Below are 60,948 nucleotides of genomic sequence, written 5' to 3'. Positions count from 1 at the left end.
CTGAACCCTGCAGAAGAATCCAGAGAAATGGCTTACTGGAAAATAAACAGTATAAAAACAGTGGCATTATCATTACACAGCAATTAAAGAGAAATAGGGAGAGGGAGACAGAGGGAGAAATAGGAGGAGAGAGGGAGGGAGGGATGTGGAAAGGAAAGATTCAAACTCTTAAAAGATGCTCAACATTAACACACGGGAGCTGCACTGCTCCTTCTCCGTGAATGAGGGGCTTATGCTGTTCACTCCAAAGATGTGTCAGAGGTTTGGGTAAAATAAGATAAGCCTTCATTTGTCCCACAATGGGGGAATTCCAGAGTTGCAACACAGAGTAGGTACAGAAGTAATAATAAAAAAAACATAACTTATAAAAAATAATAACGCTCTTATTTACAGCTGTTATATAGACAGAGAATATCGCATAAGGATGATTTCCATAATGTCACAGTATTGCACATGATTAAGTCAGTATTGCACATGTTCAGGACTAACAGTGTTTGTTGTAAAGTCTGACAGCAGCAGAAGGAAAGACCTGTGAAACGTCTCCTTCACAGAGCGAGGAACAGGGTGGATCAGTGTCTCACTGAAGCTACTCTCTAGAGCGGACAGAGTGTCCTGCAGGGGGCGACACTCATGGTCCAGCATAGATGTGAATCTAGCCAGGACCCTTCTGTCCCCACCTCCTGCACCGAGTCCAGAGCACAGCCCAGGACGGAGCTGGACTTCTTGATGACTCTGTCCAGCCTCTTCCTCTCCCTCTCTGTGATGCTGCTGCTCCAGCAGGCCACACCTACAGGAGCTGATGCCACCACAGAGTCGTAGAAGGTCTTCAGGAGTGGCCCTGTCACTCCAAAAGACCTGAGTCTCCTCAGGAGGTAGAGCCGACTCTGGCTCTTCCTGTACAGTGCGTCTGTGTTATGAGTCCAGTCCAGTTTGTGGTTCAGATGAACACCCAGGTACTTGTATGAGTCCACTCTCTCAATGTCCCGTCCCTGGACGTTCACTGGTGAGGGGGCAGTGGGGTGGCGTCTACGGAAGTCCACCACCATCTCCTTGGTCTTCCCCACGTTGATGAGGTGGTTCCGCTGACACCAGTCCACAAAGTCCTGCGCCAGTCCTCTGTACTCCGCATCATCGTCGTCCGTGATGAGTCCGATGATAGCAGAGTCGTCAGAGAACTTCTGCAGGACACAGCTGTCCGTGTCATGTCTGAAGTCTGCAGTGTAAAGGGTGAAGAGAAAGGGCGCAAGGACAGTGCACTGGGGCGCCCCCACACTGCAGGTCTGAGTGTCAGACACACAAACTGGGGTCAGTTCTGTGAGGCAATCCAGGATCCACTCTGCCAGGTCATACTCCACACCAGTCGTCTCCAGCTTGTCCCTCAAGAGCAGCGGCTGGATGGTGTTGAAGGCGCTGGAGAGATCAAAGGAAAAAAAACAAGATCCTCACAGAGCTGCCAGGCTTCTCCAGGTGAGAGAGAGAGCGGTGCAGCAGGGAGATGATGGCGTCCTCCACTCCAATGAGCGGCCGGAGCTCACAAAGGAGCGGAAGTGGTCCAGGACCAGCCAGTGTCTTCGTCAGATGGGACGTGAGAGCCACGGGCCTGAAGCTGGGGTTAGGGGAGGGTGATTGATCAAATCTCAGGAAGTGAGAGTTTAGATTGTTCACCCACTGTAAGTCCCCCTCCGTCTGGACAGGGGGGACTTTGAAAGCTGAGATAGTCCGGACGAGACTGCGTTTGGGTCCGGATCCAGATCAGATCAGATTTGGGCCAAAAAAAATCGTCCATTCCACCTTTAATATTTTGCTTTAGCTTGCACTGGGCTCTGCCCAAAAATATCGGGCACTGCAGTGGCTTCTGCTCAGCTCTAGTAACTCTCTAAAATATGAAAAATTGTATTAATTGTACTTTGCCTGGAGGTGCCTCCTCCTCCTTCTCCTGCAACCACTCCTCCACTCTTTAACCACACCTCTAATTACCCAAAAGCCCTATTTTCACAGCCCTATCCCAGAAATTTTGATCACATTTTCTTTTACCAAACACATCAAACCTGTGTCATCAAAAACAGAAAGACAAAATATCACCTTTAAAACACTGATTCATTTCCAGCATTAATCATCAGTCCGTTGTTTACGGCTCTCCAGAGCTGCAAACGTGTGTTCAGTGCAGAAATGTGCTGCTGTGTGATTAGAACAGCACTTTCACTCACAAAGCTCCAAGGCCAGGGTGAGTCAGAGCCGCGGCAACCCAGAGAATGCAGCCTGAACGTGGGCTAAAGGGGCGTTCACACTGAATGTAGCGTCAAGGTAGGTTTATGCTTGACGTGAATTTAGTCATTTTTACCCCCTCACGGACCTGATTTTCCAATTATTAATTAACGAGATTTCATAGCAGTGTGAAGGTGAGAGATGAGCTGAGCATTAGCCACAGCAGCAGATATCTGGAAACAACAGAATCAACAGTTGGTGGTAACGCGTTAGCTGGTAACACGTTAAGAGTACTCAAATTACTTTTTTAGAGTAACGAGGAAAGCAACGCATTCGTTTTATGGATCCATGTAATCTAGTACAAGTTACTTTTTCAAATCAGTAACGCGTTAGTTTTAGTTAAATCTCACCTCCTCGCCACAATCCCAGGGACAGGTTTGTTTCCCAGCCGCAGAGTAAAGAGAGAGAGCCCCAAACACTTGAGTCGCCGTGTTGAGCATGCGCATTGTGCATTTAGTGAGTCTTGTTCTCACGCCAAAGACAAACTTTCAGATGCACGTTTTGAAAAACTCCTTCGTTGTAACCACTATACTACACTAAATGTAGGGTAAGAGCGATGTGATGAGTTTGATTTAAATAAACTACAGAGCAGAGTTTTGTTGCGCGTCGGTGCTCTTGCTAATCCGCTCATTTTGTTTTAATGATGTTTTTTATTGATTTAGGACAGGCCTACACATGCTTATTATATGGTATTGTCAACATAAAATACAACTAAAGCTCAGTCAAACGAATTTACTTAATTTGGTTAGTTAATTATTAGGAACGTAGGAGTACTCTAACGCATTACTTTTATAACAAAGTAGCGCAGTAACGCAACACGTTAGTTTTCCAGGGCAGTAACGTGGTTACTAAAGTGGTTTCTAAAGAGGCCTTTTCACTTCTCAGTAAACCAAAACTGCCTCTTTGAAGGCTTCAGTGTGTTTGTTATAGTTAACTACAGTAGATAATGAAGTTAGCTACTGTAGTTTGTACAGTGAACATGAAAGCACTGTATGTGTTACCAAAACCAGAAACATCGACAACTATGCTTGTCCTTTTCCTTTTCGCTGTACAACTCCTTGACCTGTTCTACTATCTCCTTCATATGCTCCATGTTGTCTACGGTTCTCCACAGTCTATCCCTCTCCATCTTCAGACGTTCATTAACCTTCTTCAAGCGGGTCAGAGCTGCGCCTTGCTCGTCCAACTGCTTGTCCTGCTTCTCTATCGTCCTCTGCTGCATTTCTACCTGGTGTTTCAGCTCGTCAGCTGTGAGGTTATCCTTGATAAACTGATCCAGGCCCTCCAAACGTGCACATATCTTTAAGTCCATTGCAGAGTCTGGTTCATGTGGTTTGGTCTTAGTCCTGTCAAGTGGAGATTGTTGTTGTTGTTGTTGCTTTTAATGGTGGCTGGCAGCCCACTTCAGATGTGCATTTCCTGCCATTTACTGGATTGAGTGCGAGCAGGAGAGCCTGGCTACTTTTAGTGTGAACCCTATAAGTAGCCTTCTACGCCTTTGAACTCACACAATCTGACTCGGTGATGTCATTCTGTTGACTGAAGGCAGGATCGTCATGGTAACAACAATGACATCACAATGACATCATAGATGTATCTGGTCATACGTCACTTCCTGTGCCACCAGAATGTCCCCGCCTCCTTTTGGGTGAAAACAAACACTCCGTCTGTTGAAATGAATGGAGTGTGATCGTGATAAACATCCAAAGCCTATAAACCTAGTGATTTCTATGGATTAGACAAAAGGCTTCAGACAATTCATAGCGACGATGTGTGTTTTCATGTCAAACACCGGTTTCACTAGCAAGGACCACGCCACAACAATGAAATACGAAAGCATGTTTATTGATAAGTCATGATGGGTCGATGAGATCGATGAGAGAGATCGATGAGAGAGATCGATGAGAGAGCTCGATGAGAGAGATCGATGAGAGAGCTCGATGAGAGAGATCGATGAGAGAGCTCGATGAGAGAGCTCGATGAGATGAGAGAGATCGATAAGATGAGAGATCGATGAGAGATCGATGAGATGAGAGAGATCGATGAGATGAGAGAGAGATCGATGAGATGGCTGGGTAGAGACTCAGGATGGGGGCTCTGTCTCGGGTAATCAGCCCAGCCGATTCAGACCCCCCCTCCATGGATGGTTATTTGTTAAGGTGACGATGATAGAGACATGGGGTGGGAGGGTGGGGTCGAGAGAGCAGAGACAACAAGTGATGCTGGAATTGGCCTCTGCATATATAGGCCTTCTGGGTAATAAGAGGCGTGGTTAAAGAGTGGAGGTGTGGTTGCTGGGGAAGTAAGAGGTTGAGGCGTGGTCCTGCTCCCGAATCTAAGTTAGCGATTACATCTCCAACTACACTAATGGTCACGTTTTATGATAAACGAGCAGACAATTAGAATAAACTATGAATCCACAATATGATTTGTGTTTTCTTATAAGTTTCTATTTGGGATTTTATACCTGTATGTTTGCTTTGGACAGTTTATTGTTTGAGGACCAAAGTAAAAAACTAACTGCATGTCTGTTGGCTCAAGCAAGAGTTGCTAACATGCATGAATAGTAGACGCTTTGAATCCCTTAATCAAACATGTTGAGCCTGGTTGAATATTTACATAATCATGAAGCAACAAAATGGATCAATGAGTTTGTATTCGTAAATGATGGCCTCTGTGTGGAGTCGTTCATTCACCCGAAGCAGGGAAATGCTAGCGCTAATCAGCAGCTAATGCTATTTCCTATTAAAAACACTCTTCAAGTTTCAAGGAGAACAATCTGCTGAGAGAATAATTCTCCTGAAATTAGAACAAAAAATAGCTAATTAAATATTTGATTATGAGAATCGTGAATACAAACAAAAATGGGAATACTTATTATACTAAGAGGTGTAGCAATACAAAGAAGTAAGCAGCTTAAGCAGCTTAAAATATAAAAAAAAACATGAAGAAACTGAACTATTAAACAGTATAGATAATCTCTTATCCAGAGACAGACCCTACGTCTGAAGAAGAGAAAGTTGAACTAAAACAAATTCAAATGAAATTGGAGCAGTTTGATCGTACATCTGATCCAGAGCTAACTGAATGGAGGAAGGGGAAACTAATTCTTCTTACATTTTTTGCCCCAACAATCATTAACTGCCCTTAATATAAATAAAACATTGTGTACTGACCCTAATCTTATTTCTAATTATGTGTCCTCATTTGATAATCAATTATACATTTCTAATTCAACTTAAATTATTGCAGTGAAAAAAAGGTAAAAAACCCGGTGTTGATGGTCTCACAGTGGAATTTTTTACTCATTTTTGGGACTTTCGGAATAAGGTGAACTAGACGCCGTGCAATGGCAAAAAGCCATTACGAGTGACTACGTAATGCATGGCCATATCCTGTACAGTTGCGGTGACAATGAAGTCACTGACTGTGATGTCTTCTTCTTCTATGGTGTTTTATGGCGGCTGGTATCCAAGTGTTACATTACAGCCAGACTTTATTCTTTAGACTATTCTTTAGACTTTGTTCTTTAGACTTCATTCTTCAATCGCAACTTTGACAGATCCCGAAAAATGAAAAGACCGAGGAATAACGTCATAAAACACCAAAGAAGAAGAGGAAGAATCAAACTTATTATCATCTACTAAACAAACTATGAATGACCAAAATTGGACAGTTGATGCGACCTGTGAAAAACGGGCTACTGGTCCTACCTACAGGAATGTCCATCTATCCATCCATCTTCTACCGCTTTATCCGGGGCCGGGTCGCGGGGGCAGCAGTCTAAGCAGGGACTCCCAGACTTCCTTCTCCCCAGACACTTCCTCCAACTCCTACGGGGGGATCCCGAGGCGTTCCCAGGCCAGCCAAGAGACGTAGTCTCTCCAGCGTATCCTGGGTCTTCCCCGGGGCCTCTTCCCAGTAGGACATGCCCAGAACACCTCCCCAGGGAGGCGCACAGGCATCCGGAACAGATGCCCGAGCCACCTCAGCTGGCTCATCTCGACGTGGAGGAGCAGCGGCTCTACTCCAAGCTCCCCTCGTGTGGCCGAGTTCCTCACCCTATCTCTAAGGGAGCACCCAGCCACCCGGCGGAGGAAACTCATTTTGACTGCTTGTATCCGCGATCTTGTCCTTTCGGTCATTACCCAAAGCTCATGACCATAGGTGAGGGTAGGAACGTAGACCGACCAGCAAACAAAGAGCTTTGCCTTTCGACTCAGCTCCTTCTTTACCAAAACGGTCCGATGCAGCGACTGCATCACTGCAGATGCTGCACCGATCCAACTGTCAATCTTATGTTCCATCCTTCCCTCACTCGTGAACAAGACCCCGAGATACTTGAACTCCTCCACTTGGGGCAAGGACTCTCCACCCACCTGAAGAGGGCAAGCCACCTTTTTCCGGTCGAGAACCATGGCCTCGGATTTGGAGGTGCTGATTCTCATCCCAGCCACTTCACACTCGGCTGCAAACCGTCCCAGTGCATGCTGCAGGTCCGGGTTTGATGGAGCCATCAGGACAACATCGTCTGCAAACAGCAGAGATGAGATCTTGTTGTCCCCAAACTGGACACCCTCCGACCCCTGGCCGCGCCCTCCGACCCTTTACCACACCCTCCGACCCCTGACTGCGCCTAGAAATTCTGTCCATAAAATCTATGATCAGAACCGGTGACAAAGGGCAGCCCTGGCGGAGTCCAACATGTACTGGGAAAAGGTCTGACTTACTGCCGGCAATGCGGACACAGCTCCTGCTCCGGTCATACAGGGACCGGACAGCCCTGAGCAAAGGGCCCCGGACTCCATACTCCCGGAGCACCCCACAAAGGACACCCCGAGGGACACGGTCGAAAGCCTTCTCCAGATCCACAAAGCACATGTGGACTGGTTGGGCAAACTCCCATGAACCCTCGAGCACCCGATGGAGGGTATAGAGCTGGTCCAGTGTTCCACGACCGGGACGAAAACCACTCTGCTCCTCCTGAATCCCAGGTTTGATTATCGGTCGGATTCTCCTCTCCAGTACCTTGGAGTAGACCTTACCGGGGAGGCTGAGGAGTGTGATCCCTCTGTTGTTGGAACACACCCTCCTTGGAACACACCCTTCTTGAACAGAGGGACTACCACCCCGGTCTGCCAGTCCAGAGGCACTGTCCCCGACCGCCATGCAATGTTGCAGAGACGTGTCAACCATGACAGTCCTACAACATCCAGAGACTTTAGGTACTCAGGGCGAATCTCATCCACCCCCGGAGCCATGCCACCGAGGAGTTTGCGAACAACCTCAGTGACTTCAGCTTGGGTGATGGATGAGCCAGCCTCCGAGTCCCCGGTCTCTCCTTCCTCTTCGGAAGACGTGACGGTGGGATTAAGGAGGTCCTCAAAGTATTCCTTCCACCGTCCGACGACATCCCCAGTCGAGGTCAGCAGGTCTCCATCCGTGTTGGTGAAGCACTTGAGGCCAACCGATAGTCCTCCTCCATGGCCTCCCCGAGCTCCTCCCAGGCCCGGGTTTTTGCCTCTGCGACAGCACGAACTGCGGCTCGCTTGGCTTGCCGATACCTGTCGATGACCTCAGGAGACCCACAAGCCAGAGTGGCCTGATAAGCCTCCTTCTTCAGCCTGACGTCATCCCTTACTTCCGGTGTCCTCCACCGGGTTCGGGGGTTGCCGCCACGACAGGCACCGGAGACCTTGCAAGCCTACAGGAATGTAATACAACTAAAGTAAGAGCTTTATAAAATGCATTCATGAATGTTCCCTTTTTACGATGTTATATCACATACCACATCAGATAAATGCACCGAGGTTGAGTATCAGAAAGTTTAAGATGCTGAAAAATGCATGATATGGAACCTTTAACTGTCTGAAATGCATTTACACATTGCAAACATGGAATAATAGCATGAGTTATCCACTAGCAAAAAGTAAAGAAGAAATACATATGATAAGGTGGAGCAAAATAATATGTCTGTTTGCCGTAACCCGACCGACCCGCTATGAAACTAGCCGACTGAAAAATAAATATCAACATTTTGCTGAAAAAACTTCAAAATCTTTTATTTTTCAATTATTTCGCCGACTCACCGACCGGTCTGTCCTGAACCACCGTGTCAAATATTTTTATCACGCTTGTCAACTTGACTTTCATCTCAAAGGACTGATAATGCACCGCATAGCACATTCACATCATCATTTTCAGTCCCCCACATGTGTCTGTAACAAACCAGACCACGCATAGGAGTCGTCATATTGCTTTTAACAAGCTGTATTATCTTTGTCGGCGCCACTCACAAGTCCAGAGTAATGCCAGGCTCTGTCAGGGTGTGAAATTTGACTTACGCAAATGCATTCTAGGATTGAAACACGCCCAGTAGCGTCATCACAACAAACATGGCGGCGCCCGTGTCCCCGCATGTTCCCCCCGCTCGCCTTAGCTACCAAAATAAAGGATAACGGCGTACAAAAGGTCGATTGAAATATCTTAAAATCGTGAGATTTAGTCTCCCGATCGGGTTGATAGAGACGTTTTCCGTCATTGACTGTTGAAGCCTGACCCCTGGTGGTCATTCCGAATCAAAAAATGACAAAATTTGGATCTTTTTTTTTGCCTTCAAAATGAAAAAAATAAGAATTTGCCTACCGACCGAGCCGGATGAAAAATGTTGACTTGGGTTACAGCAAACAGACAATTTATTTGGGGTAGCCTAATAATATTTTTTTTAATAATTTTTCTTATAATTTTTTTTTTAAGCAAAGTTTTATTTAAGTTTATATTACTGATCACTCTAAACTACTTTTATAAACTTGTTTTTCTTTTCTTTACTTTTTATTAGTATTTAGTTTGATCTGTTAATTACAACACAAAATACTTCAAAAATTAAAATCTTAAACCTTATTATTATATATTATTAGGCCCGAGCGCCACAAGCTGGCGAGAGGCCTATTAGTCCCGTAAGGCCGTGCAAAGCACGGCTGCGAAAGTGCGCACGTAGTGCGCTCGAAATCGAGCGCAAAGCGCTCGCCCACTTCCAAACACTCACTAACGCACTCCTTCACTCACGCATTCCCCGTGCATACTAACTAGTAGTAGGAAAATGGAACATTACCGTTGTAAACGGGGGAAGCTCGTGCAAATTTGGGACATCAAACGTTATTCAAATTACATTGATACCTGTCACGGTCTCTGTGCGGCGAAGCCGCAAACTGTAGCTAGAATTTCAGAAATCTCCCTAATTTGACATTTCTGCCTTTTGCGCAGATAAAGTCCGAATTGCGTCAAATTAGAATCAGTTGTTAAACTCTTTGCCCTAAACCTACTTGAAGTGAAATAAATTAATTTGGTGCCACATTTTATATGGAGGTTAAATGTTTAGTTTTGCGAAATTATATGAAATTTGACACACAACTCAATTTTGGCATCCCCATCAAAAAAGTCAATGAGACCCATGTCATAATTGTTATGGCTTTGCCGCAGCAATGACCAAAACCTCCCATGTTATTCCAATGGGGAAATCGCCAGAACATGTTTACACTTTATACTTTCACGAACTCCTCCCAGGGCGTTAGCCCTATTAACCTGAAATTTGGTGAGACTCATCTTCAGGGGTGGACCATCACCCCTGAAGATGCCGCACATTTTGCCAAGAATTTAAAATAAAATTGCTTTTTGAATGGTAAAACAAAGGGGAGAAGATGTGACAGCGTCACAGATTCAGCAGTAGGCGTACTAAAAGGACAATTGGGGCGCGTTAGCGCCCCCTCCTCTTGCGGCGTGGCGGCGGCGTGGCGAGGGCCGATCATTGCCGCTTGCGGCTATGTTTATATCATTATTTTTAATTCAATTCAATTCAATTTATTTTTGTAACGCCCAAAATCACAACAACGGTTGCCTCTGAGGGCGACAGTGAAAAATGAATCAATGTCTGTGGTGGCGAGGGACGATGTCCCAGAGTCCACTGTCCATAGACCCTCTTTCTCGGCCAGGAAAAACTATAAAAAACCTCTTTGGGAAAAAGTAGAAACCTGGAGGAGTTCCAGTGAAGGAGAGATCCGACTCTCACAGACGGACGCGAGGGAGACTGGAACTGGACCCACTCTTCAGGCAGATGAGGCACCGTCTGAGTCGAGCTGGACCCACTCCAATGAACTTTTTTGTTTTTAGCTGACAAAAAGGTTATTTTTCATCATTTGTAATCTACCCCTACGTCTGTTTATCCACCAACATAATCTGTCCCCCAAATGTTGATCTGTGTTTGCTGTATCCATCCCAATCAAATAAATAATAAAAAAAGAAAGAAAGAAAAAACACACATATAGCCTCATGGCTAACCCTAACCCTAACCCTAACCATAACCTTAACCTTAACCTTAACCTTAACCTTAACCTTAACCTTATCCTTAACCCTAACCTTCGGTCTAAAACGGCGCGGTCAAATAGCGCAGCAGTTTCAGGAGCCGCGGCACAAAATAACATGGTAGTTTCGGCCGCGCCCAAAAATAGGCACATGAAAAAAAACATTAACATATTTGCTTTTTTTTCAGAGTTGATAAGCCGTGACTTTTATAGAATCACTTGTCTTCATTTTTCGAACAATCACAGCTACAAGTACAGGGATGTGGGCGGGGATAGAGGGTAGGTGAAAACAGGATTTTTCTGAGCACTGGAGCCTCAGTTGCACAACAATACAGGACTGACTCAAACGTGCAGGAATGAATCACAATGCAACTTTGAGCAAACTACTGATGAAGAAACACTGAAATACATTTAGTATATGTTTTAATGATATAATTGTACTTTTTGAAATGATACTTTTGAAACCCACCCCGCTCCACCTCTTCTTCTCCACCGCACAAGCCCATGCGGCACGAGTCTCCACTTACCTGGTGATCCTGTTATGCCTGGTGTTGACGTCATCCACCGAGGCCGGGCGTTTGAGCTCACTTAGCCCGCGTTCAGGCTGCATTCTCTGGGTTGCCGCGGCTCTGACTCACCCTGGCCTTGGAGCTTTGTGAGTGAAAGTGCTGTTCTAATCACACAGCAGCACAATTCTGCACTGAACACACGTTTGCAGCTCTGGAGAGGCGTAAACAACGGACTGATGATTAATGCTGGAAACGAATCAGTGTTTTAAAGCTGATCTTTCTGTTTTTGATGACACATGTTTGATGAGTTTAGTAAAAGAAAATGTGATCAAAATGTATAAAATCCACAAAGGTCCACCTCAAATTGTAGATCAGACGTGAAGTGTGAGGTACAAGATTATTTGAAGATATAAGTATAACACTGTGCACTAGTGAAAGTAATCCAATAACACATTAAAGCACTAAAATAAAGGGCATGAAACTTCCATGGAGACAAACAGCAGTAGGCCATGTTACAGGGCGTTACGTACATGACTTTCCATGTTACGTCTGCTCTATAAACAATAACTACATAAGCATGTATGTGGTCCGGTCCAAAAATTCAGAACTTTGCACATTGGGTCTTTCAGAGATGATGGAGAAGCCAATTTGATATTATTGTTATTATTTTTTTTACAAATCAGATCATGGTCAGGAGATATTGCTAAAGAGACAGAAGGAGTTGGGAATCAAACCTTCACCCCTTAAACCAGTGCAAATCTCAGGCCTTTGAAACATTCTGTGATACTAGCTATGGGGACGTCACGTGTGCTGTCAGATGCAGGTGAATTGCCTTTTAGCCTCGTGGTTTCATTTTCAGCCATTTCAGTGGAAACGCTCAGTAAAATAACCACGTTCTCTGTGCCGTTTACCACATTTTAGACATTTACTGAGAAAAGATCAAAATTCAACATACAACATACAAATTAGGCTGTGATTATAACTGTATCAGAATGGAAAGGTAAGGTGCAGACCCCCCTAGTGGTTTGTTAAGGTACTCTAAAGAAACATTTCTCAGATATTTTTGAAGTCCAAAGTTGCTTCACTTTTTGCTGACAGTACAATTAAAATTTCCTTTAGAACTTGTATTAGGTTTAATAATGTATAAGCTATAGTCTCCCAACTATTAAATATGAATTCATATCTAGACATGCTCATATAATTTATTATGATACAACTGGTAATTTGTAGGACAATGTTAAGTACATATGACAGTTCTTTTTATGCTTTTCAAGTTTTTATTTTATTTGGAGGGATATTACCTGTTGTTTTATGCCATGTGGCGGCAGTTTGTGAAGAAAAGTAAATACAAAAATGACATCACACTGGTTAAACTCAGAATTCATACAAAAGTTTGGCTCAGTAATATGAGAAAAACCACATACTTTTCAACTGAACTTAACAAAAGTTTTCCCCATGTACATTATTTATAGTTGAATAATGATGGGCCTTTTTAACGAAACTGTTAAGTTAATGTATGTCAGCCAAAAATACTTACTTTTATAAACACGTGGGTTTCCTCTGGTGATATATTTAGATGGAACGTAAAAGTCTTAACATGCTTAACAGTGATTATCCCTCTGTAACTAGCTCTCTGCTGTCACATCTTTTTGATTGCATTACGCAGTCAATATTAGTTCTCGTAGTCCTTTATTATTATTGAAACAACAAATTTGGCACAGGTCGCATCTTTTGTCCGATTTTCATCATTGAGAGTTCTTTTTGTAAATATGTTTTGTCTCAAGGGTCGCATTCTTCTTCTTCTATGGTGTTTTATGGCGGCTGGTATCCAAGTGTTACATTACCGCATTCCTTGTTCTTCTTCGTCAATTTTATTCCTTATATCTTAGAGTGGCGGAATGTTGGTTATTTATGACATCATCTTCATGGCAACTGTAAAGATTATGGCCATAAGGCCATGCATTATGCAGTCACTCGCAATGGCTTGTTGCCATTACACAGCATATAGTTTAGATTTATTGGTGCAAGACTCGGTTAATTCCCACAGAGAATGATTAAAGGAGAGGTGAAGACTTTTACGGCAACTGGAACTGCCTCTACTTCAGGCGATGACAAAGCATCAATAGGAGTTAATAATGCCAATGAGTCAGAATATATCTTTCTTCACTTTTCTCCACTCTATTCTCTTCAAAATTGCGATAATCTCTACTGTATTAACTGCAAGGTGATCAGATGTTCCCTGCTTTTTTTATATTTAACTCCTGAATAACAAACACAAAAGCTGTTTTTCCAGATTCCATTTCTTTGGACCCATCTGTGTAAATGACGGTGTAACCCCCACCCAAACTACGGCCCATGGGCCACATCCGGCCCGTTGGGCCTTTCAATCCGGCCCGCCAAGCTTGTCCAAGTTATATGAAATAAAAAAAAAAAAAAAGTATATATATATATATATATATATATATATATTTTTTATTTTTTTTGCCGCAGGCTTTATTAGACAGTAGATGGAATGAGAAAGAAAGGAAGGGGAATGATGAGAGAGAAAGGAGGACATGCAGCAAATGTCGGAGTCGGGATTCAAACTCACGATACTGTGGCTGGCCGTTCATTTTACCTTTCGCCTGTAATGCCCACATTTCCCCAAGAGATGCCACTGTTCCTTCTAAGCTGCGCCTGCGCAGCTGCGCACTGCTCGCACACAGTGCACTGCTTCGCACATAGTGCACTGCTCCGCACATAGTGCGCTGCTCGCACATAGTGCGCTGCTCGCACATAGTGCACTGCTCGCACTTAGTGCACTGCTCCGCACATAGTGCGCTGCTCGCACATAGTGCGCTGCTCGCACATAGTGCACTGCTCGCACATAGTGCACTGCTCGCACATAGTGCACTGCTTGCACATAGGGCACTGCTCCGCGCATAGTGCACTGCTCACACTTAGTGCGCGCACAAGAAAATCTATGGCGCGCAGAAAATAAAATTCACCACAAACAGCCACCGGTGCCGATCAAGCAGGAAGCGCAAGTGTTTGACACACTGAAGAAGACTCTTGTGGACAGTAGAAGACAGTAGATAATTAATCAGACTTGCATTTGTTGCTTTGTTACAAGTTACAGGTCAAATCTTGCGTGTAATTTATAGGAATTCATTAGTTCACACAAACACACCATATTTTCCTGGCCCGGCCCCTCAGCCAAATTTTAGAACCCAATGTGGCCCTCGAGTCAAAAAGTTTGGGGACCACTGGTGTAACCTGACTAATTATTCTGAATTCTCTCATTCACAGTCTCACAGCTAAATTCTTCCCACCTCTACTTTTCATCTCATGATCATAAAAATCAACATTAACTGTAGGCAATAGCAACAAAGGTGTATCTTGGCCTGACACAGCAGGATTATCATTTCTCTGAATTCCCATCTCCCATTGCTGTCCTCACAAAGCACGATGTCTTTGCCTTTCCACTTTCCCCAATACGGGGAGTTTTAACCGCAAGATGAAGCTCCTCACTATGTCCCTGCAAATTTATCCACTACTGCATCATAACTTGTTTATACCTCAAATCTAAAGGCACCTCTCCCATCTCAACCTGAACCGCTGTAACAGTGCTTGATTTTGCACAATTTCCGATCTCCCAATTAGTGTTTTAGCCACTTCCGTATACACCAGGCATCCATAATCCATCTCTGCTCCTATCCAAACGATATATATGTTTTTAAGAGCAGCTCTATCCCGCCCCATTCACATCCTGACGCCTCATTATGTTAAACACTTTATTGCACTCAATCTTATGTAATCATTCCATAAAAGCTTTGAATCGAAAACAAGTCCCAAAATCTAAAACTACTTCCCCGCTCTATTCTTTCAACCCCTCGTTTTCCGATTAGAAAACATTGACTTTGTTTTCCCCACAGAGAACGTAAATCCCCAGGTGTACGACCATTTTCAACAGCTTTTATTGCGCTCTGAATTTCATTTTGCACAAACCTTAGATTCTTTCCTCCAAGGCCCCATCATCAGCAAAAAACAACTGCATAATATCTGCATAATATCTCAATATTACTAAAAGCATCATGACCGCATGTAAAAACAAAAGTGGACCTATTACGCTGCCTTGAGGAGTGCCGTTCTCCACCTTACACTTATCTGACAAAGCCGTTCCCATTTGAACTTGAATGACTCTTTCAAATAGAACATTTTTAATCCAATTAAATGCCCTACCTCTAACTCCCATTTTAAATAACTTGATCAACAGACCCTCCTTCAAGACCGTATTATACGCCTCTTATGTATCAAAGAAGCTAGCACTACCTCCTTATTCACCTGAGCTTTTCTAATGTCCATCTCTAAACTGGATCCATCGTTCCCCTGCCTTTCCTAAACCCTCTTTGAGCTGCTGAGAACAGACCCTTACTCTCAATGAATTAAGCACAATTGGTCTGTAACTTGACGCGTTCGATGGATCCTTCCCTGGCTTGATAATGGGAATAATCTCTGCTTCTTTCTCGCCACTGGGTAACCTGCCCTCCTCCCACACTTTATTAAATATCCCTAATCGTTTCTCCTCATAATGTAACAAATCGGGTCCTTTCCTGGTGTAGTCGTTCCAGACTTCGCTATGGCCCTCTTCTTTTCTGACATAGAGAAAGGAACATCCATCACTTGATTACGTCCTCTCTAACTCCACTCATTTTCCTAATCATTCCCCATACATTTCCCAAAGGACTAGTCCTACTTATTGTGTTACAAAAGCCTCTCCAGCTTCCTTTTTCTGCCTGCCTCAACAACTTTTCTTACCTGTTTCTGAGGCTCTTTTATATTCGAATAGCTTCTGGAAATGGTGTTTTCTCTCAACTCTCTCCGACTCCTAATTCTCACCTTTACAGTACACTCCACTGTCCACCAGGGGACTGCACTCTTACTCATTCGACCCTTGTAAAATCAATACCTCTCAACTTTTTTCATCCACCTCCCCTATGTTAAACCTTAAATCGACCTCCTTCATATACTTAGCTTCACTGAACAGCCACCTCTCCCCCTCGCTCTCTTCCTTAATTATAGTGCAACAAACTTGAAAAATGATCTCATTAGCTGACTCATCACAAATCATACATCCAACTCACAAATCCCACCAAAATCTCTTGACACCAGTGTTAAATCTAAAACGGAGCTCTGTGTGGTCACCTATCCACGTCCCACTTCCATCATTTATACATACCAACCATTATTATCCTCCAAGAACTGTTCTACAATCTCCACATTTGCATCATTCTGTGCTGCGCCCCATATAATGCTATGAGAATGAAAAAAATCCCCTCAATAAACTTCAATATTAATACTCCGCCCCTTCCGCCCCTTCCGCCCCTGAAATCTGCCACCATTGAATGAAGCAGAACGTCAAAAACCTCAAACATGGATATACGTGGCAGCAATGAGAGCGCTGACCAGAAAAATGTAAACGTAGACAAATAAAACATTATATTATGACCCCCGCCCTGTACCGTGCAGGAAATCGGGTTTGATCCAATATTATTGGATCAAACCCGAGAATTCAAAAGTCACACATCATCTTTTGACATCTCCAATGATGCCAGTTGGTTAATGATGTGATGATGTCATACTAACATATTTCTTTATTGCTTACATCGTATTCTGCCACGAAATATCCAAAAGGTAATTTCACAAATGTTGAACCTGACCATTTTGATGAGGAACCAGATTTTAGTGCTTAGTATCAGACCAAAAATCTGCATTTAAACTACATTAATTTAGCTGTATTGAATATCTTGGCTTATGGAATGTTGTGATGTCGTCTGAAACCCAGCAATAACATGGTTGCTAGGTAACAGTTGTGAAATTTTGTGGTGTGATGTCATGATTTTTCAACCAGGATCAAATTTGTAGGATTTCAGTCGGGTTTCAGTCAAATGAGTCCAGCTTGTCCTTGGCACTTGGACATTTGTTTGTCATGGTTTAACAGTGAAATTTGACCATTTTTGTTCTTAACATATGGCTCAAAAATGAATATAGGCCTTTATGAATCTTGATGTCATCATATGAATGCAGGAAAGGTCATTCAGCAGCATGCCATGTTTGTAGTATCTCCATTATGGGCATCTCACTATCTTAGTTCCTCAGATTGAAGTGAAGCGTTTCAGATTTGTGCTGCTCGAGTCCGGAGCCTTGATTCCATCTTGCTCTTGCACCTTCCTGTCTCGCCTCTCCTCGCCGCATCGATCTGCCCCGGCCCGACACGCACCACTACTGCTGCAGCTGTAAAAGCATTTCAGGAGCTCTGCCAACAAACTTTATGCCTTCTAATGTGCATCTGCTGCCACACCCGTCCTCCGCTTACTCCCAGACCTCCGGAAGAACCTGAGAGGGCCGACATGGTGAGAGCGTCTGGGGTCAGGTTTCAGTGTGGAAGAATGGGGATAAAGGTTGTGCAAATGAAGGGTAGTGTGAGTAGTTTGGTTTTCACTGGTCGTGTTGGTAGTCTTTTCTGTTGTGTCCTTGGGCAAGAAATTTCACTTACCTTTTCTATGTAGGAATGTGTGAGCATGTTTGTGACTAAGCTGCAATTACACATGTACATCAAAGACAATTTGGGGCTAAACTAGGACTAAAAGATACAGTACCTGAGTTATACTTTTTAATCATAAAGCAGATCTCAGCAATGCAATTTATTTTTTTGTAATTCCAAGTTTGCTGTGAGACGTGGCTAAAGCTAAAGCCTAAACAGGAAACTACTTCAGGTTTATCATCAGCCTTTTCTGCATTTATTTCCCTTCTTTGCGCCTCCACACCACATATTTAACATATTTTTATGTAATGCATGGGTTTGGATAATATTAGATGCATTATGCACTGTACATATAATATTTTCAATCTTAACGCAAGTGCTAAGTGTCCATAAACAGAAAACAGCTGATGCTAAGATGTGCTAGCTTTGTTTTGGGCTCAACATCATCATCAAGTTATCATCACTGGACTTATCACAAGCTCAAGTTAGAGTTTGTCGAGAAATGTTATGTTTTTTGCTCTTTACACTTAAGTTTCCATGTTCTCTCTTGTCCAATCATCTCACGCCAAAGCGTTCCTTTAACATTCAACCGTTAGTGGTTTAACTGCTTGTCTTTATTGACCAATGACGTAATTATTCATTTTTGAAACATTCTGTAACTAAAAATCAACAATTTTCTATAGCCCTGTTTTGGGGCAAAACTAAAATTCTTTGAAAAGAAGGTCTATTTTCCGTTCCGTTATCCAGCTTGAGATAAAACAAACACATAATTCCTTTTTGTATAAATATTTATTGCAGAGGAGGTATCTTTTTATATACATGCTATCACAATATAACACAATATAAATCTACCAAATATTTCCCATATATTGATACTATAAGCTTGTCATAGAGCAGTAGTCATAACAAGCACATATTAATACGCTGGGTTAGGGACAGAATCACTCACTATACAACTGGTAACAGTCCATAAAGATTCCATATGTTTTTACTATATTTTTTGTTCTATCAAGGGCAGTGAACATTGGTCTTACTAATTTCTCGACTTTTCATGCAGAAGCCACAAGAGCAAGATTTACGACGTTACAGCGAGAGTAGTAGTAATAGTATTTGAAGTATTAGTAGTAGTCAGTGTAGGCCATCTTGGACTTGGTTGGGAAGATGGAGAGAGAGATGTTACAATGATGAAACATAAGACACCGTTTCTGCATACACAAGTTAGAGGAGCATGGAAAATGCGAATTATGCAAATAGACAAAAGTATGGGTGGGTTATTGCACGATTTTACATTTGGAGTCAGTCATTTGGTTCACAACTCGCACTAATGGGAAAAATTAGAAAAATAAAATAGAAACAGTTAGACACTACAATTAAAGTACATTAGCATTCCATTTTAAGTCGCCAGTTTTAACCAATGTTTTGGGAATTTTGTGATAAAAACATAATATACTTTTCAACATACCACTCAAAAAATTCAACCAAAAAAATCACCTTCATATGCTGTTTTTCTCAAAAGGATTTTCTGTCAGGCAAAATCAAATGTTCAAAATTTCAAAGCAGAAAAAGGAAGATTTTAACTAAATTAAATTTACACATAATACTTTTCTATATGTTTTATTTACAACTAAACAAAGTATTGTGTATGTTTGGTCAGTCAACTGATCTAGTTTCAAATTCACAAAAAAAAAAATTCCTCTGAATAAACTCTTTCATCTAAAATGTCAATTCAATTATTTAAAACTAAAAGAAACAAAAATACTTATACATTCCTTCCCTGTAGTGTTCAACCTTGGTTCACCAGAATTGGACATTTACCTGCTATACCAAACTCAATAGATTGACTGTTTCAATTTGCATATGAATGTATATTGCTATTTTAAAACCCAGTGACATTGAAATAACCTTGTTTACAATAGCTTTCTGAGGAATGTTAAAATTATCCCACAAATTATTCATGACCTGGGGCAGCGATATCCAGAACAGCTGTGGCCCAAATGACTCTAGTTCAAAATAAATAAATAAAATCAACTACAAAGAGGAAATTGTAAGATTTTATAACATTGGATAGTCATCATGACATTTACATGCACATAGAAAAGGTCCACTTATAAAGTTCCGTTCTCGTAATTGGAGAACTGCTGCATGTATATGGTGTACGTACTCCGACTACGCTACGGGTACATACAACTGAGAAATGGCCTGAAGAATCTTTATATATAATGGTCCCTTTGCTTCAACTAGCTTGTGTTTCATTGTTTGGTATTCATTAGTACGTTTTAAACTGAAATTGAAACCAAGCAAACTTCGTCGTGTTCAACTTGTTTTAATATCAATGCTAGTCATTAGCATAGCGTTTTTATTAGCATACTCCATTATTAGCATTTGAAGCTACAATGTTTTATCAGCCGGGCAAAATGTACATGACAATGTGAACATCTTGCTATATGCTAGTCCACATAATTCAACATAAGGCTGACTGGGGAAAGCGTGGTCCAACGTGAGGAGAAATTTTACAGAAATCAGCAAAATGATGACGTATATTAGCCGCTTTTATTAGCATCGCAAGCTACAACGCTGTGGGTACATCTCACAGCAAATGTGACTTTTTGACCTGCTTGTTGACTAAGAAAAGAGAGCAACACTTTATAATAATTACACTTTTGCTTAATAAAGCATGAACAAAGACTTAATTCATGATGAACAAATAAAGAATATTCAGGCTTAGTAAGTAGGAGTATGGTGTTAGGGTATTAATTAAGTTGTTACTAAGTATAAATCATTAATAATAAACTATTTGTACATTATTAATTAGGTATTTGTTCATGCATTATTAAGGTTGAATTAAAACCCTACTAACTCCTAATCCTAATCCCTTAATGAAGTAGTTAATAAGCCTGAATAATTCTATATAATAAAAACTATAATAATAAATAAATAAATAATAAACTATTGGTTCAAATAGTATAAATTGAATCTTTGTTCAAGCTTTAGTCAGGTTAATTAAGGTGTGATTTACTTTTTTCAGGGGAAATCAGACTATAACCAGACAACGAGTGTAGCTGGAGTCATTCTACGGAGGTAAACTAGTGCATGTGATGGATGGCGGCAAACTCATAACTATTGTATAAATCCATCAAAGAGGTACAATCAACTCGCTGACACGATTCCTACAGGAGCGCACAAAGCAGAGGTGTTGACAAATGGACCTCCCCCCACACCTCATAAACACCCGCTTTTCTGAAATATTTCCCCAGGTCAAACGCGGGGGTAATTTCTCATTCGGAGGGGCACACGTCACCAGACATGGAGGCTAAATCATGTTTATAGACCCAATTGGAGAAAGCGGAGTGTTCAAATGAAATCACAATTGGACAAGTGGGAATCACAGCCATAAATATGATATATATCACAAAGTTGAAGTGAACTACCTTTGGATTTAGTTTTCATGAGTTGATATTACATAACTAAACATGGACAGGATCAAAATGTAAACACAGCTTCATGGTATGATTTACGGTAAGTTATCTGCCGGTGAAGTAAGAAAATGTCAATTCAAAATCAAATTCTTATTATTCTATTCACAAATAACGAAGAATGCAGGTTTGAAGTCTGTAGAAAATATTGTCAGGCCAAATAAATGAGATCAATTCATTTTTTGCAGTGAATTGGTAGTAGCTCCTCTAACAATTTAATTACAAATATTAGGAATCTGACATACTGACCACATTGAAGGACAACATACAAGGACCATACAGCATTTCACTGTCAGATGTAGAGAGAGAGACCTTTGGACTGGGAATTAGACATTTTGATACAAAACACAGAACAAAACCCTCACAAGGTTAAATGATTTCATAGTTGACCACAAGAAGCAGACTTAAGAGATGTTGGAAATTCAAGTGGACAATTATTTTTTTTAAGCTCATTTGATGGGAATGTGGTGAAACAAGCTAAAGCTAATTGTTATGCTACTTTAATAATCTAATGACTGGGAATTAATATTGATTCTTGTCAAATGTGTATAATGAAAAGGTTTTGCATGGAATGAAACAACAGCAAAAAGAAGTTGTTAGTTTGATTGACTTTAACTTGAATAATTATGGTCGGCAAGGCAATGGCAGTTGGTTGTTCCAGTTTTGCGTATGTCTTACTACTTTGGGCAATATTTGGAATGGTGTTTTGAAAAAAATCTGTATTCATAAACTACCACTAGCCTAATAAGCTTTTTGTTAGGTATTCGAACTTTGCTTCCATACAGACATTGGGAATGTAAAGAAAAACTACCGTACTTTTCAGACTTTAAGCCGTCACTTTTTCTCCATGCTTTGAAACCTGCAGCCTATAAAACGGTGCTGTTAATTTATAGATTTTTACAGGCTAACGGCCACCAGGGGCACTCTAGCAGGAAGCGCAAGCATTTGACAGACTGTAATTAAACACACAGAATGCTGTGTGTTTAATTACAATCAGACTCATATTCACAGAAAAATGAGTCTAATGAGGAAGTGAATCTAGACTCGGTAAAACCAAAGACACACGTGGAGCGCGGACATGCGATATACAGCGGTCTGCAGTTTAGAACCTGCCGCATTGAAATGAGACTTTCTTGGGCCAGACCTGACCATCTTTCTGTGTAATTATTATATCACAAATGTTACAACGTAACACTCTGAGCTGGCTAAGCACAAGCTCAGGAGCAGATGAACCAGATGTGAAGACACAGACACAGGCAAATCAGCTCACAGAGTCATCAAGGACAGAGGAGACAGTAGGGGACACTAGGGACAGCTCACATGTTTTCTGTGTGTTAAACTTTAAAATGTGGTGTGTTTTATTACAATCCAACTCATATTCACTGAGAAATGAGTCTAATTCGACCAGCACCACACAGGACCGCGGGTGCGCCGCGAGACCCCCAGTTCAAAAGACAACTGGCGTGTGTACATATCTCATGTTACAATGTGGGCACTTGCGGCTTATTGTATATGTACAATTTCTTGTTTCTTTGTGAATTTCATTGGAGCGGCTTTTATTCAGGAGCGTTGTGTGGCTCGAAAAGTACGGTAGACAACTCATAAAAACACCAAAAACAATCATAAATTCAGTCCAATGTTCGATATCTTCTAATGGTAGACTTATGTCTCTATATGCATCTAAAAATATTACAACTTTTTTGATGTTTTTTTTTATTGAAACTGTGAGAATATATGAATATATAAAACATGACCATAGCATTATTTAGGGGTTCATCTACTCTGGCTGTGCATGCTGTTTGAAAGCATAATTTTACACATAAAAAAATACAAAAATGAATAAATAGTTGGAAGCCACTAGTTCCAAATTAGACTATTACGAGACAAAGTACTTAGGCACGTACAGTAAACTTCGGGAGATTCTGAAACATTTAAATCTGCTCAGCACTACAATTAAGTAGAACTAAAATAAATACATTAAAAATATAAAAAATAAATACATTTTTAAGTAAATTTGAAGGATATGCTTTTCAAGATCATGCTATGAAAAAAATAAAAAGACTTAACTAAATGTACATGAATCTAGCGCTGGCTAAAGTGCAAATGGTAGATTTCCTGTTTAGAGCTAGCTAGCACGCTAACAAATCGTTGACATCCTTCCTGCTAATTCTTTGGCTTTCATTTTTTTTTTTCAACTTTAAAGTGTTCATATACATCCATAATTTTTCATGCCTCTACCTATAGAACTTATGATGTACACCAGAAAATGTAATATAATACGGAATATGCATGAAGGCGAATCATATGTTGCATAATTAGTCTACAATATGTATATCTTTTCCCGTAATAATCTGGAATGCTTGACATTTTTTGTACATTTCACTCATCATCCACAACAGGAACAAAACTTCAAAAAGGAAGGCAACTTGTGGGTAATTTTTTCTTCCAAGTCACCCTACAATAGTAAAAGGTAAGGATTTCTCCGTGGAAAAAAAGCATACATCAACAACTATAATTTCATTGGTCCTCTATGTTTAAGTGTCATGCTTTCTTGGTTGCTGCGCTGTCATCGAAGTCCCATGGGCAAACTTCAGGCTTTTTCGCAGCACTAGGACTTGGTGTGCTCTGCCTGACTCCACCAGAGCTGCTGTCTCTGCCCATATTTTGGGCCGCGTCCTCGAATTCCCAAGGACATACTTCCGCCTTTGCCTTGGCCGCCCCCAAATTAGTGCTCCTCCTCTTCTCCACAAGGGGTACCTCCTCGCTCTCTACCTCCCAAGGACATACCTCAGCCATCTTCTGCTGGATGATGGGATGCTTCTCTGTTGATCTGAGCTTGTCCTGAGCTTTTAATCTGCTTTTATCCTCCTCAGTGTCTTTTGATTTCTCAACAGTTCTTGGCGTAAGGCTGCCCAGCTTTCTTGAAGGCGACTCCTTGCTTTTGGGTGCCTGAGATGGGCTAGGTGTTAGTTCGGAATTTGGGGAAATGGCAGTGTCGTAATCCCAGGGGCAAACATCGATCTTGGATGTGGATAGCTGGAGGGACCCTGCTAGCTTTGAAGGTTCACAAAGAGCGCTCTTCCCTTTCGCTTCCACTGGAGATGTTCCTTTTAGTTTTTTAGTTGTGTCCGTTGCACTTACTCGCTCCGAAGTCATTTGGGCATCGTCAAAATCCCATGGACAAACATCTGCTTGCTTCGTTACACTGCTTTCTGTCGGTAAAAGCGGTTTAGCGAGTTGACCAGTAGCTTGAGCTGGTCCTTGCTTCAATTGACTACTCTCGCTTGTATCCTCCCATGGACAGATATCAGCTCGCACGGCTGAAGTCCTTGGAGTTTCTTTTGTGACTCCGACATTTGGGAGAGCTTCCGAACCTTTCTTTTTCTGCTGTTGTGTTTTGCCTCCTTTCACTGCTCCTCCGTGAATTGTGGTGGTTTCTTTTGGCGCTATGGAGACGTGCTTTTGGACCCTGTTTTCCGATGGAGTGTGGATCTCTTCAACTTCCCATGGACACACTTCAGAGAGATCATAGAATTCCTTTGCTTTTACTGGATCGGGACACATTACTGGCTGGCTGCTGCTGACCTGTGGTTTGGCCATGCAACTCTTGGTTACATTTGGTTTCGCTTCAGAGGACTGGCTCACCATTTTGGGTTCAATGTCCAGTTCTTTTGAATCTTTGATTTTTGACTGGGGCTTTTTGTTGCTTTCCTCCGAGCTTTGTATCTTTCCCGTCAGGCCAAGAGTCTTTTCTTTGGCACTGGCAATGACGCTGAGAGATTTCTGTAACATAGAGGGCCTTGGGTGGATGGGCTTCTTGTCAGCGGTTAGATTGTGGGCACTTGCCGACTTGCACACCAACGGAACAGACTCAGTCGATTCACTCGGAACATTGACGTTTTCATTTGACGTCCTCTTGACTAACTTCTTGCCCATAAGTGTTTCTAAAAGCGATCCTTCTGCTGTGGCAACTTCCATCTTTTCCGTCCCTGAACTATTGGATTCTTCATTCTGGTCGCGGACGTGGTCGTAACTACTGTGCGACTTCTTTAAGGAAAACACATTATTCTTCATTGTCTCCTCTTTCACTTGCTTGACCGTATGCGTCGGGTCGAAAGGATTCTTCTTCAACATACAGATGCTGTTTCGGTTGCTTCCATGTTCCCCGGAGTCTTTGTCCTCGCGGCTGCACTGACGATGTACGGACTCAGGGATCTCGGTAATCCGCCTCATCAGGGAGCGACCCAATCCTTTCTTGGAGCTCCTCTTCTTTTGGAGATGGGGGTTGTTGGCCAACATCTTTTTCCGCTTGTAGATTTCTAACTGGGAGTAGAGTTTCTTCAACTCCTCCTACGCATAAGCACAAAGAAAATAATTATTAACATAAACTAGTGTTTATGGTAATAGTAATCCACATAAAGCCTTAAGCCGGATGTACACTGCATGATTTTGGCTTTCGGAGACAAAATAGTCCTAATTGTGAGGAAAATTGACATTTGCTAAACAATAGTTGAAACATGGACAAAAATGAAAGACAGAGCAACATAGACAAGCTGTGTGTAGGATATTTTAAAAGGTTGGTAACAGAGTGAGTCAGCCTCTTGCCACACAAACAATCTGTTTTACTGTAACCAATAAGAAACACCATCACATACTTTTAATGACCTGTGTTGATTTATTTACTTTTTATATGCACAAATACCACTTGTAGTATGTAGTAGGGCTGTATGATAATGAAAACATCTTAATCAAGATTATTTGGGTCATAATTGAAATCATATTTGTGACAAAGGTTAAACTGTGACAGAAGAATAGACCAGGTTTTAGTGCATATATCAATGACTCATATCACTTCAGCAAACACTTTACAAAATTTTTGTACCTGAGTGGAGCAATAATTATAATCAGGATTAAATTAAATTCAAAGCCATACGGTTCTAGCTTCAGGAGAGTGACATAAGACCAAGTCAGAATTCAAACGAAAGCATTTTGCAGTGAGTTAAGTGTACACCCGGCTTCACAATTACACTGTACACTTCTACTGCACAGGAAACATGCTGCTAAAATCCATCACATGGGACTACATACAGTTATTGCACTACAGTAAATCACATGCCTGCAAAAAAACAAAACTAAAAGACGGTTTTGGACAGAATTAAAAAAGGAAATTGTTATTTTTGTAAATGTTAGGTCTGAAACAGCCTCTAAGTCCTTAATCCGTTTTCTCCATCCAGAGCAGCGAATGTACTCAGAGCAGCTGATAACATCTCCTTCTGGTAAATAGGCCCCAGATATTTTGGTACACTGCAAAAACAGGAGTTAAAATGACAATAATCCTTTGAATTTAACTTGATTTTAGTACTTTTGACCAATTTCAAACGGTTTAGTTTATAGGTCTAGATTTTTTGACTTGTTTCAATGTATTTCCATCTGGTTTCAATATATTGCGTTTCAAGTGTGTACTGTATTCCAAATATAGGCAATGTGACCAAAAGCATGTCCACTTCAAAATCAGTCGTAATTACACTGAAACAAGTTAAAAAAAATTGCCCTACAAACTAACTTAAATTGAACCATTCAAAACAACCAAAATTAGGTTACATATTCTGAATTTAAGTATTATAACTCATGTAGATATTGTGTTTTGCAGTGCAGAGAGACTTCTTCAGCTCTAACAGACAAACAGAAACCACTGCTCACGTTGGTACGTTTTTCCCAAAGACCCTCGCAAGATCTTACGCCACAGCCATATTTACAGCTGTTAGGGCCCATTTCATCTGGGGTCTGCAATAAGAAACTGCCAGTGCTCAGTATTTATGGAGGAATCAGCAGGTTGAACAGAGAAAAGAGCAGTAGCTCATCGTACCCGGATGTCCTCGGGGTCCAGGCTGTGTTCGCTCCATGCGGAGGTGATGCTGCTGTTCAGGTAGGACCCGGAGCGACCCATGTCCAGCTCATCCTCGTAGGCTTCAGAGGCGATGTCGTCCCTCATGTGGGTGCCAGCGAAAAGGAACTAAGGAGAGACAAAACAAATATGTATTTTTACTGTTCGAAATTAAGCCACAATGTCAAAATTAAATCACCATGTCATAATTTTACTGTACAAAACATTACAATGTGTGGTAGTAATATTTCTGGGGCGGAGTGGAGAGGTTTTTGTTTTGCCTGGAATGTTCCACAGTGTTGAAGCACTGAAGGCAGAGTGGGTTTAGTGTTGAGGCCAGCTGAGTGCAAACCGCTTCGTTGGACTGTTTTTGTGTTCCAGAGCAAGACACTTCACCCTTCATAACAAGGTAACATTTTAAAGGTGCACAATTACCTAGAACATTACACAGTATGGCATTGCACTTATTCTTATCTTCTTGGAAATAAGAATGAGACACCACCAGGATAATTTCCAGGTCAGATCTGTGGAGAGGGGACCCTGCTCACAGTAAGAGTGCATGATTTTATAGCAATAAAAACACCTTTGGATTGAACTTTTTTTGTCCACCGTATAGTAGACATTTGTCTTTGGTTCACCATCACATTGACAACTGAACTAAAGTAAACTAAATAGATAAGTCATATAAAAAGTTCACGGACACTGGTGAACACAGAGAAAGCCACCACAGGCCACGCCCCTCTTCCTGTAACTGAATAAATGCAAAATAGGAGATAAGTTCAATGCTTTACTGTGGAACATTACAGACAAAGTAATAACATCTCCCCTGAAACAAGCACAAAAGTTACACAATTCACCTTTAAACAAGCTTCTAAAATTCCTTTCCAATAAAAGATAGTTCCATTATAATGTCAATTTTTACATCACTACCAATAGGAAGTGGGATTGTAAAGTAGCGTGTACCTTTGGGATGAGCAGCAGGCCCAGAGTCACTGTCACAGTTAGATGTGTGTGTGTGAAGAAGAGCAGCAGCATCCAGTCTGGGTGAAGCTCCGGCGCCAGGGTGAACCTACAGGAGCAGACGGATGACAAGAAGAGGTTCGGAGGGATTTCTGTTGGCACTTTATCACACCATGTCACTACTCGCTAATAACAGGGCTCTGCTAACTACTGGAGAAACTGTATCTGTCAAGAGGCTCATCATTACCGTGTGTTGTGGAACCGCCCAATTATTCACAAATACTGGTCTGAAATCAATGAGGTGTCTTTGAAAATCCATTTGACTTTAAAACAATGTACCTCGCCTGTAGGACTCCAGCGATGGAGATGATATATGGATACCTGTGGAGTGTACTTTTGGCTACAGCTAAATAGGCAATAACAAATAAATGGATGACGAACTGAGCCAACTGTTAAGAATTGGACTGAAACAAAATGGAAACACTGACTTGAACTTAAACATGGACAAAACATAAACAAATACTGGGACATATGGGATCAATACATTGGGGAACATGTGCCAAACTAACATTCTATTTTTTAATTTCTTTTGATTTGACTTTTCTCTCTCTTGTTCTGTCTGTTCTGTTTGTTCTTGTTCTGTTTGTTCATTCAGTTTTCAAAGAATGAGAAGAGACAAGAGAGAAAAGACTTAAACCAAAACCACCAGACATGTCATGACACCCAAAGATAACGTTCCATTTAGTCCATAGTCTGTCAAATTTGACTATAAGTCCAAAAGTAATCCTTTCCATTTTACGAATGTCCAAAGTAATGTCTGTCCAGCCCTTGATTGTCGCTGTAATTTGTGTCATCCATTTTTTTGTGATGGCCTTTTTCGACACTGCCAAGAGTCCTCAGCCCCAAGTACATAGTTCCAAAATTGAGAGGAATGGCAGTGTCAAAAACTGTCTGCAGTGCATCCTTAATTTCAATCCAAACCTTTTGAACAAGAGGACAGTCCCAGAATATGTGAAAGTGGTTTGCCTCCTTGCTGCCACAACAGTCGGTATTTCCCAGTGAATAATTGTAATAATTCCAACTCTTTCCAAACATATGATTTTGCAGTCCTCCACAGGGATATACAAAGATCGTCCAACTCTTTGTCTGTCAAACAAGACCACTCTCTCTTTCCCATTTGGTCCCAATATATTTAGTAGAGTAGCTGTCCAGATTAGAAATGCATTGATATCATTTTGATATAATTACCCTTGAAAGTTCGGATTTATCTTTATTTAAAGGTGGAATGGACGATTTTTTTTCAGCAAATTTTTTATCATATTTCCTCGTGGCGTGGATAAATCATTTGTCCTGCCACGTATCAATCATAAAACGCACCTACCGCTCACCTGCAGCCGCATCAGGCTCGTCCCCACGTTTCCGCGTGCCTAAGCGCATGGATCTATCATAATATAGTTCCCTCAGTGTACGGGGCAAAATGAAGACAGAGAAAGACAGTTCGAGCTGACGCAGAAGTGGACAGAAATCTACGGGAGACGAGAGATGCGATGCGATCCGTTGCGCTAATAAACAAACGCACGTGTGTGTTGTATCAGTCCGCGCGGGAGAGTGCGCATGCGCACTTCCGCCTGCGTTCTCAAATCGCCGAAAAATCGTCCATTGCGCCTTTAAGTCTTGATAAACATCTTAGTCAGAGGGCCACACTGGTCATTAGCTTGTTTAATTTCTTGGTTATAGCAACTCCTTAATTGTAAAAAAAAAAAACTATAAAAGTTCTGTTTCTCCAAGTCAAAGGATTATTGATTTTGATCATTTGATTTGATTACCTTTTACAATCTGGTGAAATACCTTTATACCTTTTATGATCCAGACCTTGAATCTTGGGTCCATTCTATTTGGTAAAAACCTTGGTCATACGCCAACCAGTTTTAAGATTTTAACATCCTTGTACAGTTTGTATGTCTTGATTAGCTCCTTCCACGCTGTAAGCACTGATTTCACACGGGGATACCGTACTTAACTTCCTCCAACATTAATCTCAGTGTTTTTCCACTGAGCTTCATATTCTGGGTCATCTTTCAAACAAGGTAAACCCCAGCCTCCTTTTTCTTTTGATAATTGTAATGTTTGGAATCGGATACGCAATTTTTTCCCTTGCCATACAAATCTCGAGATTGCTTTATTCCACTCATCAAACAGCTGGTTTTAGATGGAAATTGGAAGAGTCTGAAACAGATAGAGAAACCTGGGCAAAACAACATTTTGTATAGTTTCAATCCTTTGACTTTGACTTCAGGGATAAGATTCAATTTTTAGAGATCGTTTTCAATACTAGTAAATATCTAAGGGAGTCCGTTTGCCATTTAAATAGGTAAGTCTTTTCAAAGGTCAGCAGAGGTCACCAGTAAGAGAGAATTCCAGTTTTTTGCCCATTTAATTTGTATCCAGAGATAGGACCAATTTCTTGAAGAAAAAACTCCCCGGCCGCTCCTGGACCCAATCCTTATGAAGAGCTGGACACACCAACTTACCAGTCCACCATGCCTCCCCCACTGCCCACTACATCTTTCTCTAGTCACTGATTAGTTCTCTGTTCTTTGCATCCTCTGCTTCTACCGGTGTTCTGAGTAAGTGTGCGAGTGTGAAGAGTCGCCGGGAAACCATGTCTGTTTTCTCCTCTTGAGCTCCTCACAGATGTGGTGGAACTTTCCTCTCTGTTGACGACCTCATATGGGACATCGGGTGCAAAGAAGATGCGCTTACCTTTGTACTGGAGGTCTCTTTTAGCTTTTGCAGCCTTCATGACATGTTCCTTCGCACAATCGTTAAAAAACCTCCCATGCAGACCTCGTGGTTTATCAGAAGCTGGTCTTGGTTTGCCCAGGCGATACGCTCTTTCGATTGTGATGGGAGGGACTTCAACTCCAGAGCCTTCAAGGAGCTCAGAGATCCTTTTCTCAAAAAAACATTCTGTATCCTATCCCTCCTCTCCCTCCTCGAGCCCCACAAGCCAAAGATTAGGTCAACGTGATCTGGACTCCAAATCCAGGATCTTACTTTTCAGAATATTGTTCTCCGTCTGCAGAGTTAATACCTTGGCCTGCAGCGCCTTCATTGTCTGAAATACGTTGTTCAGCTTCATCCATGCGTGCTCCACACGTTCCTGCCTCTTTGATCCGCTTTATATCAGAGACGATTTCTTTAATTCCAAGCACTGATCGCATTTCCACCCTCAGGGCCGCCATGTCATGCTGCATTTCACTTTCAACTTCATATATCATAGCGGCCAGTCGGTGTGAGGTGATCTCCCCTTCACCTCTGGACAAGTGCGAGCCTGGAGACCCGAGTTCAGGGGAGGAGGTTTGCTTTTTGGCTGAGCGCGATCTTCTAGCTGCTTGGCGTGTTAGCCATGCAAGCCTCGGACTGGCTAGCCATGTTAGCATTGTTAGCTTGTGAGGCGGACTGTTTTTCACCGGAGCCGTGGATCATCAGCTTTTGTTTGTTTGGTTCCTGTAGGGTTATCAGTCTTTTGTTTTCCTGGTTTTGTCATCTCTTGCTCCCCATTTCCTCGTTCACTCCTCAGAATGTTGTGGATAAAACAAGAAAAAACGTTCAGCGTGGAAACGGCTTACTCTGACGTCATACAGGAAGTCTCTCAAGAATTAATGTCTTCAAGGTATGTTTGAGGGTACCACTTTACACCTTAATTAGCCCTAATAAGGTATGAACAAATGGTTTATTAAGAATGATTAATCAATCAATCAAATCAAAGCACTAAAATCTCCATAAAGACAAGCAGGTGGCCGACTTCACACTAGAAGAGGAAGAAGCTGGACAAAGTCATCAAGAAGTCCAGCTCCGTCCGACTCGGTGCAGGAGGTGGGGGACAGAAGGGTCCTGGCTAGATTCACATCTATGCTGGACCATGAGTCTCACCCCCTGCAGGACACTCTGTCCACTCTGGAGAGCAGCTTCAGTGAGAGACTGATCCACCCTCGCTGTGTGAAGGAAAGGTTTCGCAGGTCTTTCCTTCTGCTGCTGTCAGACTTTATAACAAACACTGTTAGTCCTGAACACTCGCAATACTGTCATATTCATGTGCAATTACTGTCGTGATTCATGTGCAATTACTGTGAAATTCATCTGCAATCCATGTGCCGTCGTGACACATATTCATGTGCAATTGCTGTCGTGATCACATGCAATGGTATTTATGTATTTATTTATTTATTTTATCTTTATTATTTTTTCCCCTCCATCCCTTGTTGGGTTTTGTCTATGGGAGTTTTTGTTTATAAGAGATCTTCTACTGAAAGTGTTTTTCAGACTTCCTATAAGTGATCTGTTCTTCTGTATCTACCTCTGTATCTACCTGTGTTGCACCAATGAAATTCCCCCATGTGGGACAATAAAGGAATATCTTATCTTATCTTATATCTTAAAAGTTACATAGTGCACCTTTAAGTATTTGGCTTCCTAATAGTGTATGATCACATTCTATGAGTACACAAGCGCGGTTGGCTTTGACTAAATGCTGGGCTGGTATTCCTCGACATGCTCCGTCTGCAGCAGATACTGATGGAGCCAGAGACGTGATGTGCGTTCTGCCAGCCTAAATTTATACACTGTCTGTCCAGGCGTCAATTCAACAGCTCCACTCACACTCATATAATGTTCCACCCGAGTGAGTGCTTGCAACCATGGCTTCCTGCTTTTAATTCACAAGTGAGGAAATATTTGGGGTTTAAATTTGGCCAAGAAAGGCAATAAGCAGAACGGTAAACAAAAAAGGGAGCATCTGGTAAAAAATAATTCCACTTCCACAAAATATATATATTTACTTTGAATATAAACAAGGGATATCTTGAAGTAGCGATACATCAAAATAATTGTACACACCGTTTTGTGACCCTGAAGACCCTTCTACCACATTTAGCCAACTCCATTGGCTTGCCTTTTATAATTTAACATTAGCTCAAGTTAAATTAATGCCATATTAAGTGTATTTTACACCTACACGGCCTGGAATAAAAATGTTAGGTTTCTGGCTAGTCATGCAAAAAGCCCAACATTAGCAAAACATTTTCAGACTTTTGAATTAACTTTGTGATAAGTATTTAGCAGATTAAAAGCTATATTTATTTAGGATTAGGCTAATTGAAAATGAGACGTGACGAGACAATCCTGAGCTTTATTAGTTTTGTGATAGCCTTTAGTAGCCTTTAGCACAGCTCATTAGCATATACACCGTCAGCAAATTTTCTCTATCCACATATCAAACAAAAACATTGATTATTATACATTACTACTTGCCATCTTGTGCACAATTACCCTGCTAATGCTTATTTGGCAATTATAAGTATATTGTTAAAATGTTTGCAAATGCTAACTTTCAAAAATGTTAAACTCTTATGGTACGTTCACACCGCTGCGTCAAATTTGCGCCTGACGTTCCTAGTTGGACACTTGTGCATCTTGTTGGTGCCTTTGTGCGATGAAAGACCAGGATGAGAGCGTGGCTTTGGTGAATTTGCTTTACACATGATCATAATTAATTCATCATCCATTTTTGCTGGTGCGGGGTTTTGTTCTGTTTCCCACACGTACGGTCAAATTCACACTTTAAATCACAGCTGTACTTTTCGACAACGTCATTTGTTGTTGTAGAAATCACTGCATCGACAACTGAGCGCAAAGATTGGAACTGTTCTGATATTTTAGCAGTTCATGCATATTTCCATTGGAGTTTTACATTTGTTTACATTAGCGATCAGATCCAACATGGCCGCAAATGGCACACAGATCGCGTACATCATGTGGAATGTCTCTTGGCAAAAATGTGAAGAATGTTGTTTCCAGTTTGCAGCCGCTAGTTAATTCAAAGTCTTGCTATCAGTCAAGCACGCACCTTCTAGCCATTAAATCTCCTGTCATTTTTCCTCATTTCTTTTTTTTTACGTGAACCAGCACAATTCTGAGGACTGCGCCAACTCGCACAGAGATTGAGAGTTTAACTGGTCACATAGGGATCAAAAGCAGCTTCTACGCGCTGAGAAATCTGATGCTGGATGCTACTAACAAGCCCGCAGTGCACAATAAGGTCCCCGGTGACTTCTGGTCAGAGCATGTGCCACAGCTAACACCTACTCCAATTTATTATGAGTCTCCGTCGCTATAGGAAGGCGCTGGGTGAGGGAAGAGAAGAGCGAGAATATGGATGGAATAATACAGACATTGGGAAGGAATTAACAGGACCATCAATTCCATATTAGAAACAGTCAATGAAAAATCTAAATTCCAAATGAGCAAGTAAAAAGGACTCTTTTTTACTCATCTTTTATGCTTGATGTGCATTAGGCATTAGGCTTTTATGCATCATGGGTTTGAGGCAAATGATTCCTTACTGATTTTAACCATTCCAAAGATATAATATTTTAATTTTGATTAGTTGATTCCTATGGCGATGGAAAACTGTTGCCATAGTCAATAAAAAAAAGGCAACATTTACATAATGTTGTAATCTATACCTAGTGCCAGGGAACACTGGTCTGCCTTGAAAAAGTATATCAAATTTAATTCACTAATTCACAGTAATTTACAGTTATAAATTTGAGCAAACTTTGAACCTAAAAAGACACAAAAACCAGCACTGATCCAAAATCCAAAGAGCAAGACACAGTGACAGAGAGTTAATTAATTAATACATCTTTGTTATTTGTTCTATATGAATGGAAAACGAGTTAGTAACACACTGGAGTGAAGCTGTTTCAATGAAAGTAGTTTAAGCCCAGGTAAAGTATCTATAGGTTTCAGGACTTTTCCCTATTCAAAAAACATAATAAAAGATAAAACATCATTCTGAAACTCATGGATATTTGGATACCATGGATATGAATGCGGATAAGGTAATATATTCTAAATTTGTCTTCTAGATTTGACCCATCCTTCAGTGTCGCCTTGTCAACCTGTCAAGCCTGTCAGCCATACGTGGGAGTCAAATCCCACGATGTCCTCGCTGCAAAATGTTAGCTATCGTGTGTCACCAGCAGAAGCTACCGTGTGTCACCAGCAGAATGGCGGTGCAGCGTTAAATTACCCTCAGATATAGACATATGTGCGAATGAAACAAAACATAACTCCAGATGAGTTTTTGATCTCGGTCGTGTGCTTGTGTACCTGATGACGTGGAAGATGGCGGACAGAACCAGCTCGTTGTGCACGGCGATGGCCATGTAGCGTGGCTCGTGGAACGCAGAGGGGACCGTCCTGACAGCGTAGCACAGGTACACCGCCCACAGCAGGAACAGGAACTCCGCTAGAGAGAGGAGACAGGGGACACATTAAGATCCAGATGATTTAAAGCTGCTGCTAGTGCTATTAGCTGCAACCTGCAACTACTGCTGCATAACTGAAACATCTAGTATTATATAGAGCTCGCGATCGAATGTAGAAAAAACTATCGTTATTAACAAAAAATGCAATGTTTGATGGTTTGAAGATAGCTGCATCGGCCAAAACTACATTTAAAGGACAAATATCATGCATTATTTGTATAGTTATTGGCCGTTACACATGCTCTTGAGAACCTTTACTTTGATGTTTTAGAACAAAAAACAATATTACTTAGCTACAGCCTTGGGAGATGCCAGAGTATCTGACTTTTGGCTCCATCTACTGGCTGCAGAGGGAATTACACATACTTTCTGGTTTAAGCTCGCAGCTGCTGTTATTGTGATTTGACAACAGAAATGTTTTTAACGGTCGGAAGGGAAGAGGCATTTCTAACAGTATTAATCACACTATAGTGAATGAAGCTAAATGCAACTTTTTGTTGAGGGAACAATGTTAGAACGTATTAAAAGTTCACAAAACATATGCACGATATTGTCCTTTAAAAAGTAAACAAAAACTTGCAAAGCTGCTGGGTTTAGTATTTAAAATCTCTATTGGTTTTATAATGATTTATTTGAAGTTACATTTCAACACGTTCTTGTGTACCTCTACTGGCAGCCGAGAGAATTAAAAAGAGCTCACATGTATCATCCTAAAGTCAGAGCACTACCTTTGACACATTTCTGGGAACTTTGGAATTTCTGAGGCTCAGAGGGAGAGCGCATACTAAACAGGATTCATGAAACAAGCATGAATGAAACTAAACACAATTTTTGAATTATATGTCCTTTAACAGATAACGCCAACTATTACTACTGCAGTTTTATTTACATTACTACCAACTAACTCTACAACATAGTCATATGCACAGCTTCTAAATCACAATATCACAAACACATTACTATTACTACCGCTGCGACTACTATGACTACTACAACTACTACTAATCATTTACAGCAGCAGCCAGATTATCCCTCTTCACTATCACTAACAGCTACAAATACTGTGTAATAATACCTGCTTCTGTCTCTGGATGACAGCACATTACTCATATGTACTTTTTATGAGACCAGCGATAGGAGATTGTGTTAGCTTGAGTATTCTCTGGACACTTTATGAATCAAATCCCTGCTCTCCTCCATGACAACTCGAGCTTGTTTCCACGGCAGCAGCAGCAGCAGCAGCAGCAGCAGCAGCAGCAGCAGCAGCAGCAGCAGCAGCAGCAGCAGCAACAGCAGCAACAGCAGCAACAGCAACAGCAGCAGCAGCCGCACCAGCAGCAGCAGCCGCACCAGCAGCAGCAGCAGCAGCAGCCGCACCAGCAGCAGCAGCAGCAGCAGCAGCCGCACCAGCAGCAGCAGCAGCAGCAGCAGCAGCAGCAGCAGCCGCACCAGCAGCAGCAGCCGCACCAGCAGCAGCAGCAGCAGCAGCAGCAGCAGCAGCAGCAGCAACAGCAGCAACAGCAGCAGCAGCAGCAGCAGCCGCACCAGCAGCAGCAGCAGCAGCAGCAGCCGCACCAGCAGCAGCAGCAGCAGCAGCAGCAGCAGCAGCAGCAGCAACAGCAGCAACAGCAGCCGCACCAGCAGCAGCAGCAGCAGCAGCAGCCGCACCAGCAGCAGCAGCAGCAGCAGCAGCAGCAGCAGCAGCAGCAACAGCAGCAACAGCAGCAACAGCAACAGCAGCAGCAGCAGCACCAGCAGCAGCAGCAGCAGCAGCAGCCGCACCAGCAGCAGCAGCAGCAGCAGCAGCAGCAGCAGCAGCAGCAGCAGCAACAGCAGCAACAGCAGCAACAGCAACAGCAGCAGCAGCAGCACCAGCAGCAGCAGCAGCAGCAGCAGCCGCACCAGCAGCAGCAGCAGCAGCAGCAGCAGCAGCAGCAGCCGCACCAGCAGCAGCAGCAGCAGCAGCAGCAGCAGCCGCACCAGCAGCAGCAGCCGCACCAGCAGCAGCAGCAGCAGCAGCAGCAGCAGCAGCAGCAGCAGCAGCAGCAGCAACAGCAGCAGCAGCAGCAGCAGCAGCCACACCAGCAGCAGCAGCAGCAGCAGCAGCAGCAGCAGCAGCAGCAGCAGAAGCAGCAGCAGCAGAAGCAGCAGCAGCAGCAGCAGCAGCAGCAGCAGCAGCAGCAGCAGCAGCAGCAGAATGGCGTCTTGGACTCAACAATAGAGCAGACACTGGGTCCTTTTACATGACCAGTAAAAATCAGATAACTAGAATACTCACGACGGTAATCAGATAACCCAATAATTAGATCTGATTATTGGTGTTTAAATGCCCAAGAGAAATCTGGTCATCAAAAACACCTTGTGATATTATGTTTCAGTTGTGGATGTTTAAGACAAAGTGCAATGAATTTTAAAAGAACAATTTCGCTCTTGAACGATTTCTCTTTAATTTTTGTATTTTGCATATTAGTTTTCCCTTTTTTTTGTCTTGTAAAGGTATAAACAATAAGAAAGAAATCCGTCAAATGTTACTATTTCGAAATCAAATTGCTGTGCATGTAAAGACGTGATGTTGCCTTAAGGTTGTGTGAGGACGTGGACGACCAAAATACAAGCATGAATACTTAATGCTGAGGAGTATAAATGTCTATGGATGGTTTGGTCTGGTCTGTTCGCTTTGTAACATTTATTTAATGTGACGTCACTCATCGTATCAGTGCTGGTATTTGTAGAAAATGCACCGATATATTTTTCAGTAAGTTTAGATGTATAATTGTACAAGATCTGGTACTGTACTGTGAAAAGTAAAGACAGAACGTAAAAGAAAGTACTTTCCCTAATTAGTTTTTAAGCCAAAAGAATACAATGTTTGTTTAAAGAAGACACCGTATTAGGGTTTTGTCTGCTTTAAATATAATAGCTTATAAACTCAAACATGGAATATCATTTTATAGTTTGGACATTATAAATTGTAATATTGATCCAAAATGGTGTGTTGCCTTCTGGCTGTAATGCCATGCTGACGGCCCTGCCTATGGATACAGTAGAAGCTTGGGAGTTCATGTTTTTCTTGCTGAATCCTACGTGTATCACCGTTTAAGAATGAAAATTAAATGCAGCAAAATCAAGATTACACAAGCATGAATCACTGTAAATACAACTTTGAGTGGGTTAATAATGAGGGGAAACCATTACAACATGGTTAAAGGTTCTTAAAAGTAAAACGATTTGAGTACTATCTCTTTTAAAATGGTAATAAATGTACTACACTGAAACTAGAAAGGGAAAGATACCAGCAAGAAATCATACTATAACAAATGTGACATGTTCTTGTTTCGGCTAGAGGAAAAAATCAGCAGGAAGCCAATGTCTTTTTCTCCTTTGGAACACGCTCCATGGCTGTGAATGCAGCAGGTGTAGATTATATGTTATAGTCGTCTCATGAGCCTGACGTCAGAGCTCACCTGAATCTTAATATAGCAGAATATGGCAGTATGATTTGTACTGCACTGTAAACGACTGAGGATACACTATAAATGCAGATGGGAAAATCCAAATCGGACTGTCAAACTAATATGACTTACAGGCTACAACCTTTATAGTTAATAATTTAAGATAAGATAAAATAAGATATTCCTTTATTGTCCACACATAGGGAAATTTCGGTGTTACAACGCAGGAAGTTTAAAAAAAAAACTCTTATTAACAAAACTCCTCTCATATCTTTATAGGGAATGGAGGAAAAAATTATAATAAAATAAAATAAAAAGATAAAGATAAAGACAAAAATACAAATAAAATAAAATAAAATAAAATGATAATAAAATAAAGTAAAAAATAATAAAATAAAGTAAAGTAAAAATAGCTAGCATAAGACTAAATAATACTAATACTAATGGTAAGTAAACACTCTTATTTACATCAGTTATATGCACATGAATATGACGGTACTGCACATGGTTAAGTCAGAAGTATTTTGTCATAATTCTCTTTACTTTTATATCCATTAAGTGTTGAGACATTCAGATCTACCAACATTTTTGAATGTCCCCTCATCAAAAACTTCATTCACACAAGGTGCTCTCTGTCTCTGTCTCTGCATGCTCAGAAATCACTCCGTTTCAATTTTCACCAGCTAATAAACCTGAAAGCTCCTGTGCAATGTCCATAAAACCGGAACCAGTCTGAGCATTCCAGCGGTCAAATTGGTTTCACTACAGCTGCGTGCATTTGTTAGCATGCCGATCACATTGCTACATGTTTTTTCATAGATACAGTCGACGATGCATCATTTTGCAAGGCGTAGACTGGCATGGGTGAAAACTGTCTTTGATTCAGTTGGCAACGCTACTTCTTCCTTTTTGAGACTTCATGGAGGTTGTTGACATTGCGTAAACCTCAGAAAAGCACAGTTCTGTGGACGGTGCTAACATTGCCGTAGCATTTAGCCTGAAACTACCAATAGCATTCATGAATATATCTTGGATCGCTCTATTCTTTTCCATGTCTTTGTCCTAAAGTCTGCGTTTGCTCTTGCAGCTGTTGCTCTTGCAGCTGTTGAATCCATTAAAATGAATGGATTGCATCGCCCACTGAGGCATCTATGGTTTATACACATTGCTGTCAGCAGAGGGAGCTCTAACACATATCTGATTGCTTAGATTATGCATAGACGCTTAAATTTATAGTGTGTTTTGCAAAAAGGCATTATATTATGTGCTAAAACATACAATACAAAAGCCAAGGAGACAACAACATGTTTAGAAGCTAATAAAGGCCACAATAGAGCATCGTAAATGCACTTTAAAACCTACTGTAATTGCCTTGCATCCATTGAACTCCTAGTCTTCTCCAATCGTTCCTGAGCTGGACGACCTCACATAACCCATGTCCTCCTCTCACACGAAACAGCATCTCTTATTCATTGTGTTGCGACTTGCGTGCGGAACATACCGACAGCCATCATGTAGTCCCAGCGGTCGAGCAGACACATGCTGAACTGCAGTCCCTCGGGGGTGTAGCCCACGTCGATGAGGGCCCACCTCCGCTCCGGGCTCTGGCACACGGCTGACGTCCAGGCCACCAGAAACCACAGCACCACCAGCAGGATGATGGCCAGCAGACGCATCACCCTCCAGCTCGTCATGTAGGGGATCCTCTGAGCCGTGCGGGACAGGAACACCTTCAGCACCCTGCCATAAAATAAATAAAAATCATGTATTATTGTTTTGTTTTGTTCAGACATAGCCACGTTTCGACTAGTTCACTTTGGAGCGGATCAGGACCGTCCGAAAATGTCTCCAACGTTGTAAGTGAGCTGTAGCGGCCCGTTTCATGGGTCTGAAGGGGCCGTGAGAGGTATTAGTTTCCAGAAAGTGCTGGCTTGCTTTCGAACCCCAGAACGCTTTGCTGCGAGATGATTGGACAAGAAAGATCGCAGACTCGACTGAAAACAAAATGGCAAAAAGCAGATGTATAAAACAAAAAATTCTCTCCAAACGCTGACCCGATGTTGTGATAAACCATTTCCAGTGATGAGATTTTTTTTTTCTCGCGCCAAGACTCAACATATTATATTTCTAGTACATAATGCATCTATGACTAAAACAAATGCATTCATAAAAAGAAAAAGAACAGTGTAGAGGTGCAGATGATTTAAATGAGAGCAGAAAAAATTATAAACAGGAAGTATTTTCTTGTTTACGCTAGATTTAGCCACACAAACATGGACTTACTGTGAACGTCTATTTGTGAATCGCTTAGCTTGGCCTCATGATTAAAAAGATGAAATCGGGTACAATTTGAAAACGCAGACGGCCATTAAGAGAAGCGTACTCTGAAGTGAACCTGTCTGGAGGAACCAATTGAGACATGGCTTATGGTTGTTTTGGTCCATAAAGAAAACTGGGCAAAGGATAAAACACAATGAGTTCATACAGGGCCGATTTACACCAGCTTCAGCATATCTCTGGTGTCTGGTTCTTTTTCATTCACATGGGAACTTAAAAATATGGATAAACATACATCACTTTATGATTTAATGTAGAAGTTTTGGGTTAGGACATTACAGCAATCATTTTGGCTCTTCTACTTTTACATCCCACATTGTGAAACCTCATTATAAGGTCATTTATCCAGCTTCACATCAGTGTCTCAGTGTACCATAGTCTCAGGCCACTATTATTAGGCCACATCTGCATTAGTAAATGTCCACTCGGCTCCTGCTAACGAGGGCTTATCAACTATTTATTCCTAGTTGTAGTCTGATGCACATCTTTTTACATTATTCCCAAATGAGATGTAGTCATAAATCTATTTTACTTTTTTTCTTCGTTACAAATGCTAATTGTTAAAATGACAAATCGTTAAAATTACAAATGTTATACAATCAGAATTACTTAGCTCACTTTTCCTCACATCAAGTTTTTAAATAAATAAAATAAGAGAGATTATAGTGAAATAAACTAAAGATGTCACAATCTTTTACGGTGTCAATATTTGTGAGAAACATAAAAATGCCATGTCATTTCTCAAAGTAATCATACTGAAGTTCCCAGATTAATCCAAATTTAAACAATTTAATAAATTTGACACAGTTGGCTCTGTGCAAAATGAATGGACCGAATAAAAATAAACACCAAATTAAAATTTAAAGTAAAGACTACACATTTTATTTAGATTAGTATGCTGAGACAAAAATATCTACCTTTATTTAAAAAAGGGTACTTCGGTCTTCAACATGCGTACATTTACAAGGCCTGTAAAAATCAGATAACTAGAATAATTAGGACAATTCTTGGTGTGTGTTTAAATCCCAAAGAGAAATCTGATAATCGAGCTCCTGGTGACACATGTCAGATAATCAGGGAATTTTGTATATTGATGACAAATTACAAATACATTTTAAAATAACTCAACATTTCCCCTCTCATATTTGTCTTTGCCACTTTAGCACTTTTATTCATAATTGTCTGTGTCAAAACCTGCTCAAGTGTGCACAACCAGAAAGAAATCAGATTACATGGTGTGGCTTTGCAATGATATGAAAACTCCAGAGCCGAGAATGAATTAAAAATGCTGCAATTATTTAAGTAATACAACCAATGTTCCTCCCTATTGTCTGATATAGATGAAAAGAAAACACAATTCAACTAAAAAGACAAGCTGAATAATTACTCTTAAATCTCTCATCAAACTCACATTAAGTGCATTGTATTTTACTGATAGTGCCTTCCTTCCTTCAAGGAAGTGCACATTTCAATCAGTCAAACAGTTATTTCTATTTTACAGTTTTAAAATATATTTTTAATCAAATAAAAGTTGAAATATAGTGACTAAAGGCTTGTAGATAGAGAATATTTACATTTTTAAAAATGCGTAATTGAGGAAAATCACAAATATAATGATTGCAATGAATATATATGTTTTTTTAATAGTTGACAAGTTACAATTAGTCAATGAATCATAGTGTAACCCTAGTTTGGACTAGTTCAGTTCAGTTTTATGACATTCATATTTCAATCTTCTCTCAAATGTTTGTTGAAATCATAAAATCAAACTGAAAAAGTGCCTTTCTTATCCTATTAGCGCTGATTGAAATCCACTCCTGCCGGCCACTACAGTCAAACGACAAACTGTCCACTTTACAAGCAGTTACCACGTGCAGCCTGTTGTAATTACACTGAACTGGGTCAATAGAATGTGCTGCTGCTGCTGGAGGAAGTCGATGGGACTGAGTGTACCTGTACAGTTTGAGAGTCAGCGTCCCGTAGACTGTAGCAAAGCCCAGCAGACGCACCCATCGCAGCAGGATACAGCGGAACACACTGGGCTGGAAATACAGGATGCCCACCTGAGAAAAGAGCAGAAAATACTGGATGTTAGATAATACTATGACTGGAGAAGATATCAGTGCTAGTGTTGATATCGAGTGTTTCAAAGAGTGATATAGATAAATTCCCATCAATTTCATGTGTCATCGCGTTTTGCCCTCTGCATCAGATGTGTCTTTTTAAACAGAAAAATTAGTTACGGTGGAAACAGAAGAGCAATAAAGCAAAAAAGCAGCTGCATTATCTTAAAAAATACAATTATTTTAATATTCAAAATAAATACATTTAATGTATTTATTTTGAATATTAAAATAATTGTATTTTTTAAGATAATATAATATTTTTCAATTTGCAAATGGAATACGTTTGTAGATGTAAATATCAAGCAGCAGTTTGTAAAGAAAAAGTTAAAAACAATATAACAGGCATTAGAGCAGAATTCTAAAACATACTAATAAATTTATTGTAGTAAATTCAAATGACATAATTTGGGGAAAATGATCAAACATACATATCACCCCAAACATATGAGCAGATCGGCCATCGGCTGCTCTTGATTCATGTAATGAAAAAACACACACCGTATTTTTTGACCAGATTACATCATGTATATCTAAGCTAAATCCTGGTTCTGGAAAGTGTGATGTCAAGATTTAAATATAAACCTAAAAAAGTAAAGTTGTAACATTTAACTGTGTTTTAGTACAAATGAGTTGTCCATAGGCCCTTTAACGCCGATAGAACGGCCCTTGTTATTAATTTTTAAACAGATTATTGATATAGACAAATATCGGTTATTGGCCTCTACAACAAGACATATATTGGATATTATGGCTACGCTCACACTGCGAGTCAATTTGGCCATATGTGACCTGTATCCAATTTTTTCAAGACAGTATGAACAGCAAAACTTAGATTTTTTTCAAATCTGACCCAGGTCACGTTTATGTGGAAATAAATCCAATATATATCTGTACTTTTAGAGTGCGACTTCAGTCTGAACGCTCAGGTCCGGTTCATCCGCCCTAAACGTCATCGATACGTGACATTTCCGGGATAAAAGTCACAATTCAGAGACAAAGCGTCAGAAAACAACAGAGAAAGTCGAGAGAAATGGCAGACGAAAACTGTCAGTGGAAGATGGAGGAAGTTTGTGAACTAATCAATATACCAGGTGAAGCATTAATTCAGCAAAAATAGAGGCGGAATTTAGGGCGGAATACCGTAATAGGGCGGAATTTGAGGAGATTGTGGGAAAGTGGGACGAGCGAGGGATTAAGCGCTCCTGGCTGCAATGACAGCGGATAGATACTAAGGGTAACCTGCTCTTATATTCCATACCGACTAAACACTACGTGTGTCGTCGTGTTCTTTTGTGCGCATGTGGGACACATTAAGAAGCATTCCAGACACAAACGGCAATCGCATTTTTTATAATGTGAATGACCACATAAAAAAAAATGAAACGAAAAAAATCTCTTTTGTTTATCATATCCTGCAACGCAAACGTAGCCTAAATTGCAAGAACTAAAAACCAATAATACAGAATACAGAAGTACAACAAGTATTTCAACTCCATCTATACTAAAATAATGTAAAGTGCATTTTCTCTGGCTGATTATGTCACATTTGATTTCATTACACCGTTCACACTATAGACATGGATATAATTTGTGTGAACGTGACTCTATTTAGAATATTAATGTTGCTTGTCAATAGTTGTGAATGATCATTCAATCGTAATATTTCGTAATTATCTCAATAAGCGAAATCTCCAAAATGTGATTGATATCCTTAGGTTCTTGAAGAGTTGTCTTCATTTCAATGTTTACTAATTATACTTAAGCTTATTTAAAGGCATTGTACCATGTCTAATGACCGAAATGTCTAATCTCTCACTCAATCGGAGCCTATACAACTGAAAAAGCCTTCAAATCAATGTCCTCCCCCAATATGAACTCTCCAATGCAGAGATTTAACAGTTTACCCAAATCGATGGGGAAAAACAAAGTGAAAAGCCAAAATATCTGCGCCAACATGAATTATCAGTGAGTAGCAGCTTTACCCTGTGGGACTGTTAATGTTAATCGGATTAGGCCAGTCATTAATACTTTCCCTCAGGCGGCGGGAGCTGTGGAGATTTTTTGCCAAGTAGGTCTGAGTCAGGGAAAGATGAGGAGCACCCAAGGGAGACAGGGTGGCCCACAGCCTGAGAGCCAGAAAAAGCTGATGACCACAACTTTGGAGAAATGAAGACATTTGGAACCACTTAGTTAGCAGCGCTGGAAGTGTAAAAGTCAAGTTCTAATTCAAGAACTAAATGTAAGATAAATAAACCAACATGATAAAACCTTCCAGACCATTCCTTACATTCAGTGGGAGAGTTAGCTTTGTGTAGCAGTTTTGTGAAGATTATTAATGTTAGTGATCCGTGGTGCAAATTAGCATACATGCTAATAACCACATAATAAAATGTCTTAAATCCAACATTATGCTCCAAAAATGTATCAGGCCCCAACAGTTTGACATTGTGTGTTTTGCTTCACTAAGCACGGCAAATCCTACTTTATAAATGAACTTAGATATTAGATTATACAAGCCTCCCCAGCACTGGCAAAGTTGTATTGATGATTTTACTGAGATGCTTTCAGTTGTATGTACAGACTTTGATGGTTTGGTCATTACAGGTGGTTTCAATGTGCATGTTGATAATATTTGTGTGAGAAACGCTAAAGAGCTTGATTCTGTCCTTAAAACCTCCATGTAAATGACTTGTTGAACTCTGTTTGACACTAGATTCTATGTTACATCTAGTGTTTTGAATGTTCTGGACCCCATCGTCCCTATGAAGGCTAAAATGGTTAAAAATAAGCAGAAGGCGCCGTGGAGTAATGATGATTTGGTCAGGGCACAGAAAAGGGAGTGTCGCCAGACCGAAGGGAAATGGCGCAAGTCAAAGCTCCGGGTTCAAAAAGAGATTCCCAGAGAGAAGTTTTACATGTACAACCTCATTTTATGTAGAACAAGGGAAAGATATTTTTCTGAAATAATTGGAAGCTGCAGTAACAACTGGCGTGTCCTGTTTGCCACAGTAAACAGATTAACAAACCCTCCAGCTCAGCTGCCGTTAGAACTCATTTCCACATCCAAGTGTAATGACTTTGCATTATTCTTTAACGACAAAGTTCAGGGCATTAAAAATGCTATAAATCCCATAATGCAAATAATGACCGTAAAACCACACTTTCTTTCCCACACAGCTAACTCACTTTGCATCTGTAACTGAAAAAAGGTAGTAGCAGGTAGTCCTTGACCAGTTCTTTAAAATCCTTAAAAGGCATAAAATGATTTACTTTAAAAAGTCTCTGTGTTTTGTTCCAAGTAGTTGAAAGCTTTTTTTACTGTCTCTGTGTTGATACGATGGGATTGAAAGATAAAAATGTCCAGAGACCTCAAACGGTGAATACTTAAATTAATGTGCAATAAACCTGATAAATAATCAGGCAAAATGCAAACTAGAGCCTTAAACACAAACAAAAGGAAGTGCTGTTCTCTTCTTGTCCAATGATCACATTCTATTGTTGAATATAATTCACAATTTAACACTCTCCTGTAATGAACCTGAGAGCTGACCCTCAGAGCAGAACCTTAGAGCTGAACCTGAGAGCTGAACCTGAGAGCTGACCCTCAGAGCAGAACCTGAGAGCTGAACCTTAGAGCAGAACCTGAGAGCTGAACCTTAGAGCTGAACCTGAGAGCTGAACCTTAGAGCTGAACCTGAGAGCTGACCCTCAGAGCAGAACCTTAGAGCTGAACCTTAGAGCTGAACCTGAGAGCTGAACCTCAGAGCTGAACCTGAGAGCTGACCCTCAGAGCAGAACCTTAGAGCTGAACCTTAGAGCTGAACCTGAGAGCTGAACCTGAGAGCTGAACCTGAGAGCAGAACCTCAGAGCAGAACCTTAGAGCTGAACCTGAGAGCTGAACCTGAGAGCTGAACCTGAGAGCTGAACCTTAGAGCAGAACCTGAGAGCTGAACCTTAGAGCTGAACCTGAGAGCTGACCCTCAGAGCAGAACCTTAGAGCTGAACCTTAGAGCTGAACCTGAGAGCTGAACCTCAGAGCTGAACCTGAGAGCTGACCCTCAGAGCAGAACCTTAGAGCTGAACCTTAGAGCTGAACCTGAGAGCTGAACCTGAGAGCTGAACCTGAGAGCTGAACCTGAGAGCTGAACCTGAGAGCTGAACCTGAGAGCAGAACCTCAGAGCAGAACCTCAGAGCAGAACCTTAGAGCTGAACCTCAGAGCTGAACCTTAGAGCTGAACCTGAGAGCTGACCCTCAGAGCAGAACCTCAGAGCAGAACCTCAGAGCAGAACCTTAGAGCTGAACCTGAGAGCTGAACCTGAGAGCAGAACCTCAGAGCAGAACCTCAGAGCAGAACCTCAGAGCAGAACCTTAGAGCTGAACCTGAGAGCAGAACCTCAGAGCAGAACCTCAGAGCTGAAAGATAAACTGAGAGATTTTAACACTGTTGCTGTAGAATGCATTTATATATGGTGATATTATCACCATAATCTAGAACTGAAAGAAATGTCGCCTGGATGAACTGTTTTCTACAATTAAAAAGCGTGTTTTATTTCTAAAGAAGATTTATTTGTGAGCTCTTATACTCGCTAGCTCTTGTTTGTTGAATGAGAGTTTATCATCGATACAGATGCCTACAAGTATTTGTAATGAATCAATCTATAACATCAGCAGCTTTTTACCATCTAAAAACATATAGTTGAATATAGTGTCTAAACCAGATTTGGAGAGATTTATCCATGTGTTTGTCTCCAGTAGATTAGACTGTAACGGCTGCTCACTGGCCTCTCCAAACGAGCTGTAAAACAGCTGCAGTACATCCAGAACGCTGCTGCTCGGGTCCTGACTAGAACCAGGAAGTACCATCACATTAGTCCTGTTCTCAGGTCTCTGCACTGGCTCCTGTGGCTCAGAGAAGAGACTTTAAAGCAGCTCTGCTTGTGTACAAGTCTCTCCATGGCCTAGCATCAAGTACATCTTGGATATGTTAGTGCCATATGAACCATCTCGGACTCTGAGGGTCTCAGGGATCGGCCTCCTGCTGGTGCCAGAGTCAGGACTAAACATGGACCGGCCTCCTGCTGGTGCCAGAGTCAGGACTAAACATGGACCGGCCTCCTGCTGGTGCCCAGAGTCAGGACTAAACATGGACCGGCCTCCTACTGGTGCCAGAGTCAGGACTAAACATGGACCGGCCTCCTGCTGGTGCCAGAGTCAGGACTAAACATGGACCGGCCTCCTGCTGGTGCCAGAGTCAGGACTAAACATGGACCGGCCTCCTGCTGGTGCCAGAGTCAGGACTAAACATGGACCGGCCTCCTGCTGGTGCCAGAGTCAGGACTAAACATGGACCGGCCTCCTGCTGGTGCCCAGAGTCAGGACTAAACATGGACCGGCCTCCTGCTGGTGCCAGAGTCAGGACTAAACATGGACCGGCCTCCTGCTGGTGCCCAGAGTCAGGACTAAACATGGACCGGCCTCCTACTGGTGCCAGAGTCAGGACTAAACATGGACCGGCCTCCTGCTGGTGCCAGAGTCAGGACTAAACATGGACCGGCCTCCTGCTGGTGCCAGAGTCAGGACTAAACATGGTCCGGCCTCCTGCTGGTGCCAGAGTCAGGACTAAACATGGACCGGCCTCCTGCTGGTGCCAGAGTCAGGACTAAACATGGACCGGCCTCCTGCTGGTGCCAGAGTCAGGACTAAACATGGACCGGCCTCCTGCTGGTGCATGTTCAAATCTAAGCTAAAAACAGTTTTGTTTAGCTGTAATAATATGACTGAAAGGATTGTATTTGCTCTCTTCACTTTTATGTCTTAAACTGTTTTGTGATTTCTGTAATTTCTTTGTGATTTTAATGCATTTTTTCCTTTTGTGAAGCACTTTGAATTGCCTTGTGTATGAATTGTGCTGTACTAATAAAGTGGCCTTGCCTGGAGTAGATGTACATTTTTTGGCAAACAAAACTTTCTCCCTCTAACTCTAAGCCAAAGTTTACGACGTGGATTGAACCAATACGACATAATTGTAAAACGAAGGTAACGTCTCATCACAATATTACTAGTGGCGCTGGTTTGTTAAAACATTTCCCAATGTACAGCGGGTGACGTGCAAAATGATAAGAGGGGGCTTTCTTTTTTATAATCCACTTGCAGCAAATGTTGCCCCGGCGATGACACGAATAATACACAATGGAAACACGATTTGTGGCACAATTATGCACAGATTTCTCGGCTGAGCTCTCGTCTCAGGCACAAGTTACATCGAGAGGAAACTGACTGGTACATAGTGATTTCAACTCGTTTTACCCAGATTTTTTTTGTTTCACTTATGTCATTGCAAAGCTGTCTTTCTAAACGTGTTGTATACTTTTAATACATTAATATTATAAGACATATAATAGGAATAAGAATAGTAAAAACAAAACAAAACAAAAGTAATAAAATATACACATCATACTAATAAGCAGTAATAAGTAATAAGGAGTTTATTAATAGTAAAGTTAGAAAATGCAGAATAAGACTGTATCATTGGAGCATTTGTATTTCTTTTTAAATGAAATACAAATGTTCTTCTTTCACACACATAAGATTGTTTTTTATTTGTCTTCCCAGTGTGCAGTGAGGCAGGCTCTGAGCAGCTTACTGACGCAAACGCTTGTCCACCGGGACCCGGAGGTGACAGAAGGGCCGAGTTTAATCTGACTCCGCCCCTCTCCCTATCTGACTCCACCCACCGCCATAATTATGCCCCTTCTCTTTGACCCCGCCCACCACATGCCCGTTTGTGCAGATGAGGCGTGAGGAGCACAGACATTCCCTCGAGTAACTGCTCCAAATCATTCAAATCCGCCCAAGTTTTTCATCCAATTTAACACTCGAGACGTTTGCTAATGGCGTGATCGCACTTCGCCCGTGCTCACACCGGTCCAAACAGATCAGGGGGAACACGGGGATGCTAATTTTAAAGCTGTAAGCAAGGGAGACTGGGGAAGACCTTACAGAAGAGATCATTTTAGGAGGGAAAGCCAAGATGGAGTCGAAACAAAACAGGATCAAAACAAGCCAGGATGTTTTAAATCTGCCACATAACAATCTCGGGAGAATTGAAACGGAATCATTTCTGAAAAGACACTGTGAACAGGAGTCAACAAGCAAATGAATGAAGCAAAATACAACTCCAGGTATGTTTTTGATGAGAGAACAATGTTATAACATGGATACAAGCTCAACAATGTACATTTTGCATAATATGTGCATTTTAGTAACCAGAATAGTTTAAAGAGACAGTTAGATTGTTGCCAAGATGAATGCTGTTTGTCTCCACTGTTCTAATGTTAGCACAGGTTAGCACAGGTTAGCACGCCTCAGACTGACTGATTACTACTGTATTGGAAAGCGACTGTAGCCACGATAAAGACATAGGGCTATTACCAAAAAGACTTCAGAAAGCTATTGTGCTATTATTGTCTTTAAGGGATAGACAAGTCTATTGAAGTATTTATTAAATATCTGCACTTACATGCTGTGCTAATTTTAATCAAGCTCATATGCTCCAACAGGAAACAGGAAACGGTTGAGATCAAACGGACCAGAACGACAGAAGAGCTTTTATTGGCATGGCCTTACACCTTTTTTAAACATGGACGGGGATTTAACAAACTTCCAGGATTAGAAAGATGAAAGTGCCATTGTACTTCTTTAACTGTTTTCAAAATAGGAAACCTACAATAATCATAATTACAGACCTGTTTGCTGTTGACTAGGCTCTCAATGAAGCTCTTTCACTTGAATATTTCATCTACATCAAACTTTGGCTAAATGGATCATATCTTTTCTCCTCGGCTCATTCTACTTTAAAAAAACAAAATAATATGTATAGTCTCGTTATGGCACTAGGCTGTAACAGTTAATCGACTATCGTGACTCCAAAACATAACGAAAATACCTTTTTGTAACAAAGACAGCAACAGAATCAGATTACCATTATATATTTCAAAAAATCAAAAAAATAATCACAGAGTAGTCGACTATAAAAACCATCATTAGTGTCAGCCCTACTACAATGCATCTGGAAAGTGCTAAATATGTGATTTTTGAGGTTCATGTATCGCACAAAACGTCAATCGATCATAAAATGAACCACAAAAGTGCAGAAACATCACTTTATACTCTGGAGATTACACTAGACGTTTCTGTTACTTTCTGCAGGATTCTTCAATAGCTTCAAACATACAGGCAATAAACTTTTCTAATTTAGCACATCTCCAGAACAACACTTGCAATATTACACATTTTTAATACATCTCCCACCTCTAGCGGAAAGGTGTCACTGTCAGCAATCACAACTCTGACTTTCACTTACATAAACGTTGCGCTACATATGATTACACTTCATCCCCGCTCCACATGCAGCTTCTGGGAACGAAAAGCCTCTGAACCATAAAGATCAGATTCTACCTCCAACCCCCACTTTTCAAAACTTCCATTAATAATCAATGCTAAGTGCTGGGAATCTTGCGTCGGGCTCAGTGGGAAGCTAAGGGGATCAGGTTATATTTGTGTGTGTGTGTGTGTGTGTGTGTGTGTGTGCGTGTGTGTGTAGGTCTAATGGACATCGATACAGAGGAGGAGACAATTATTGACAGTCTTACGGCACTATTCTTGAGTTACAGTAGAGCGTGAAGGCTGCAGGAAGTTGATACGAGGTCTCGGTTTCTGCACGCTCGCTCACTCACTATGAAGTCATGAGGTGGGGCAGATAAAGCAAATTATCCATCCATCCATCCATCTTCTACCGCTTTATCCGGGGCCGGGTCGCGGGGGCAGCAGTCTGAGCAGGGACTCCCAGACTTCCTTCTCCCCAGACACTTCCTTTAACTCCTCCGGGGGGATCCCGAGGCGTTCCCAGGCCAGCCGAGAGACATAGTCTCTCCAGCGTGTCCTGGGTCTTCCCCGGGGCCTCTTCCCGGTGGGACATGCCTGAAACACCTCCCGAGGGAGGCGCCCAGGAGGCATCCGGAACAGATGCCCGAGCCACCTCAGCTGGCTCCTCAAGATGTGGAGGAGCAGCGACTCTACTCCGAGCTCCCCCCGTGTGGCCGAGCTCCTCACCTTATCTCTAAGGGAGCGCCCAGCCACACGGCGGAGGAAACTCATTTCGACCGCTTGTATCCACGATCTTGTTCTTTCGGTCACTACCCAAAGCTCATGACCATAGGTGAGGGTAGGAACGTAGACCGACCGGTAAATAGAGAGCTTTGCCTTTCGGCTCAGCTCCCTCTTTACCACAACGGTCCGATGCAGCGACTGCATCACTGCAGCCGCTGCACCGATCCGCCTGTCGATCTCACGCTCCATCCTTCCCTCACTCGTGAACAAGACCCCGAGATACTTGAACTCCTCCACTTGGGGCAAGGACACCCCACCCACCTGAAGAGGGCAAGCCACCTTTTTCCGGTCGAGAACCATGGCCTCGGATTTAGAGGTGCTGATTCTCATCCCAGCCGCTTCACACTCGGCTGCAAACCGTCCCAGTGCATGTTGCAGGTCCGGGTTTGATGGAGCCATCAGGACAACATCGTCTGCAAACAGCAGAGATGAGATCCTGTGGTCCCCAAACCGGACACCCTCCGACCCCTGACTGCGCCTAGAAATTCTGTCCATAAAAATTATGAACAGAACCGGTGACACAGGGCAGCCCTGGCGGAGTCCAACATGCACTGGGAACAGGTCTGACTTACTGCCGGCAATGCGAACACAGCTCCTGCTCCGGTCATACAGGGACCGGACAGCCCTGAGCAAAGGGCCCCGGACCCCGTACTCCCGGAGCACCCCCCAAAGGACACCCCGAGGGACACGGTCGAAAGCCTTCTCCAGATCCACAAAGCACATGTGGACTGGTTGGGCAAACTCCCATGAACCCTCGAGCACCCGATGGAGGGTATAGAGCTGGTCCAGTGTTCCACGACCGGGACGAAAACCACTCTGCTCCTCCTGAATCCGAGGTTCGACTATCGGTCGGATTCTCCTCTCCAGTACCTTGGAATAGACCTTACCCGGGAGGCTGAGGAGTGTGATCCCTCTGTAGTTGGAACACACCCTCCGGTCCCCCTTCTTGAACAGAGAGACCACCACCCCGGTCTGCCAGTCCAGAGGCACGGTCCCCGAACGCCACGCGATGTTGCAGAGACGTGTCAACCAAGGCAGTCCTACAACATCCAGATACTTTAGGTACTCAGGGCGAATCTCATCCACCCCCGGAGCCATGCCACCGAGGAGTTTGCGAACAACCTCAGTGACTTCAGCTTGGGTGATGGATGAGCCAGCCTCCGAGTCCCCGGTCTCTACTTCCTCTTCGGAAGACGTGACTGAGGGATTAAGGAGATCCTCAAAGTATTCCTTCCACCGTCCGACGACATCCCCAGTCGAGGTCAGCAGGTCTCCACCCGCACCGTAAACGGTGTTGGTGAGACACTGCTTCCCCCTCCTGAGGCGCCGGACGGTTTGCCAGAATTTCTTTGGTGCCGACCGATAGTCCTCCTCCATGGCCTCCCCGAACTCCTCCCAGGCCCGGGTTTTTTCCTCTGCGACAGCACGGGCCGCGGCTCGCTTGGCCTGCCGATACCCGTCGATGACCTCCGGAGACCTACAAGCTAGAGTGGCCTGATAGGCCTCCTTCTTCAGTCTGACGGCATCCCTTACTTCCGGTGTCCACCACCGGGTTCGGGGGTTGCCGCCACGACAGGCACCGGAGACCTTGCGACCACAGCTCCGAGCAGCCGCATCAACAATGGAGGCGGAGGACATGGTCCACTCGGACTCAATGTCCCCAGCCTCCCCCGGGACATGGGAGAAGCTCTCCCGGAGGTGCGAGTTGAATACCCTACTGACAGAGGGCTCCACTAGACGTTCCCAACAGACCCTCACAATGCGCTTGGGTCTGCCAAGTCTGTCCGGCTTCCTCCTCCGCCAGCGGATCCAACTCACCACCAGGTGGTGATCGGTTGACAACTCTGCCCCTCTCTTCACCCGAGTGTCCAAGACACGCGGCCGGAGGTCTGATGACACGACAACAAAGTCGATCATTGACCTCCGGCCTAGGGTGTCCTGGTGCCACGTGCACTGATGGACACCCTTGTGCTTGAACATGGTGTTCGTTATGGACAATCCGTGGCTAGCACAGAAGTCCAATAACTGAACACCGCTCGGGTTCAGATCGGGGAAGCCGTTCTTCCCGATCACCCCTCTCCAGGTGTCACTGTCATTGCCCACGTGGGCGTTGAAGTCCCCCAGTAGAACAACGGAGTCCCCGGTCGGTGCACTGTCCAGTACCCCTCCAAGAAGGCCGGGTACTCTGCACTGCTGTTCGGCCTGTAGGCCGCCACAACAGTGAGAGACCTGTCCCCCACCCGAAGGCGGAGGGACGCGACCCTCTCGTTCACCGGGGTAAACTCCAACACGTGGCGGCTGAGCTGAGGGGCTATAAGCAAGCCCACACCAGCCCGCCGCCTCTCCCCGCGGGCAACACCAGAGAAGTGGAGCGTCCAGCCCCTCTGGACATTATTGTCCTTAGTGATCTTTAGATGTTAAATAAAGCAAATTATTTAACATCTAAAGATCACTAAGGACAATAATGCTTTGCAACCAAAAATATGAATTCCTTACATCTGCATTGGATTTTGTTATGTCCATGGATTACGTTTGAGTAAATAAAATATCTCTAAAGTCTAAAACGTGCTGAGAGTAATTAAAGTTCATAGTTTCTGTGTTCTGATCACTGAGAATGGCATTAAACCTTTTTCTGATTCTGACTCAACAGATTTATTACAATTTTGATTGATTTTTATAATTTTAAAAAATAACAACAACAACACTAATTTGAAGTTTTACCTAATAATAGAGTGTATTAAAATGAGCTCAAATCCTCTCACACACACACAAAAATCAAACATTGGTTGGGCCTGGTTTGAATTGGTTTAGTCATGGTGTAGCCCAGGTTTAGTTCTGAGTTTAGTTCCAAATTTGGTAGCATTTATCATTCTTTTTCATTTCAGTATTTTTATATATATATATTTTTAGAGAGCTTCTTTGTAATTCCACATAATGACTTCCCCTGAGGCGTTACGAAACACAACTTCAAAACAACCAATTTGACATTTTTTGATGATATCTTGTCTCAGAAGACATTGGCCGACAGGAAGAGTTTTGCAACACCATTATTTATCCTGCACAATGGTCATAAACATACAAAGACCGGCCAAGGGTTTACACACATTCACCCACGTATTCATTCAAACCACTTACATTGCTGTGATGTCCCTGTCTTTGGAGTGACTGCAGACTTTGCAGGACCCGTTTTGGTTCGGCACTTGCTAGCGCGGGGTGGGTTAGCTGCTAACGTGTGTGGTGCACATATAGGCGCGACATGAGTTAGCTAGCTGTGGTGTTAGCGGCAGAGCTCCAGGGAGCGAGGTACAAAATATGGTCTAATTTGTCAGTTCGTTTATGCTTGCCAATATCGGATTAACTATTCAGGCAAAAAATGTACTCAAGTAACAGTACTGTAACTTTAAAGAAGATAAGAAATTAGTAGTGAGTAAAAAAGTATTAGAGGAATCTACTCCTTAACTGGCAGGATGTAAAATAAGATTTATAATTTGAAGTTAATGTAATTGGAAGGATAAATAAAATATTCAGTAGATACAGCTGGCATCTGAGGGAACAGCTATTAATGGACCTCTGTGAGGGAACCAATCCATTCATTTCAATGTAGAAGAGCTGCTCTGTCACCCACTGTTCAACAACTACAAGAGCAAACGCCAACTTTGTTATATACTGTATATGGTGCCAAATACAGACACAAAGACAGGTAGAAGTATAAAGTGGTCCAACGGCTTAAATGATGCGCTGCCATTTGTGTCTAGTCACTTTATTCCAGAGGCGTGTCTGGGCGCCGCCATATGACGTAATCCGTCTTTTGGTTGTATTAGTTACTAGCAGTAATAAAGTGTCTTAAAACTATTCTGAGAAGTATAATTTAATTAAACGTTGGATGTAATTTTATAGTTTTAATTCAACCACTTTATTAAAGGCGGTATGGACGATTTTTCGTCGATTTGAGAACGCAGGTGGAAGTGCGCATGTCACTCCCCCGTGTGGACTGATACAACACACACGTGCGTTTGTTTATTAGCGCAACTGAGGGCATCGCATCTCTCGTCTCCTGTAGATTTCTGTCCACTTCGCGTCAGCTCGAACTGTCTTTCTCCGTCTTCATTTTGCCCCGTACACTGAGGGAACTATATTATGATAGATCCATGCGCTTAGGCACGAGGAAACGTGGGGACGAGCCTGACGCGGCTGGAGGTGAACGGTAGGTGCGTGTTATGATTGATACATGGCAGGACAAATGATTTATCCACGCCACGAGGAATTATGATAAAAAATTTGCTGAAAAAAATCGTCCATACCACCTTTAAGACTCAACATAGTACTTGGCACTCGGTACAATGGATGGTACACAGTCCATTTGGAATAAATAAACTGCTTTACATAGTTTTGTCTATAGTGGCCTAAATGCTAAAGATATATATATGATTAAAGTTAAGCACAATTTTTATCTCTACATGACATTTATTATAAAAATATTACACAATTTGGAAACTCATTTCATCTATAGGGCAGTGATTGGCTCTAGAACAGCTAAATGCACTGTCCGCCTTAAAGTCCGTGCAGTATGATCTTTGGTAATGTCATTCCATTTGGCAGCGGCGGCGTGAATCACCGCACAGGCTCATGCAAATAAGGCTCTTACTGAAATGAAAATGCTCAAATGAAATCATAAATTAGTCCGCAGTCAATAGAGCAACATAAAGCCATCATTTATGCTGGATTCAGATGTGACGTAAGCTTCAAAGTTCAGTTTAGGACAGTCATGCTTTTGTTGAAGTATTTCAATATTGTGGAAATCCCCCCTCAAAAAAGAGATGGGAGACCACACGAATGCAGAAGGGAAATTAGCAATCCGGCATGTTTACAGCATGTGTATCATGCTGTAAACATGCCGTATGGGCATTAACGTGCAAATACTCCTACTCACTTGCATCAAATTATAACAAAAAAGACATACACATGTATATTTCTTATTATTTGAACTTATTTATTCACTAAAAATATGTTTCGAATTCGAAATTCGGTTCTTATGTTTTTCTAATTATGACTTTGTTTGGTTCATTCTGTGGCAAATATTTATCAAAGTTTTACAACATAGCCTTACAAAAATAAATTGATTTGATTTGATTTGAACAGTCAAGTTCCAGTTTGTGAAGAAAAGATGAAAACTAACATCAAGCGACATTCTTTAAAAAATTGGGCAACAATTGACATTCAACTGACACATTTTTTTGACAGTTTAAACACTTACAGAAATAAAGGTGTGTTCAGTCAAATCATAACTATGGTATAATCTAATTGTGAAATACTCATGTCCAACCAGGAAGTAAAAGTATAAACGTTAATCAAAATTGTCGACCTGGGGAAAAATATGCAAACGTTTTAGTCAAATCTGAAATACAGTATGATCATGTTCACTCTGTTTTAGTAAAACGTTGTCTAACCTCTAATCTGTCACATGACCTTTAAGTACCTCTTGATGGATGGAGACTGGATAGGATGGGACCACCACACAAGAGCAGACTGGTGCTACAGCCTGAGGACTGCCCCGTCACAACACATGTCTGACCGTGGCTCTGACCGTGGCTCTGACCGTGGCTCTGACCGTGGCTCTGACCTTGGCTCTGACCGTGGCTCTGACCTTGGCTCTGACCGTGGCTCTGAACGTGGCTCTGACCGTGGCTCTGACCTTGGCTCTGACCGTGGCTCTGACCTTGGCTCTGACCTTGGCTCTGACCGTGGCTCTGAACGTGGCTCTGACCTTGGCTCTGACCGTGGCTCTGACCTTGGCTCTGACCTTGGCTCTGACCGTGGCTCTGAACGTGGCTCTGACCGTGGCTCTGACCTTGGCTCTGACCGTGGCTCTGACCTTGGCTCTGACCGTGGCTCTGAACGTGGCTCTGACCTTGGCTCTGACCGTGGCTTTGAACGTGGCTCTGAACGTGGCTCTGACCGTGGCTCTGAACGTGGCTCTGAACGTGGCTTTGAACGTGGCTCTGAACGTGGCTCTGAACGTGGCTCTGAACGTGGCTTTGAACGTGGCTCTGACCGTGGCTTTGAACGTGGCTCTGAACGTGGCTCTGACCGTGGCTCTGAACGTGGCTTTGAACGTGGCTCTGAACGTGGCTCTGAACGTGGCTCTGAACGTGGCTCTGACCGTGGCTCTGAACGTGGCTCTGACTGTGGCTCTGACCGTGGCTCTGAACGTGGCTCTGAACGTGGCTCTGACCGTGGCTCTGAACGTGGCTCTGAACGTGGCTTTGAACGTGGCTCTGAACGTGGCTCTGAACGTGGCTCTGAACGTGGCTTTGAACGTGGCTCTGACCGTGGCTCTGAACGTGGCTCTGAACGTGGCTCTGAACGTGGCTTTGAACGTGGCTCTGAACGTGGCTCTGACCGTGGCTCTGACCGTGGCTCTGAACGTGGCTCTGAACGTGGCTCTGAACGTGGCTTTGAACGTGGCTCTGAACGTGGCTCTGAACGTGGCTTTGAACGTGGCTCTGACCGTGGCTCTGAACGTGGCTCTGAACGTGGCTCTGAACGTGGCTTTGAACGTGGCTCTGAACGTGGCTCTGACCGTGGCTCTGAACGTGGCTTTGAACGTGGCTCTGAACGTGGCTCTGAACGTGGCTTTGAACGTGGCTCTGAACGTGGCTCTGAACGTGGCTCTGACCTTGGCTCTGACCGTGGCTCTGAACGTGGCTCTGACCGTGGCTCTGACCGTGGCTCTGAACGTGGCTCTGACCGTGGCTCTGACCGTGGCTCTGACCGTGGCTCTGAACGTGGCTCTGACCGTGGCTCTGAACGTGGCTCTGACCGTGGCTCTGAAAGTGGCTCTGAACGTGGCTCTGACCGTGGCTCTGAACGTGGCTCTGACCTTGGCTCTGACCGTGGCTCTGAACGTGGCTCTGACCGTGGCTCTGACCGTGGCTTTGAACGTGGCTCTGAACGTGGCTCTGAACGTGGCTCTGACCGTGGCTCTGAACGTGGCTCTGACCGTGGCTCTGAACCTGGCTCTGACCGTGGCTCTGAACGTGGCTCTGACCGTGGCTCTGACCGTGGCTCTGAACGTGGCTCTGAACGTGGCTTTGAACGTGGCTCTGAACGTGGCTCTGAACGTGGCTCTGACCTTGGCTCTGACCGTGGCTCTGAACGTGGCTCTGACCGTGGCTCTGAACGTGGCTCTGACCGTGGCTCTGACCGTGGCTCTGAACGTGGCTCTGACCGTGGCTCTGAACGTGGCTCTGACCGTGGCTCTGAACGTGGCTCTGACCGTGGCTCTGACCGTGGCTTTGAACGTGGCTCTGAACGTGGCTCTGAACGTGGCTCTGAACGTGGCTCTGACCGTGGCTCTGAACGTGGCTCTGACCGTGGCTCTGAACGTGGCTCTGAACGTGGCTCTGAACGTGGCTTTGAACGTGGCTCTGAACGTGGCTCTGACCGTGGCTCTGAACGTGGCTCTGAACGTGGCTTTGAACGTGGCTCTGAACGTGGCTCTGAACGTGGCTTTGAACGTGGCTCTGAACGTGGCTCTGAACGTGGCTCTGACCTTGGCTCTGACCGTGACTCTGAACGTGGCTCTGACCGTGGCTCTGAACGTGGCTCTGACCGTGGCTCTGACCGTGGCTCTGAACGTGGCTCTGACCGTGGCTCTGAACGTGGCTCTGACCGTGGCTCTGACCGTGGCTCTGAACGTGGCTCTGACCGTGGCTCTGAACGTGGCTCTGACCGTGGCTCTGACCGTGGCTCTGAACGTGGCTCTGACCGTGGCTCTGACCGTGGCTCTGAACGTGGCTCTGAACGTGGCTCTGAACGTGGCTCTGACCGTGGCTCATGATAACAGAACTCTTCTTGTTTCATTTCTCATTCATGGGGTGGAAGAGCTATGCAAATGTACAGCTCCTTTTGAGTACATTTCACTGCTATCACTGCAATTACAACACGGCTACTACAACAATTGCTACTGCTTTGGTGCATTCTTTTTTTGCTATTTTAAGTTTTATTAGAAAATAGACAACAACAACAACAACAACAATAGAAAAGAAAAAAAAAAAAAAAACGAGCTGGACCAGGTAGAACATAAGGCAAGTAAAATAGAAGTAGACAATATGGGAGTTGCATCAGGGAAAAATAATTAGAATAAAATTAGAGCATATTACATTCTGAAAAATAGACTCATTTTGTCCATTGTATTTAAGTTTTTAGTTTAGTCACAGTTTAGAAACAAGTAAGATTAAAGAATGAATATCTAACTGACCAATACCTGTTTATTACGCGGCTGTTGGCATACAAGCTAATTTTGGCGCTAATTGCAAACGTTAACAGTCGACACAAAACTGCTTACATTTGCTAATGTTTTCTAACGCAGCTCTGGTGTTACGCGCATGTGGTCGAGTGGTTGTTTGTTGCTAAAACAGCCCTGGTTTGTCATAGTTTATGATGTTTGAAAGCTAATGCTAACCCTCCCATTGAAAATACAATAGAGCAAATGTATGGAACAGTACCAGCTTTTAAGAATGCAGGCGTACTCAAACACTGAAAGGATTTATTGACA

At 42.5% G+C, this 60,948-nt stretch overlaps 1 protein-coding gene across 1 annotated transcript; it reads right to left on the bottom strand.

Moving 5' to 3' along the window:
* Window positions 1-22,715: 22,715 nt before the first annotated feature.
* On the bottom strand, window positions 22,716-43,178 carry LOC140372512 (metabotropic glycine receptor-like; the record flags this gene model as incomplete). Its single annotated transcript, XM_072459626.1, has 6 exons — window positions 22,716-25,477; window positions 26,994-27,140; window positions 27,975-28,080; window positions 35,148-35,286; window positions 40,259-40,497; window positions 43,048-43,178. Coding segments are annotated over 6 exons (2,571 nt in total), but the record flags the coding sequence as incomplete, so codon positions are not given.
* Between the last annotated feature and the right edge of the window lie 17,770 nt (window positions 43,179-60,948).

This window comes from Eucyclogobius newberryi, unplaced genomic scaffold, assembly GCF_026437365.1.
Source record: "Eucyclogobius newberryi isolate DKJ021-1_F unplaced genomic scaffold, fEucNew1.0.hap1 SCAF_240, whole genome shotgun sequence".
NCBI lineage: Eukaryota > Metazoa > Chordata > Actinopteri > Gobiiformes > Gobiidae > Eucyclogobius > Eucyclogobius newberryi.
The sequence above is the reverse complement of the archived record's forward strand: the minus strand, read 5'-3'. Positions and strand labels throughout refer to the sequence as shown.